Source organism: Phascolarctos cinereus, unplaced genomic scaffold (assembly GCF_003287225.1).
Source record: "Phascolarctos cinereus isolate Bilbo 61053 unplaced genomic scaffold, phaCin_HiC Scaffold_8;HRSCAF=390, whole genome shotgun sequence".
Classification (NCBI taxonomy): Eukaryota; Metazoa; Chordata; class Mammalia; order Diprotodontia; family Phascolarctidae; genus Phascolarctos; species Phascolarctos cinereus.
The window spans coordinates 34,704,593-34,776,681 of NW_027556291.1; the positions used below are offsets into that span (position 1 = coordinate 34,704,593).

Below are 72,089 nucleotides of genomic sequence, written 5' to 3' on the forward strand. Positions count from 1 at the left end.
CATTTTCTCCTGATATGTTGAGAGAACTGTTAGAGTGTCTGGGCTGTCCAGCTCTCATTTCTTACCTCACCACATGACCAGCCCGCCTTATTTTTTTCTGTCACATGGAAACATATATTTTCTATCATACTTTTCTGTTTGATAAAAAAAGAACATGGGTCAATCTTAAATCTTTTAGAAAATCAGACATGATAAAACAAAGAGTGAACACTATACTCAAAAGAGAAATAAGAACTTCATTCCTTTTAAAGACATGTACATAACACTAAATCTCCCTACTCTTATTTCATATGGTACTCGTAATGATGACTAAGTTTTTACAGAGGGAAAAGAATGAAAATATATGAATATAAGGCGGGAGAAATACAAATACCACTTTCTGCAGATGACACAGTTGCAGGAAATCAACCAAAGAAATCACTAGAGGTGTTAAATGAGTTTGGCAAAATTGCAGAATATAAAGTAAATTTGAAAAAAAAATCAATTGCATTCCCCATACTATGGACACACAACAAAGCTTCCCATTTACAATAGTGACAAAAATATTAAATGCTTAGAGATTAATTTAACAGAAGTCATGAGAGATTTATTCAGAAATTGTAACTGCCTAATTGGAGAAACAAAGAAGGAAATCAATAAATGGAAAGCTATCCCATGCTACTTGCTGGGAAGAATACACACACATACACACACATACACACACACACACACACACATACACACACACACACACACATGCATATACATATGTGTTTGATGACATTTATTTTTTAGTTAATATAAAGACTAAATGTAAAACCAATTAAAATCTCCATAGTATTTTACTTTGTAAAACCTGACAGATTGATATTTTCAAAAGATCATAATATCTTAGAAGTGGGAGGGATCTCAGAGGCCATCTAATCCAACTTGTACTTGAACAAGAATCTCCCTCATTTAACTGACAAGTGTTTATCCACATTTTATTTGAATCCTTCCAGGATGGGTGAACTTCCCACCTTCCAGAGTAGCAATGTGAGGTTACTCTGATTGTTTACAGTATTGTCCTAACATTCAGCCAGATTTGCCTCGTGGCTACTTTTACCCATCGCTCCTATTTTTGTTTTACAGGACTAAGGAGAATAAGTCTAGATTCTCTTCCAAGTGAGATGCCTACAAATATTTGGAAAGTCATCATTTCCCTGCCAAGCCTTTTCTTTGGGTTAAAGATTCCCAGTTGATTCAACTCATCTTCATATGGCATGAACTCCAATCTTGGAGTTCAATCTTACCATCTTGGTTGTCCTGCACTGAATATTTGTTGTTGTTCAGTTGTTTTAATCATGTTTATTCTTCGTGACTCCATTTGGGGTTTTCTTGGCAAAGACACTGGAGTGGTTTGCCATTTCCTTCTCCAGCTCATTTGACAGATGAGGAAGCTGAGACAAACAGGGTGAAGTGACTTGCCCAGGGTCACACAGCTAGGAAATGTCTGAAGCCGGATTTGAACTCAAATCTTTATGACTCCAAGCCCAGCTCTCTGTGCACTGTGCCACTTAGCTGCCTGCCCTGAATGTACTTCAGTTTATTAATGTCCCTCTTAAAATATGATGCCTAGAAGTGAATGCAATACTCTAGATATAGCCTGGCCAAACAAAAGTACATTGGGCCTATCACTTTCTCGTTCTGGGAAACTTTGCTTATCTTCATGCAGCTCTAAAACAGCATTAGTTTTATCAATTGCCACATCACACTGTTGATTTTTACAAAATCATTTTATTGATATATTTTATTTTTATACTACCTGCATTTCGCAATGTATCTCTCTTTCTCTCCATGTACAGAACCATCCAAAATAACAAAGAGGAAAAAAAAAGTTTAGTAAAACTAACCAACATGTTAAAAATATCTAAGATTGCATGCAGCATACTAGACCCATAAACCCCCACCTCTGCAAAGAAAGGATGGAAGATGTCTTCTCATATCGCTTCTTTGGGGTGAAACTTGCACAATATAATTGTACAAAATGCATTTTGTTGTTTTATTATTGCTGTTCTTTCCTTTGACATCTTATAGTTATTGTCTATATTGATTTCTTAGTTCTGTATACTTCACTTTGCATCAGTTCATAACACTCTCCCAATGCTTCTCTTGCATTAATAATAGTCAACATTTCTTCCTGCACAGTAATATCCTATTACATTCTCATATCACAGTTTGTTTAGCAAATTCCCAATCAAAGGGTATCTATCTTATTTCCAATGGTTTCCTACCACAGCAAGTAGTGCTAGAATTTTTTTTTTTTTTTTAGTATATATATGGAGACTTTCTATTTACATTGCCTTACTGGGGATTCATGTCTAGTTGTGAACACTATGGGTCTAAGGGTTTCAACATTTTAGTCACTTTCTTAGCGTAATTTCAAAGTGCTTTCCAGAATGGTTGGACCAAATCCATAATCCACCAAAAGTACATTAGTGTTTCCCCATCTTTTGTTATCATTGCCAATTTGTCAGTAGTAGGTGAAGCCTCAGAGTTGTTTTGATTTGCATTTCTCTTATTATTTAGTGATTTGGAGCATTTCGGGTCAATAGCTTGTGATTGTTCTTTTGAGAGCTTGTTTAATGTTTATTTTTATTTTTGACCACTTATCTATTAGAGGATGGTTACACTTTTGGTCCCCTTAAAATCCTAGTCAGATGAAATGCTGTCTGGCCACATACCCAGAGAGGCAGCGTGGCATAGTGATGTCTAGAGTTTATGAGACACTTCATCAACTGCTTTACTAAACTAGGTAAACTCATAGTCTATATTACTCTGAGATATCACTTCACAGCATGCAAATTAACAAAGATAACAAAAGACTGGAACAATTGATTTTGAAAGAATGGTTCACTGATGCACTCTTGATGGAATTGGAAAGTTGTCTGTTTTAGTTTGGATTCTTGCAAAAAAAGGGGATGGAATTCCCTAAATCTTTGACTCTTCACTGCAACTAGTAGGTATATGTTTTAAGGAAATCTTCTTTAGAAGCTATGGTGGTGGGGGTGAGTTCTTATAGTTTTCTTCTTCTTCTTCTTCTTCTTCTTCTTTTTTTTTTTTTAGGCAGTTGGGGTTAAGTGACTTGCCCAGGGTCACACAGCTAGTAAGTGTCAATGTTTGGTCTGAGGCCAGATTTGAACTTAGGTCCTCCTGACTTCAGGGCCAGTGCTGTATCCACTGCGCCACCTAGCTGCCCCCTATAGTTTTCTTTTCTGGGCTTGACTTATCTCCATTTTAGAATAAATCTCCATTTCACTGTTAAACAGGCAGTGAAGTTGAATTTCTATGCTTTACTTTCCTTACCCCTGTTCTGGTGAGTTCAAAGTGAGGTCCCCAAGGCCAACTACAGAATAACAGATCAGGAAGTCTTTATTCTCTCCCCTGAAACATAAGAAACTGCCCCCAAGGCCAGCAAATGAGTGGTTGTGAACCTAATATGGTAATTAACTTTCTGTATATGATAATATAGCTTTATGTAGCTGTGGGGAACTGCAGAAGCCAACTGATACCATGTAAGTACCCTTCTCTATGTGCCAAGTGATGTCTCCCCTTGCCTTGGCTTATAACACTGCATGGAAGAAAGCCTTTTACTGACTTGCACCTAAAAGCTCAAGGATTAGCTCTAATTCCCCATACAATCCTAGTATCAGTAATAGTATGCCCTAAACATAGAAAGAATCAGGAGAAACTGCTGGCCACTCTCTTTCTCCACTCCTTTTTTTGTTTTCAGATTTGAGGTTAAAGAGATTCTTTTGAGATCTCTTTTAGGAGGCTTGGGAAGGTTGCTGCCTATCACCAAGACAAAAGTTTGGTATGAACGTGTATATGTGTGTATGTGTGTGCATATGCATATTTCTATATGTATATCTCAACACTTTTTGTTATCAAACAACTGGAAATAAAATGGAAGCTCATTAAATGGGTAGTGCCTGAAGAAAAAAAGAACAGTAGTATGTAAGTCTAATGGAATATTTTTGTTCAGTAAGACATGACAGTTATGAGGAATTGATAGAAACAAGGCACAATTTACATGAACTAATGCAGAGAAAAATATATAGACCGCAAAGAACAATGTATATGTAATAGTTAGACTGCTGTTGTGATGCTGAGCCAGAAGACGAGTGTCAGTGAGTCTTTGCTCTTCTGCTGTATGACTTCTAGTTTTGTTGCTGTTCAGTAGTTTTTCAGTCATGTCTGACTCCTTGTAATCCCACTTGGTGTTTTCTTAGCAAAGATATTGGAGTAGTTTGCTATTTCTTTCTCCAGCTCATTTTATAGATGAGGAAACTGAGGCAGACAGGGTGAAGTGACTTGCTCAGGGTCACACACTAGTAAATGTCCGCAGCCAGATTTGAACTCAGGAAGATGTCTTCCTGACTTTAGGCCAGGCACTCTATGTACTGTAGCACCACCTAGCTGCCCGACTTCCTCTTTAACGAGTATACTCCCTTTGCCCCTCTCCCATGTCTATAGGAGTGGTTTTCCTTTGTAACCAGGTCACAAAGTAATGTCAGGTACCTGCTTCAATGTCAGTCTCACTAGTCAGATGCCCACTAATATTGATTCATGTGTCTAGAGAAACTCTGGTAAATGTATTCTCTCTGCCTTGGGAAGTTTTAAAAATGAATTAATAACTCTATCTGTAAATTCCAAGAACCCAGTCAGAAATTGTGCTCTGACAAATTACCACAGTTTTGAATAGCTCTCTCTCTCCTCCTAGTTATTCTCAGTCACACCTGTCAACTCTGCATTCAAACATTAACACCCACTGTTTAGCAATAAGGTTCTGTTAGTTTTGTTACATTTGCCAGCTTAAGAGACAATGTAAATGTTTAAATACAAAAGAGTCAACAAAATTTTAAGAATCAAGAATACACCCCCTTTCGTCCAGAGATTCCACTGCTAGAAGATATACCCATAGGAGGTCACTGAAAAAAGACAGTTCCATATACGCGAACATATTTGTAGCTACTTTTTGTGGTAGCAAAGAATTAGCAACCAAGAACTGGAAATAAGATAGATACATATTGATTGTAGAATGGCTAAATAGATTTTTTTTTCCATGGAATGGAAAATTATTGTACAGTGAGAAACAATGAGTATGATGAAACAGAGAATCTTGGAAAGACTTATAAGACGTGACACAAAGAGTTAGGAACATAGTATGTAGAGTTAGGAAAACAGCGTATGTAAAGACTGTTCAGTTGTTCGTGTCCAACTTTTCATGACCCACGCCAATACCGTCCATGGGGTTTTCTTGGCAAAGATACTGGAAAGGGTTGTCATTTTCTTCCCCAGTGGATTAAGGCAAACAGAGGTTAAGTGACTTACCCAAGGTCACATAGGTACTAAGTATCTGAGGCTGGATTTGAACTCGAGTCTTCCTGACTCCAGAACCAGTACTCTATTGACTGTGCCACCTAGGTGCCCCTGAAATGACTACAACAGTGTAAATTCAAAGAATAACAATCATAAAACAATTGAAAAAAAGGTAACATTTCAAACTTGTTAATAACCAGCTTAGTCTCGAAAAAGAGATATGAAAAGGTATTTTCTTCCCCCTATTCATAGGTAGAGAGGAATATGAATATAGACTATTGCATTTCAAGATCTTAAAGTATGCTTATTGGGTTTTGCTTAATTTTCTCTTCTTTTTCCATGAGTCAGGGGCAGCTAGGTGGCATAGTGGATTGAGCACTAGGCTGGGAATCAGGAAGATTTATCTTCATGAGTTCAAATCTGGCCTCAGGAGAGACCAGCTATGTGACTCCGGCCAAGTCACTTAACCCTGTTTGCTTCAGTTCCTCATCTATAAAATGAGCTGGAGAAGGAAATGAAAAACCACTCCAGTATCTTTGCCAAGAAAACCCCAAAATGAGGTCATGGAGAGTTGGACACAACTGAAATGACCAATTAATGAGTTGCAGTCAGACCCATGGGACAGTACAAAAGTCAGAACAAAACTCCCTGAGGGAGGGGGGCAAGGAAGGAGGTGGACTTGAGCATATTTCTTCCCCACACCAACAACTCTTTATCTCTAGAGCCTTCAGCTCCTTGGCCACATCTTGCAAGACAGTGTTACATATAGAATGGACTGATTACCAAAAGAAATTTGATTTCTGAAAATTTGAAAAATTAATGAAAAGTTCTAGAGAAAGTTAATGAAATATATCTCCCTCATCATGGCAGAGAGATAGGGAAACAGTGGGATAAAGAGTTGAATACACTGTCAGATATATCCACTATAGCGAATGTTGTAGTTTTTTTTCTCTGTCACATGGGTCACTTCAGTCTTGGGGAGGGTGGAAATGAGCATGATTTAAAGAAAAATGATTCAGTAAAATACATCAAAAGAAGTAAAATCTAGGTAAACTGCATTAATGGCATTTCCATGCCCCACCAATCTGACTCCATCAAAAGAATTTATTCTAGCATCAATTGTTATTGAGGAAGCCATGTTCCCTCTTATTTATCATGCCTTTCTTTTCTAGATGGTCATGGACCATATCCTTAATATTCTGCCAGTCATTGATGGCATGCTAACTGGTCTAAGTTTGCAGATTATATTCTCTTCCTTTTCTTGAAAACCAGAGCACTTACCTTTCTTCAATCCAGAAATATGTCTACATTTTCTGTGATCTTTCAGTAATCATTGACAGTGGCTCAACATTCACACCTACCAATTCTCTTAGTTCCTGAGGTTGTTGTTCATTTAGGCCTGGTGCCTTCAATTCGTAAAGAGGTGATAGATGCTCCCTTCTCTTTCTTCTTTATGAGCCCCCCCCCATACCAATTTTTTTGGTATGCACAGTCCAGTATGCATTCTATTAGGCAATGAAATCAGAAGAAAACTGAGGTAAATAAATTGGTGATCTTCATTTCATACACATAAAGTAGAAGCAGTTCCATCCCTTTGATTCTCTGCTTTGCTTTGATGTTTCCCCCTTTTTTGTTTTTTGTTATAGATCTGTGATTTTATCGATGTAGGGAAAATCCTGTTGGGGAAGTTAAAGGTTATGACCTACCTTTGATTCCATACTTAGTCTGTGTCAGAGGCAAGGCCAGAACTCAGTTTTCCCAATGCCAAGGTCAGCCGTGTAGCTGTTACACTACAACGTATTGCTTCTCATTCTCCCCTCCACTGCCATTGCCATAAAAATGCATTGGTTTTCTGTAATCTTTAGCATTCCTCCCCCAATTCAGACTGCTCTGTATTTTCTCACTTCTTGTACTATTCTTACATGGTCATGCCACATTTTGAAAATTCATCTTCTGGTATCTGCCCTTGCTAACATCTTCTATGTAAGTCATTTGAGAATTTCTCTGAGGAAAATCATCATTGCATTAACTCCAAACCACTAACTCTTAGGTTAACATACAACCTACTAATTATATTAAAGACAAATTAATTGAAAGTAAAATGAGTCAGGAGAAATAAAAGTTTAGTATCAAAGCATTGCCTTCAATTAGAAGAACAGCATATGAAAACATGTACACATATGTATATGGTTACATATTTTAGAATATAAAGCTCATAGATTTCCCCTACCAGATTTAAAAACATATTACAAAGTGACACTGGCTGGTGTTACTGCCTGGCTTGGTGTTAAAAATAATGGAGGAAAAAAACCATCCAAATAAAATAGAGATTCTCGAAAGAGATTATAGAAATTACTATGGGAATTTCATGTATAGTGTGTCCAAAGCACTATGCCAGTGGAGGAAGTCATCACTATTTAATAAGTCTTATCAAGAAAATTGTATAACAGTATGGGGAAGAATTAATGAAGATTTCTATCTCATCCCATATAGTAGATCTGTCTCTAGACAGATCAGAGGGTTAATCATTTTAAGGAGTTATATAAAACCATATATTTATTCTGATTATGGAGAGGAGATAAATGTATGACTATCAAAGAAATGGAAGTTAGTATCCAAGACAAAATGGATGTGTTCAAGTATGTAAAAATTAATGCAACTTTGAAAGTTACATAAAATTAAGTGTAATAAAATATGTGCCAGGGAGATATATGTGTGTATATGTGTGTGTGTATACATACATATATGTATATACACATACAGACACAGATATATGAAATATAAATGGTAACATCTAACTATGCAAAATATATAAAGTTTTATTTTTTATTTTTTTATCTTTGCTGTTACTTTTATTTTTTTTCTTTTAGCACTTGAGCCGCAAATAATTTGACTGACCACTTGTGTTTGAACTCCCACAATTGATATTAAAGTACTCATATTCAGATATGAAGTACATTCTTCCAGTGTCTGTTTTTAAAATTTAATTTATTTTTAGTTTTCAACAGTCAACTCTATAAGCTTTTGATTTTTAAATTTTCTCCCCCTCCCTCTTCAAGACAGTGTGCAGTCTGATATGGGCTCTACATATATATTCGTATTAAACATATTTTCACATTAGTTATATTGTAAAGAAGAATTAGAACCAATAGGAGGAGCCACCAGAAAGAAGAAACAAAACAAAACAGAAGAAAAAAAAAGAGCAAATAGTATGCTTTGATCTGTGTTCAAACTCCATAGTTCTTTCTCTGGATGTGGATAGCTTTTTCCATCATGAAACCTTTGGAGATGTCTTAGATCCTTGCATTACTGAGAACTAATTCTATCAAAGTTAGTCCTTGTATAGCATGGCTGTTACTGTGTACAATATTCTCCTGGTTCTGCTTACTTCGCTCAGCATCAGTTCATACAAGTCTTTCGAGGTTTTTCTGAGGTCTGTTTGCTCATCATTTCCTACAGCACAGTAGTGTTCATTACTTTCATGGACCACAACTTGTTCAGCCATTCCTCACCTGATGGGCATCCCCTCAATTTCCAATTCTTTGCCACCACAGAAACAGCTGCTATAAATATTTTTGTACATGTGGGTCCTTTTTCCCATCTTAGTGATCTCTTTGGGATACAGCCCTAGAAGTGGTATTGCTGGGTCAAAGGGCATGCACACAAAATATATGAAGTTGATACAAATATATAGGGTCAGTACAAATATTCTACTTGGTAGGTGGGTAAGAGTGAACAGATAACTTGTACAAGAGGAAATATATGCATTAAATCAATACATTTAAAATGTGCAGCTTCTGTAATGATTGAAGATAGCGAAAGAAAATGAATGTAAACTACTATTATATACCAATTAGCCTTGCAAAAGTAAAGTAATATATTGAGCTAAACTGAAATATTTATTGCCAATTTTGTGTAGGGAATGTATATACAAAAACAAAAAGAAACTGTTTTTGCCCTCAAGGAACTTAAGTTAACATAGTGGCAGCTTTTACAAAGGCACAGGGGTTGAAGATGGAATGATACACCTCCGGAATAGTTGGCAGGCCATTTTGACTGGAATGGAGAATATGCATAGGGGAGTAATAAAGACAACAGGTGTAAGTGAGAGTTAGACTGTGAGACCTTTCAAGTACCAGGCAAAAGATTTCATAGTCTAGAAGCAATAGGGAGCTGTTGACTATGTTTTTAGGTTGGGGTGGGGGTGGGGCAGGGTGTGGGTGAAATAGATGTGTGTTGTGGAAAAATTAATATGGCAGGTTTTGACAGGTTGTGTTGAAGAGGGCAGAGAATGAATCCAGAGACACCAATTGAGAGGTTGTTGCCTAGTTCACATGAGTGGTGATGAGGATCTGCATAGTTGTAGAAGCTATACAAATGAAACATAAGGATGGATGTGAAATGCTAAAAGTTAGAGAATAGCAAAGGATCTAGTACAGGGCAAATATCTTGATTATCTATCTATATTTGCTCAGGTTTTCCCATCAACTGGGATTGATTATGTGAAGACATAGCCTGACTCTTGAATTGTGTTCATCTGTTACAGAACTACATTGCAAACCTTGGGATTCTGACAGGTTTTATAACTAGTGCTTACTTATCCATTTCTCTGGGATAAAACCCCAAATCTTCAGCCTGACATTTGTTGCCCTCCCTAATCCTTCTCCCACCTACCTCTCTAGGGATTTCCTATGATGTCTACCCTGCTAGGTCTCTGATCCTCTTATATTCTCTGGGTTCAGACTTCTGTATCTGATTCCACATTACCTTTCTCTCTTTCAGCCACCATCACCCTTTCATGGCACTGATCACATTACTCCTTTACTCTTTCCCTTAGCACCATGAAACCTAACAGCAGTTTCTAACATTTACTCTCAAAGGAATAAGATCAATATATAAAAATAACGAGAATGGAGTTACAGGTAATCAAAAATGGTGATAAAAGACTCTTGTTAACTTCAACAGGATGCAACCCCACAGATTACTGAATTTAAATTTAACCAGAGTCCTCCAAGCCTACCTTGAAAGGAGCTCAAGATGTGATCCTCAAGGCCAGAATAATGTAAGCAAAATAGTGTGAACTATGGAAAGAAGATTGAACCTGGAGTCACAGAACCTGAGTTGAAAATACTGCCTTTTAGGCCTCATTTCTAAAATATATAGAGAATTAAGACAAATTTATAAGAACACAAGCCATTCTCCAATTGATAAATGGTCAAAGGATATGAACAGGCAGTTCTCAGATGAAGAAATTAAAGCCATCTATAGTTATATGAAAAAATGCTCTAAATCATTATTGATTAGAGAAATGCAAATCAAAACAACTCTGAGGTACCACATCACACCTATCAGATTGGCCAACATGACAAAACAAGAAAATGATAACTGTTGGAGAAGATGTGGGAAAATTGGAACGCTAATACATTGTTGGTGGAGTTGTGAAATGATCCAACCATTTTGGAGAACAATTTGGAACTATGCCCAAAGGGCTATAAAAATGTGCATACCCTTTGATCCAGCAATAGCACTTCTAGGGCTATATCCCAAAGAGATCAAACAAATGGGAAAAGGACCCACATGTACAAAAATATTCATAGCAGCTCTTTTTGTGGGCAGGAAGAATGTGGAAAATTGAGAGGATGCCCATCATTGGGGAATGGCTGAGCCAGTTGTGGTATATGAATGTAATGGAATACTATTGTTCTATAAGAAATGATGAACAGGCTGACTTCAGAAAAACCTGGGAAGACTTATATGGTCTGATGCTGAGTGAAGTGAGCAGAACCAAGAGGACTTTGTACACAATAACAGCCATGTTATGCAATGACTAAGATTGTTAAACTGAACCCTTCTCAGCATTGAGGATCTAAGACATCTCCAGAGGCCTTGGGATGGAAAATGCTGTCCACATCCAAAGAAAGAACTATGGAAGTCGAATCGCTCTCACTTAATTTTACCTTAAGTTGAATTTTGTTTCATCTTTCTGATGGTTCCTCCTATTGGTTTTAATTTTTACTTACAACTTCACTAATGTGAAAATATGTGTAATGGGTACGTAAATGTAAAGCCTATGTCAGATTGTGTGCCGTCTTGGGGAGGTTGGGGGGGGAGAAAAAGGGAGAAAAATTTTCAACTCTAAATTCTGGTCCTCCAGACTTTTTGTTAATTACATAATAAATAATGAAGAGGGGGAAAAAAAAAAGAAAAGAAAATACTGCCTTTTAGACTTACTAGCCATGTGACCTTTGGGCAAGTTACTTTCTCTCTCTCTCTCTCTCTCTCTCTCTCTCTCTCTCTCTCTCTCTCTCTCTTTCTCTCCCTCCCTCTCTCTCTCTCTCTCTCTCTCTCTCTCTCTCTCTCTCTCTCTCTCTCACATTTCGTTTATTTGTTTTTCAATCATGTCCAACTCTTTGTGACCCCATTTGGAGTTTTCTTGGCAAAGATACTGGAGCGGCTTGCCATTTCCTTCTCCAGCTCATTTTACAGATGAGGAAACTGAGGCAGAGTTCAGTGACTTGCCCAAGGTCATACATCTCTCTCTAGGCTTTGATTTCCTAATGTATAAAGTGAGAAGATTGGATTAGATAATGACTGAGGTCCCTTCAAGCTTTGTATTTATGAACTTACCAAAAAAACAAAAACAAAAAACAACCCAATATTTGCTGATTTGGCGTTTGCCTACCCAGGGGCTCTGGACTCAAGTTATTTATAAGTTTGTAATTGGAAGCTCCATGAACTGGGATTATCCTAGCCAATCAGATACTGTCTGTTAGTATTGCTCTCACTTTCCTATGTCATCTCCTACCTAACTAGATACAACCCTTTTTGTTGCCCACAGCAGGAGGGAATTAAACAAACTCACTATCATATAGGCGTAGGAGATGTTCCACCATCTAGGAAACTGACTTGTTCAGGCCAAAATCCACTTAAAGCACACTGGCTGTGCTTTGAAGTCAAAGGATTGCTGAAGCTCATTCTTAACCTCCCAGGTTGCTGCTGAAATTTAATAATGATTATGATGGTTATGGTGATATGGGATTCATGATAACTATTTTTACATTTGTTATCTCATTTTATCCTTTGAGGCATATATTTACCTTGGGGGGGAAAAGAAGACTTAGGGAAGGAAGGAAGTGTGATTGCTGTCTTCAGATATCTGAAGAACTGTCTGATGGCAGAAGGTTCTGACCTGTTCCATTTGGCTCCAGAGAACAGATCTAGAGAGAAGCTTAAAAACTGCAGAGAGGCAGGTTTGTGCTCGATGCCTAGAAACCCTTCCTAACCCTTTGGGCTGTCCCATGGGAGAATGTGTTGCTGCTGGCGAGGTAGTCAGTTCACCCTCACTGGAGTCCTACTCATCAGGTATGTTATAGGCAGGCTTCCTGATTAAGGTCAAGTTGGCTTAGGTGGCTTCAGTGGTGCCGTCCTACTCTAAGCTTCTAATATTATTTTCCCTGTTTTATAGACAGGGAAAGTGAGGCTCTGCATATGTATTTAAGCAGAGAGGAACAATATAATAACTTCTCAAGTATTTGTTGCTGTTGTTTTGAAACTGGCTCGTTATAATTCTAGAGATGCAGAGTGATGTAATATAAAGAGAGAAAAGGAAGGAGCTCGTAGAAGTCTGTGGCAGAAAGGCAATACAGCTGCAGGGAGGAAAGGTTCCCAGATGTGATATTCTTCATGCTTTCCTGTGTATATACATTGCCAGAGTATCTTGGGAACCCAAGGCTATATTCATAACAACACCTGACAGGTTTAAGGCTTACTACACTTAACATACAGTGTCCCATTTTATGCTCACAAGCACCCTGGGTGATATGGGTATTATTATCCCTGGGCTTTCAGACGAAGAAACAAAGGCTCAAAAAAGTTAAATAATTTGCTTAGGGCAGGGATGGGTAACCTGCAGCCTCACAGCCACATGTGGCCCTCTAGGGCTGTACTTGAGCCCAAGGGCTGCACTTGAGGACCTAGAGGGCCACATGTGGCTGTGAGGCTGCAGGCTACCCACCTGTGGTTAGAGCCACATGAGCTATATGGCATTTGAACCTAGGCCTTTCTAACTTCCAGTTTAGCCCTCTTTCTGCCACTCCAGCCTCATTCTAGATTCAAGGATGCTTTGAGTCATAGAAGAGCTGTGACGAGATTGTTTCCGAGAGTCAGTGAAGGGTGGATTTCTGGCCATACCTTTAGGGAACTTCACCTTTCCTGTTAGGACCTGCAATCCATGTCATGGGAAGATCAGAAGAAGGAACTAGTGATGTTCAGCCTGGAGAAGGGAAAACTCAGGATAAACTTGAGATCTGGGTTCAAGTGTTTGAAGGGTCACTGTGTGGATGAGGGATAAACTTTGTTCAGCTTGGCCCCAAAAAGCCCAATCAGGAGTAACAGGGAGAAGTGAAAGCAAAGCAAATTTGGACTTGATGTCGTTGGAAAAAAAGAACAACAGCAGAAACAATAACTTCTTAACAGATTGGACCATGCAAAAGTGGAATGGGCTGTTTCAGCACATGGTGGGTCCTCCCCCATGGAATACCTTTGAGAAGAGATTGAATGGCTGCTTATCAAGTTGGTGGTTGTAGGCTGTGGATACTTTCTCTTGTATGGGTTAAATAGCCTCCGAGGTCCCTCCTACCACTCAGATTTTGTGATTCTCTCACAGTGCATCAAGGCATTAAGGGCATCAAAGTAATCTGACAACAACTGCCCAACTCTCATGTGTTCCTGTTGTCCCATCAAGGCCAGCATGCCTGGTATTTAAGAACAATTCAGCTTTTCTGTGTATTTTTTTTTTATCTTACTTAGCATAGGGTCCACTGTGACCTGCATATTTTTACCCATTGTATATTCCAAACCTCATTTGTATGGTTAGCTTGTAAAGGCTTCAGCATGAATGAAGCTAACCAGTGGCTATGGGGCCGTGTGGGTAGCTAAACCAGATCATTTATCAGTGCTTCTTAAACTTTTTCCACTCATGATTTCTTCAGCACTTCTTAAACTGTGGGTCATGACCCCATTTGGGAAAATGGCCTACAAGACCCAGCATGTACCTATGTTACCACTGATTTACATTTGGTTCTTCATTTACTTCCCTTAAATTACCTAGACTTGAAAGCTGTCTGCTACCTACAGATGCCCTGACATGAAGATTGGGTGGATTTTCAGTTAATAAGGAAGAAAGTAGATTAATGCTTGGTTTGATGTTAATCAGGATGTTTTCTAAAGGCTTATCTTAGCATATTACAGCATGGCAAATGGCGTCTCATTTTACACAAACAAATGCAAGAGGACAGTTGCATTTCTGTTCCTTCATGTTATCTTAAATAGAGCTTGTCACTATTGGTATTCAAAGTCACCCTGTGCCCCTTTGGACATTTCTCCAGCTGGTGGCTCTTTCCTTATCAAATTTATTGCTGACTTCATAGTAAGCTCCTTGAAGACAGAGCATGAGTTCAATTTTATTTCGTATTCTACTCCCACTGCCCAGCACTCAGAACAGTATATTACCATATGAAATACAAATTCCACTCTCATTTAAATAACTTCAACATCTGGGCTTCAACATCTGTCTTCAGCCCTTTTCCAGGTTAATAGCACATCACTCATCCTGACACGCTGAGCTAACCAGGCCTACTTAATGTCCTTCAAGCATTTTGCAGATGAGCAAATAGGAAGTTGCAGGGTGGCTAGGTGGCACAATAAATAGAGTGCTAGGCTCAAAATCAGGAATCCCTGAGTTCAAATCCAGCCTCAGACACTAACTGCGTAACCCTAGGCAGATCATGTCACCCTGTTTGCCTCAGTTTCCTCATTTGTAAAATGAGCTGGAGAAGGAAACGAGAAAGTACTCCAGTATCTTTGCCAGGAAAACCTCAAATGGGGAAATGAAGAGGCAAACATGACTGAAACAACTGAACAACAATAAACGTGGGAAGCTGAACTCACTGACTCAAAGTTGCCCAGGTAACAGAGCAAAGAGGACAGTCCAGCTCTTTTCTTTCCTGGGGTGATGTGACTGTGCTCCATCTTCCCAGCGTCATGTCCATTCTCTTCTCTGCTATAATAATATCTAGCATTTATAGAGCATTTCAAGATTTTCAAAGTGCTTTACATGTGTTATATCATTTGACCCACACCATCGCCTGGTGAGGTAAGTGCTCTCAATAATAATAATAATAATAATAATAATAATAATAATAATAATAATAATAATAATATAATAATAATAATAATAACATACAGTATTTCGAGGGCAGCTAGGTGGTGCTGCAGTGGATAGAGTGATGGCCCTGGAGTCAGAAAGACCCATTTTCCTGAATTCAAATCTGGCCTCAGACACTTTCCTAGCTGGGTGACCCTGGGGAAGTCACTTGACCCTGTTTGTATCAATTTCCTCATTTGTAAAATGAGCTGGAGAAGGAGATGGCAAATCACTCCTGTGTCTTTGCCAAAAAAGCCCCAAATGGGGTCATGAAGAGTCAGACATGCCTAAAAGATGACTAAATAATGACCAAATTAAAATTTCCCAAACGCTTCACATGTATCACCTCATTTGATCCTTACAACAATCCTGTGAATTAAGTGCCATTATTATTCCTATTTTACAGATGAGGAAACAGAGACTGGGAAAGCTCAAGTGATTTGCCCAGGGTCACATGGCTCATATTTTTCCAAGGTAGAATTTGAACTCAGGTCCTTCTAATTATAAGCCTGACATTATCTGCTGTGTCATTCAGCTGTTGTGAATTCTTTTAGCATTACTGAATGTCACTTAACTTTTAGATTCAATTCATTGAGTCCTTTAATTTACCCTTTGAATCATTTCTTCACCTACCGTAGAATAACACCTCAGTGGATGGTTTTATTTTTTTTCCCTCTTATACCAACTCTTTCCAACAACTCCCTGGGTCTGCTCCCAAAGAGTTAAAGAGTGTTCTACTAAGGTTATAAAACTCTTTTAAGCTAGAGTGGGGGAGGTTTTTGACCCAAGAATATATACCTTTTGCCTTATTTGAGTATAGAGCAAGGATTCTTGGGCTTTTGTATGGGACAAACTCAAATATCTGATTTACGGCAGTCTATAGGCCCTAGTGCCCTCAGGAGTTGTCTGTTATTTCTGTCGAGAAAAATCAAGTCTCTCCCACTATTCCTGTGAAAGTATGAAGTGGATTTCTAGGGCCATGTTCCATATAAAGCCTTTCCTGATTGCCCCAATTGCTCATGCCTATCCTTCCAAATTAGTTTATATTGAACTACTTTGTGTGTCTTTGAATTTATTCATTTTATGTTTATTCTCTGTTGTAATATGTACATGTTAATTAAATATAAGCTACTTCTGAATAGGGATGATTTCATTCTTGGATATGTATCTGTCATATTTAGCACAGTATCTGTCATGTCATTAGTACTTAATAAATGCTTGGTGATTGATACGAGCAAAGGAAACTCTAAGGAAGGCATGCTGAATAAGTGAAGAAGTGGGTTCTGAGCTTGGAAAGTAGATTAGCATCCTGCTAACAGATGAAGTGGCTAGACCAGAGAGGGAAATCAATTCAACTCCAAGTCAACACGGTCTAATTGAGGCCATGTGAAAAAATGACTAACAAAAAGAAAGTATTATTAAGAAAGAAGATATTTATAGGCAATGAAATATTTTCATTTCTCTCTCTACTTGTGACCTGTGACTTGAAGGGAAATTTTGGTTCATTAAAGCAATTCCTCCATTCATGTCACCTGACTTAGGCTTCTCAGAACCAGGAAAAGAAGGTTTATATAAACGAGCATGTCTAAATGAGACCCTGCATGCTATATGTCTTTTAGGAAAAGAATAGTTTCCATCACCTTGCTTGAGCACCCACACGTGTGCATGCTCACACACACACGTGCACACGCACACGCACACTTACACACACATACACATTTCATTATTCTGGCTCCTAAATCAAAATATGATCAAGATATTCTATTCCATTACATGGTATTAATATTAAGTGCATGTAATGGGTAGGAGATTTCATGGTGCTTACTCCTTCCCCTACAGGCATGCTGAAATGGAGCATTTTAATTTGTAAAATAGAAGGAAATAGGATCATTTAATAGTCAAGCTGGAAGGGAGCTCCTGAGCTCATCTGGGCCAGCCCCCTGCCTTTGGGCAGGTAAATGGATAATCTATCAAGAGGGGATGGTAGGCCTTTTAAAGAGTTTCAAGGCCAGAGATGACATATCTTCCTTTAGTCATCCATCCCAGAGCATCACCACCTTGAGCAAGTTTTTCTTTGTTTCCCAAGCCAAACTGTTCTCTTTTTACACATAATTTAAGCCAAGTTCTTGTTCATTCCCCCAAGGATGTGGAGGACAATCAGTCATCCATTATAACATTTGAAAAAAAAAACTTTAATAAACTGGAAGACAGTAATTCGGTTATCCCTTATACTTCACCACCCTGGGGGTAAATCACCCCAACCCCTTTAACCTCAGTTCCCAAGACCCATCTTCCATCTCTTTAATAATGTGCTGCTGTTCTCTGACCCCTCTCTAGCATATCCACTTCCTTTATAATAAAGTCCGGTAAAAGAAGCTAGAAACAGCCATAACTACTTTCTTGGACATGAAGCAAAATGGAAGGAGTACCAAACCAAGGGTGAGGAGACCTGGCATCTAGTCCTTGCCTATTCCTAAGTTAGTGTGTGGCCTTGGGTGAGTCACTTCCCTTTGGGCTTCCTACTCTACAATGTCAGGGGGTTAGGCCTGAGGCTCTCTAATGGACCTGACTTCCTGCTTTGGAATATTATGACTCATTTTCTAAATGCTTGTTGGTTCTTCAGATTCCTTTTGGATTATCCAGGCCCACGTTCACTATCTTGAGGATATTACTTCCGGATGAGCGTTGTGTTGTTCCTGTCCGGTTTTTGTGGGACTTATTACAAGGGTTGGGTGAGCTAATAATGCTCTTCTGCATATTCCCAAGCATTTAGCAGTGAATGCCCTCTAAATGACTGGTTATGTGGCCAACATTCCCCTCACCATACTGAAAGGCAAAAGCAAAACCTAGTGTACAATTCATATATTTCAGGGAGATTTATTCAGTGATGTGGGTTATTGCCCAGATGAATCACAGCCAGCTAAATCTCGGCTAGATAATGAGTACTAGGAGTCCACATATGCCTGTGGTCATTTTTGGAAAAATTCAAATTCTACTCATCTTGGTCTATAGAATTTCTTCTGCCCCTGCCCCAATCTTTTCCACACTGAAAAAGTACAAGTATCTATCTAGGTGAGGGTCTCAGGATGAGTCTTTAGTCACAATGCAATTTGAGGCATGCTAATACCTAATTATATAGTGAAAAAGCCCTGCTAATCTCTGCTAATAGTTCTAATCACTGAGTCCCTGCTCTTTGCATATTCTTGAAGAGTTGTGAGTGTTAATTGGCCAGGGTGTACGTGTCCGAACTCATGGCTAGCCTTTTCTGAGTGCTAATTGGAGGAATTATAGGAAGATGGTAATATGTTAGGACCTACAGGAGCCTGGATCCCCCGTAAGCATCACAAGAAAGCTCTAATAATGTATCAAAAGGAAGATGAAGAAAACAAAAGATGGAAACTCCTCCTTTTGTGTAGGACTACACAAAAAGCTACCAGAAGCCTGTGGGAGCACAGAGCAGAGGCAAGGTAGACTAGGAGGAACTTGAAGTACAAGGCAAAAGAGGCCCAGGACAGCAGTGCCAGGCAGGCCAGTTAAGTGTTTGTTCACTTTATAGAACATGTTCACAGCTTGTTTATATACATACGTATATATAATATGTATATGTATGTATGCACACATATGTATGTATATATGTATATGCATATACATATATATGTGTATACACACACCCAAACCATGTATTATGCAAGGAGCAGAAAAGGTGGACCAAAATGTCCCAGAGACATGAAGAACAACTTGTTATGATTTAGTGCTCATTGTAGGTAGGAACCTAGCATTGAAATGAGAAACTCTGGCTTCCTGTCCTTCTGACCCACACTGGCTGTGAAACTTTGGGCAAATCACTTAACCTCTAAACTTTGAGTTCCCAAGACTGTTCTAGCCTGCATCAGCATAATAAGAATAAGGATAACAGTTCCACATTCCTTTCATCAGTGCCTGAATGGAAAAGTCAATAGCTTAAGGCAATACAAGGAGTTTCCTCATCCAGGAATTTTCTGTGCTACTGAAATCACAGGTCCAGTCCCAATCCATATACATAATCACTGAATAAGTTGCCTGATAGTTCCATAACATATGTGCTTCATATATGTGTATATTGCAAATTATATATAATCTCAAACCCTTTGATTCAGTTCCACCCTCATGCTATTTTTATGTACTGCAAATATATAAAATAGACTCAAATATATTGAGAATGCTAGAGTATGTGATGTCCACATGGACAACTATTTGCTACTTAAAATGTGACACCAGCATATTAACAGCAAGAACAATTCGTATAGAAAGTATTGTGAGACTCAAATGAGATAATGTTTGTGAAGAACTTAACACAGTGCCTGCTCTACTATATAATGCTATTATTATTAAGATATTATTGTACCTCTCTTTTTTTTTTTCTTGGTGAGACAATCTAGGTTAAGTGACTTGCCCAGGGTCACACAGCTAGTGAGTATCATGCATCCAAGGCTAGATTTGAACTCAGGTCCTCCTGACTCCAGGTCTGGTGCTCTCTCCACTATATCACCTAGCTGTCCCTTTTGTACCTATCTTTAAATCCATTATTATCTCTTCAAAATAGAACTAAGTATGACTTCAAAATTAGAGTCAGAGTGAAACACGGACTAGTAATTACTTGATGTATATGGTTGCTATCAAGCTACATGCCTCCATGAAGATAAATTAAAGAGCTCATTCATCTCACAGAATCTTCCTCTAATGATATCGGAGTTTCATTTGGTCCTGTTAAGTATAAAAATCTGAATATACACCAAGAAAAGGTAGAGTCTGAAGGCTTGAAGCTTTGAATATAGAGTTCACATTGAACCATGACCAAGAAAAGGAGGAAAAGGATTGATAGACAAAGAGGTTTATGATGGTGTTTCAGGGCCAGATCCTTACCACCAGAAACTGCAAAAAGATTATTCTTAGAGTCCATACTCCATGATCGATGTAATTTATACCAGAAACTGATGGAGACTGTGTAACATCAGTCTCTAAAGGGTTAGCACCTACCAAATAAATACCTAACAAGACACGGCCTGGTTGCTAGAAGTATATGTTGGAAGCTTTTTATCTTTCAAGGACTGATAGTTAACAAATTCTCCTATAAACAGACCTGAAAATGTTCTGGATTGCCCAGTAAACTGTGTTGGCATGAAATCTTTATCACAGACTGAACTGTTGCCCATGATTACACAGACATAACACTGATTCATAAAAACCTGAAGAACCATTTTAATATATGTTGACTTCCCAAATACTCGTGAGGTTCAAGTGACATGGGATGAAAAGCTTTCCAAAAATCTGTCTGGGAAAATAAAAAAAATTATGTGGGAATAAGAAGACATATATCATCCCTGTTGTCCTTTATACTATCGGAATTATGCCTAAGATGTTTTCACCTGCAGCATCACTTTCCTCTCTTCTTATCTGGCACTCCTGTTCCAGCCCTGGGGTGCTAATTTTTTGATGGGACCCAATCTAGACACATCCTACACTCCAGCCATGTTCCCATAATGCCCTTGAGTGCGCAATCCCTGACCTCTCAGATCTCCACATTGTGCTCTGGGAATAGTAATTGCATCACATTGCCTTTCCTGAAAAAGATGTACAATAACACACTTTCCAGTCCAAAACATCCCTCCCTGGCTACTGCTCTGCTCTCTTTGATGCTTTCTTCTATTAGAATGTAAATTCTTTGAGGTCACACACCATCTTCCTTTGGGATTTGTGTCCCCAGGTCTTAAGCACATGGCAAGTGCTTAATAACTATTGTCATTCATTCAATGAACATACAGGGGATAAGCTTACATCCTAATACTTTTATTCAATTATAAAATTCAGTTAGTTTATCTACCTGGTCAGTGGGGACATAGAATATAAAGGAAAAGGGAAAGGATAGAAAGTTGTATCATGATCATTTCCATGTGAATCTTTCCATAAAAAATGAGAAGATAGTATAGTAATAAGAACCATAATACTGGTTTGATCCACCAGCTAGCCTCCCTTCTACAGGTAGAAATTAATGTATGAATAACTCCCTGGATCCAGAGGGGGGCCATAGCAGAAACAAAAAAGCATTGGCTGACTGAAAAAGAGTTACTTAATCCAGTAGAGAAGATGAACTTATCTAGGTTTTATAATAGTTAATTCTTTTTTCTTCCCTTCATGAGTCTGAGGCTGACATCTAAAACTCTCTACACTCTGGCTCCCATCTATATTTTTAGGCTGAGTTCATGTTGCTCCCCCTCTGGCTTGACCTTATTATTCTCCTTAAGAAGCTTCAGTGATTCCTTATCACTTCGGATAAAGAATATGCTTCTCCATTTGGCATTTAAAGCCCTTCACCATCTTCACCATCTTGCTCTACGCTTTCTTTCCTGACTGATTTCTCTTTACTCCCTCTTATATTGTTTACATTCTAGCCAAAGTGTCCTGTAGGTGTTTACCTGCATGACACATTCCATCTCCCACCTCTGGGCCTTTGCACAGATCGTCCCCCAAGCCTAGAATGCTATCTCTATCTCTCTCTGTCTCTCCCTCCTCCCCTTTCTCCCCACCCCCCTCCCTGGCCCCTCTAAAATTGCTAGTGTATATTTTCATGTATTAGAAATGAAGTCCTTGGGGAGGGCAGAAAGTGTTTTCCTTTTATATCTTTGTCTTCCTGATATCCAGTACAGTGATAATTGAATTAAATTGAATTCATCCACTCTGTTCTAGCCAACCTGGCCTGCTAACTTTTACCATTCCCATTCATTCCATCTCCTCTGCCCCCTCCTCATACTGCCTACCCCACTTTAGTCCAGAATGAATTGCACACTCACTTCTGACTCTTGGAATCTCTACTTTCCTTCAAGACATAGCTTAAGTGATAATTCTGACTTGAGACTTTTCCTGATCCATGCAAATTGTCAATACTCCTTCTCTCCCTCCTGAAATTGTATAATTTTGCATATATTTAATATTTATTTATCTATGTGCATGTTAGGTCTCTCCAGGAGAACATAAGGTCCTTGAGAGCAGGAGACACTCTATTGTTTCCATTTCTACCTATGGTGCCTTGTGCATACTAGATATTTAACAAGTCTGTGTATGTTGGAGTAGGAAACTGGAAAGTATTGATGGTTTTAATTCCTCCTTATGGTACTTTTTCTATTTCCTGTAAAAGTGCCTGTATTGCTTTTAGATTTGAGTGCATAGATATCATAGATAATAATTGCCTTATTTTTTTAGATCCCACAAAAATCTTGAATCGTTCAGTCAGTGACCTAGAAGTCCTTATAAACTCTAGTCTAGTCTAAGTCAGGGGTGGGGAACCTGCAGCCTTGAGGCCACACATCTAAGTTCTTCCTTTTACCAAGGAGAAAGATGAGAAGTGCAGAAGAGAAAGGATTTGCCCAATCTCACAGAGCAAGAGGAAAGCAGAGCTGGGATGTGCACCCAGGTGTTTCTAGTCTGCATCCAAGCCCCATTCCCCAACTCCATGCCAACCCAGAACTGTTAGAACAATCACAATTTCTAATGGTATATTTAAAATTGCAGCTGAAATTCATAAAGACAAAGCAATTTGAAAATAGAAAAATACCTCCTGAGTTGATAAACATCCTCACCTGAGGCATTAGAGGCACAGGATAGCTGTTTTAAAAGCAGAAAAGTGATGGGAGAAAGCACCAAATGATATTCTTATTCCCCAGATGTATGTTTACTCAGCTGTTATTTTTAGTAACATGTCTAGTCTAACATATTGATAATGTACAAGGGAAAGAGATGGAGAGGCAGTGATATTTGGCATCACAACAACTTGCTTACTTAGTGGGGAAAATCCATCAACATAGACAGAAAGATTTTCTTCTGTAGAAAGCCCAAAGAGTAATTAATTGCTACAAATCAACACAAGGAGTTTGCCCACATGTACCCAATTATAACCTAAAGGTTTGCTTTTTTTAAAGAAAAGCGCCCCAGCTGAATCTGTGGAGCAAACATTGATGTGAAACTAGCATTTGATGACTCTATAAAGTTGAATTTCTAGGATATCCTAGTATGTTAGAACTGAGAGAGACCTTAAAGGTAATCTAAACCTTTCTGTGTGTGTTGGAGATGAGGAAAGTCGGTCTCAGAGAATCCCTATATTCCCTCAAAGCATAACTCTGATGCTACCTCTTATATGAAACCTTCCTTACCCCTACAATTTTTTAATCATCTCTGTCTCTTAAAGTTAATATGTATTCAGTTGTACATTGTTTGTATTGACTTCTCAGTCTTCATATTGTATTCCCCCCTCCCCAATAGAATGCAAGATCCTTGAGGTCAAGGTCTGTTTTGTTTTGCACCTTGTATTTCTAGCTCCTTGCATACTAAAACAAAACAAATAACAACAAAAAAATAGGTCCATGACTCCATTCACATAGGGAACTTTCAGTGAGAAAACTCCTTCTATTACTGGTAGAGGTCAGTACTTACTCTGTAACTTGAATTCTTAGAGCATTACCTGGGAGAGTGAGAGTTTAAATGACTTACCCAGGCTTGCACAGCCAGTATTTGTCAAAGACAGGACTTGAATTCAAGTCTTCCTGACTCTGCTATCCCCCTAGCATAGTGCTTGGCACATAGTAAACTGTGTTATTTTGTCCTTCGTTTTTGAAGAGGATCAGTGACATCAGGGGGTGATGTCTTGACTTGTGCATGAATTGGATTTAAGTGAGGCAGAATTGCACAAAGTCATGAGCCTCACTTTCTCTTCCTGAGTCATCTGTGTCCAGTGGTAGGGCAAAAGTCAGGATGATTGGCAGTGGCCCGGGATGAAGTGGGTGACCTTGGTATCTTCCATGCATGACCAAGTTCTAAGTGCTCTAAGTGCCTGCTTCGGCTACCTTCATGGACCTTGGAACAAATTGTTCTCATCCTCCCAGTCTACCTGGGATAGTCTTCATTTACTTGGGGTAAATACCCCCTAACTCCCTGATGGGTTTGAGGCCTATCTATTACCCTTGACCTGGCTTCGCCAGTCTGCCCAGATGATTTACTGGGATGTGGCTTCTGCACGTGATACAGCTTCTTAGAGCCACAGGTGAGAATGGGGTGAATCAGGTGGACACCAAAAGTGGAAGAGCAGCCCTGAAAAGGGCTTGACAAGGCCTCACCTTAAAGGTGCTCGTCCTCCCTGAATACCCCATATACCTCTGTAAACAAATAATAATAAGTATCATAATGCTATTTATCAGTAATGGGAACTTGGGCAATTCTGTTCAATTCACCAGACACATACCAAGCATCTGCTATCTGTACCACAGTATATAATGGATAGGCAGTCAACATAAACACATGAGAAATGCTTGTTGACTGACTACCCACTATATACTATGGTGCAGATAGTAGACGCTAAGTGTGTGTCTGATGAATCAAACCATATTGCCCAAGTTTCCATTACTGATAAATGGCAGGCCTGGTGCTGGAAATTCCAGGGCATCTGCTACCTCATGCTAGACCCTCCTGGCTGGAGGCTCTTCCCTTTTCCTGGCCTCACTGTGGTTGGGGTGGCCATCAGGGCAGTGCCAGGTAGAGAAGTACCCCTTCCCAACATCCCTGGTGCTTGATTTGCCCTCCAGAAGCCACCTTTGCTCTTGCCAATCCCTTTCCCTGCCTGCTTCCTGCTCCCCTGAACAGTAAACACTATCACATATGCCTTGTGAGCTCCATTCCCCCTCTCCCTACCCACTTCCTCTGGGGCTGCCCATTGAATGACTATGAATGAAAGAGAAAGCAGTCCCTGTTCACTTGAACTAATTATCACAGGGCATCAGAGAAGTAGAAAGATTCTAATGAAGTGCAGTATGGAGCTGGTTTCCTCTAATGCATTGAGGCACAGATGGCGAATTGTTTCTTTGAGGAAGGCAGGCGTGGAAACCACTGAGGAGGAACAAGGCCTTCTGTCAAACAAATACTGTACTTGACTAGCCCTTGCATTTTTATTATCAGAACGGGGACTGTGGCAGTCATTATCTGTTTAATAACTGGCATTCCTATGGCAATTTGAAGTTTGCTAAGCCATTTAAATGTATTATCTCATTGGAGCCTTAAAATAGCCCTATGAAGTGAATGCTACTATTATCCCCATTTTACAGATGAAGAGCCTGAGGCTCAGAGAGGTTAGGAGACTTCCCTGTGGTCATTTAACTTCAGATCTTGGCTCTACTGCTTCCTGTGTGACCTCACGTGAGTCCCTTAACCTTTCTGAGACGGTTGCGTTGTCTGCAAAATGATGGTGTTGGTCTAGAAGGTACAGGGTTTCTTAAACTTTTCCCACTTGCAACCCTTTCGTACGTCTTAAACAATGGGTCATGACCCCATATGGAGTCATGACCCACAGTTTCAGAAGCTCTGGATTCTAGAAGATCCCTTCTACCTCTAGATCAGTGATCCCATAAGTCTTCCCACACATGTCAGAATTCTTCATATTTCTCATTTTCTATGGCAGAAAATTTGGCTACATTGATATACAATCCTATAATTTGTTTATCAATTCCTCAACTGATGGGCCTCTGCCTTGTTTCCAATTTGTTTTTGGTATCACAAAAGTTGCTTTGAACATTTTAATATATATGGGATCTTTCTTTAGACATTTGGCTTCTAATAAGGAAGGGTTTCCCAGGTCTGTTGACTCTTGTGTGTCCAAGGAGGTTTTTCCTAACAAGCAGTATGCGGCACAGTGCCTAGATTGCTGCTCTTGGGGTATATAGAAACTAGGGTCACTTCTCACTTCTGACACTTACTAGCTTTATGCCAAAGGGAAATCATTTGTTTTTTTTTCTGGGACTCAGTTTACTTCCCTAAAAACATGGCCTATAATACCCATATGTTACTGTACTGAATACCTACCTGACAGCATTATTGTGAGGCTCCAAGAGAGAAAATGAATGGCAAGCTCTTTGAAGACCATAAATCATTTTGTAATTGGCAATTAGTTTTATGGTATCTCATTACACACTTTTTTTTGGGGGGGGGTGTCCCTATGATTTCATGACTGAGAAATTCACAGTGAGGAAATTCCTTTGACCAATTCTGATCAGTACCTGCTCTTCAGAGTATAATCTTTGCTTAGGACGCTTTTCACATGAGATGATAAGCCCCCCTGAGAGCCAGGATCATGCCACTTTTTTCATCAAATCTTTGCAAGTCCAGGCTTTGGAATGAAGAATGCATTTTCAAACTATCAAATATATTTAGTTTGCTGTGCTAGTGCAAACATGCATTATGAAGCCAAAGAGACATGATTTAGGAGACTATCTGATGCTTTGGATTATTTATGTCCTGCTTTCTCTCTGCCATATAGAGGTGACTGGGGTCAGAAGACCGTATTTTCATAGTTGGTTGAAGTCTTTTGTCTCAGTTCTCTATTCCTTTTCCAACCATGTTTAGAGTTCCACTACATTATTAATGCACTTTAGCTTCTGAACCATGCTGTACTTTTAATTAGGGTTTAAAAAATGGTTATAAAAATAAGTTTATACTGTATGCTATCTCCAAGGTGCCGTATTATCCAGTCCCAAATAGAGCCTGTTTTTAAGAGTGGAAGCATTAGTACATTTTAATTACATGACCTGTACATAATTACTATAAACCAAATTATCACTTTTCATTGAACATCAAATTTCTTTCCAATGTGTCAAATAATCTATAATTGACCAAAATCTTGGCGAACTACACTTGGAGTACACTTCTTCACTCTTCTATCACATTGTGTGTCACTGGGAAATTTAATTAGTTTTTATAACTATGTCAAACTCTATCAAAATAATTCATACTGTGTGCGATTGGAACTTGTTTTTAGTAGGATTTTTTTTGTTATTTTTTTAATGATGCTTTGATGGTCCTGTGGTTTCATTAACGTGGACATATCCTTCAGTGGTGGAGATTGCAACTGATCCATTCCTTCTTATCCTGTGTGACCTTGGACAAGTCAGCACCCTACCCTGTTGGGTTTCTACTATGTAAAATGATGGACCAGGTGATCTCCAAGGTCCCTTCTAGCTCTAAATCTGTAGACTTTAGATACTGTATTCATCCTGTGCAACTCTTCATGTCCTCTTTTAGACATTCCACAGGAGGTACACCCAGCATGATGGAGGCCTTTCTCTAGATTTCTCTGTAGTGTCTGGAGAGCAATCGAGCAAAAGGGCTGTCCTTCATTCATCAGTGTAATTCTCCATGCTCACCTTCCCTCCTGTTCTATTCATAGCGTCTCTGATTCTATCCTTAACATCACTTCTCTTGGGCATCTCATTGTTGGTAATATGATGTAGCCTGTGAGTGCCCATCATGAGCCTCTCCACTGCCATGTGGATGACTGATGACTTTAGTTCATTGAAGACTGTGTTATTCCATGCCTCATACCTAAGCAATGTCATTGGGAGGGTAGTGTAGATGACAGGATGGACCTTTATTTCATAGAGAAGCTTGAGGTCTTTCAAAGCAATATGTAGTTTCCCAAAGGAAAGTCGATGTCTTTTCTGCTTCCCATTTAACTCTGGGTTCAGTGTATTGCTCCTCCACAGTGTCTGTCTGAGATGGATAAATGGAATGGCAGGCCAGCTGTATGTGATGTCTCTCCAACTGCGTGTTCTAGTCTGGAAAGGTGGCATCCTCAGGCTACTTGTTCTCTTCTGTATGGGTAGTTAGGCAAAACTCTCATTTAAGTGTCTTCGAGAGCTTGATGCATTTACCACAATGTCACTCACCAACAGGAGCCATCGCAGGCTCTCACCATCTCTAGGGGTTGTCTCCTGGATGTCCTCCATGACAATGGCAAATGCCTTTAATGGGAACATTGGTTCATTTTTTAAAAAATACGGTTGACGTAAAACAATAAAACATGATACATGTTTATCCCAAAGGGCAGTGAGTCACTGGAAAGATCACTGGACTGAGAGTCAGAAGATAATGGGTCTTAGGCTCTTCCATTAACTTCCAGTGTAACCTTAGGTAACTCTCTTCACCTCGGTTTCCTCACTTGTAAATTAAGGAGGTTGGACCAGATGATCTCTAAGGTCACTCGTAACTTTCCCAGTCTAAGCTTTCATCTCTCAGGTTCTTCATATAGAAAATACGAACAAAAGTACCCACCAATTCTAAAATCTATGGTTAAAGAAAAAAAAAACAATCTCCCACCTCCATGCCTTTGTACTAGCTTTCTCCCATGCCTAGAATATACTCCCTCCTCATTGCCATGTCTTTGGATCCCTAGTTTCTTTCATGGTGAAGTTCAAGGGCTGCTTTATATATAAATTAGGCTTTCCTGATTCCTTCTCTGAGCTACTTAGTGCCTTAATCCCCAAGTTTTTTCTGTCTGTTTTGTATATGTCTTTGTATATATGTATATATGCTGTCTCCCTTGTCTAGATTGTAAGTTCCTGAAAGACAAAGAGTGTTTCACTTTAGGTTTTGTGTCCTCAGTGTCTCACACAGTGTCTGGAAGACAGTAAACACTACCTAATAAATGCTTGCTGATTCACTAATGCGAGCATTGTGTGTCCTCTTCTGAGTTTCCATTGCTAATATGATCTCCATTTTACAGATGAGGAAACAGAGGTACAGAGAAGTCAGGTGCTTTGCTCAGCATCATTTATGTAGTCAGTGACAGAGCTGAGATTGGATTTAATTCTCTTGTGACTCGAAGTAAAGTTATAAAAAGGTCGTCTCTGGTCATGGGAGGAAGTGGAGGGAATGTCTACATTGGGGATTCTCCACACTGATGAAATCACAGGTCTAAAAAACAAAAAAGGAATAGTCTGAGGGTCAAAAGATGAGGATGTAAAGTATTTTTAAACCTTACAGTGATATACAGATAGAAGTAATTATTAATAATAATAAGCATAATTTCAAAAAATTATTTATAGAACAAATAATCATGGAACAAATTCATGGAATTCATAGAACAACAACAAAAAAATCGCCAAAGATATATTGGGTGTAGTCTGTATCTAGGGGACTTATAATTATGTGAATTTGATGCATTTCCAATGACAGGATACAAATTCCTTTGGTTGTAAACATTATTGACATTTAGATTTTTACATAGTTTTCTTTCACCTCCCCTATTACCCTCCCTTCCCTGCTGCCTACCTCCACCCTATTAGACTGTAAGGTCAAGATCCAGGGTCCATATCTTCTGCCTCCGTCATCTGCTGCTATGTTCAACTCACTCTGGGCTCTCAAAAAATAAAAATAAAAACCCAAACCTGTCACAGTCTGGTTGGAACAGTTGAGAGAAAGGTAAATAATATTGTGAAAGACTATTAAGTATTTAGTCAATCACAGTGACATTTACAAGTCTTAAGTTGGCTCAGGATAGAACTGGAGAAGGTGAAGTTTGAGAGAAGATTGGTAGGTGAGGAAGGAAGTAATTTATTGGGTCAGCATGAGAAAATTCCTTTTGGAATATGGAATATTACATGAGAATCATGAGGGGGTAGTCTGTTTGAATAGTCAATACTCCCTTCTTCAAATTTCTCCCTACATCCTCCACTATTCATTTTCCCGTTTTCTAGGCTGTACATAATACAAACTGTATATGTTAAGACAGCGTTATGTATCAGATAAATTTCTGAGCTTGGAATAAGAAAGACTTGGGTTGGGTTTCCCACTTTTTAGCCCCATGAGTTCCCCATACTGATGAAATGATAAATCCTTCAAATATTCACATATAGATCTAGAACTTTGACAAAATCCCAGTGGGACTTGGCCACAAGACACCAAAATTTAGAGACTGCTGATTAGTACTTGTTCAGGGGAAGAGAAATAGTTGAGCATAGCACTTATTTTTGCAAGAATAAATAGCTGAACATGCAACTGGGAAATAAATACAGGAAATGGGGTACAGAAGTCTATCCTGCTCTACAGGAAAATAGAAGGGGAAGGGGATAAGAGAAGGGAGGGGGGAGAGATAGAAGAGAAGGCAGACCAGGGGAAGGGGTATTCAGAATGCATGCCATCTTGGGGTGGGGGGAGGGGTGAGAAATTTGGAACTCAAAAACTTGTGGAAGTGAATATTGAAAACTAAAAATAAATAAATTTGTATTTAAAAAAAATAAAATAATAAATTTTTAAAAAAAGAATAAATAACTGAAATACGATGCTAACAAATGGTGTGCTTTCTCCCCCTCACCCTCATTCCTCACCATTACTTGTTGGCATTCTGGGATCTCCATCCATCCTCTCTTCAACTGAATTTGGCTTAAATTGTTGACCAAAAGCCATATATCATGCTGCTTCTCCAGACATGAAATTATTATTTATAGTTTTGCACATACATTTATAGAATATTAAATGCTTCCTCACATGTTTTTTGACTAACCATTCATTCTCAAAACTCTGCTGTCTATGAAATGTATGGTCTCAGTTCCTTTCACTGACTATTTCTTCTTTGATTTCCTACCTCATATAGAGAATAGAGGGTTGGACTTTGAATTAGGAGTACCTGAGTTTTCAGACACTTAATAGCTGTGTGATCTTGGTCAAGTCACTTAACCTCTGCCAGCCTCAGTTTCCTCATCTTTAAAGTGTGGATAATAATGGGACTAAATGCACAGAGTTGGTGTGGAGAACAAATGAGATAAATAGATGTCAGTCCAGGAACTTAATAATGGAGAAGACTTTTAAAATCTTCTTACCTTCTTGACTTTCCCTCCATGTCATATTACTCAGGCCTTTGTCACACTTTTCAGATAAATTGAAGAAATGAGAAGGATACATCTTTGCTCTAAAAACAATGAATTGGGTTAATAGTAGCTGAATGTGGTTTAAACTGAAAATTAAAAGGGGATTTCAGTTTAGACTACTGACTGACCAACCTCTTCAGTTTTTGGTAGATGACACCATTGTCTGGAGAGGCTATATGACTTGTCTGAAGTCATATAGGTAATGTAGCACTAGAAGTAAGATAAGCTCTCCTCACTTTCAGTTCAGGACTTTTCGTTGATCCTTACTATTTTACTCATCCCAAGCTGGAAAGGTCAAGGAAGAGGTGAAGCTTGAGGTTGGTTTTGAGGGATGGGCAGAATTTGGGTAGGTAAAGAAGAAGACAAGGGCCACTCTTTTTAGGAGACTAATGTAGGTTTTAGAGGTATAGAAACCATATCAGATACCTAATTCAGTGCCTCTTTTATAGATCAGTACTGTATTTCAGGCCTTTATACCTCAAGCATGGATTAATAAGATTTCTAATTGATGTCTAAATGAAACAAAGCATTAATTAATTGCTTATGATATGGAAAACACTGTGGGCACAAACAGGAAAGGAAGAACAGTCTCTGCCCTCGGGGTTCTTATAGTCTAATTGGAAGGGAGAGCACATTAAAAAAAGTTTATCAGTAGGCCAGATGGAAAGGCCTGGAAATGCTAAGGATGGATGGCAAGGCTGAAGTCAGATGACAGGGCATAGAAGCAGGGTGAATAATAAGGCCTTATGGTTCTCCATATTACTTGAAATAGTAGAGTTGGTTACCCCCATCTCATACCAGGTGTATTAGCAGTCAAGCAGCCCAGATGGGTTCTGGGTGACACTGGCTTAGGGTAGGGTTGGAGGAGGAAGAGGAAGGGAGAGTTTGGCCCCAGTGGTGGTGGCCCCCGTTGCCCAGCCACCCAAGATGGGTTCTGATATACCTAACACTAGTCTCTTTCTCCTCTAATCCCTTCTCCACCAGGTTAATATTTCTAAAATAACACTTTCATTGTCTTACTACCCTACTAAGTAACCTTCAATGGCTTCCAATTTTGAATAGCACCAAGTCCCAAATTCTCAGCCTAGTATTCAAGACTCATTTTCTGATTCTCCTATTCCTCTAACTACATGTTCCACAAAGCCTAAACACAAAATATTGACTCTCAAGTCATAGTAAAAACAATCAGTGGGTTTGGTGCCAGAGGTTGTGGGTTCAGATCATATTGCTGCCACTTATTACCTGTGTAACCTTGGGCAAGTGATGATGCGGCTTTGGCCTCATCTGTAAATGAGGGGGTGAGACTAGAATAAGTACTTCCAGCCCTAAAGCCTACAGTTGTCTCCTGAACAGAGTGGACTCTATCCAGCCTTCAGAGCCCAACTTACATCTTACCTTTGCCTTGACTGCTTCAGCCTATGCTGATTAATCTCTGTCTCTCAACTGCTACAGAACTTATTCTCACACATTCCAATACTTATTCACATGATGCATTTTATCACTATTTAACTGTCTTATTGTGTTAGTCTTAACTCCTAGAATAACCTACTTCACTACAGAGAGGTGGTCCACAGAGTGGGAAAAGGGCTAGACCTGGAGGCAGGAAGATCTGGATTTGAAGAACTCAGGTGGGCCTAGGGGTGCTAATATTTGCCATGAGCACGTTGGAGGCCAAGTTCTAAGATTAATAGATCATTTGCATTTATTTATGTCTATTATTTCAATCTAAAAATAAATGTGGTTCCCTGCTAAGGCAGGAATTATTTTGTGTATCAAAGGTTTTTTGACATCCCTTCTTGTCAAAAATAAAATTATTTTTTGGCATTACACTAGTTAAAAATTCTTCAGAATTTGTAAATAATTATATACCATCTGTTTCTAATATTTAGATGAATATTGGCATACTTTATACTTTGTCTTTTATTGTGACTTCTATTTGTCTGTTGTAAAGTAGCTCTAATTTGCCAGAGATCCAAGTGGCCTAATGGTTTCAATGAACATGGGGCTATTTAGCTGCATGGTGCTCTGCCAATCTAATCTACAATGTGAAGGCAAAGGAACAGAGCCTCACAGTTAGTTTCTCTAACTCTGTGGTTCCTTGACTATAAACTAACTAACCTAGTAGGACAGAGGATATGGAAGTTGCACATGCCTTGATGGATTCACCACCACCCCAAGTCTCAATACTGTTTCTGATTCTTTTTAAAAAATATTTATTTATTTTTTAGTTTTCAACATTCACTTTTATAAGATTTTATATAGATTTTATAAAATTTTAAATTTTCTCCCCCATCTTTCCCTTCATACCTCCCCAAGACAGCATGCAGTCTGATATAGGTCATATATGTACAATCATATTAAACGTATTTCCATATTAGTCGTGTTGTAAAGAACAATCAGAAACAAAGGGAAAAACCACGAGAAAGGAAAAAAAAAGGAAAAATGATGTACTTTGATCTGCATTCACACTCCATAGTTCTTTCTCTGGATGTGGACAGCATTTTCCATCACGAGTCTTAGATCCTTGCATTGCTGAGGAGGGCTAAGTTTATCTATATTAGTCATTGCTGTACACAGTAACAGCCATGTTGTGCATTCTCCTGGTTCTGCTCACTGCACTCAGCATCAGTTCATACAAGTCTTTCCAGGTTTTTCTGAAGTCAGTCTGCTCATCATTTGTTATGGAACAATAATATTCTATTACATTCATATACCACAACTTGTTGAACCATTCCCCAATGGATGGGCATCCCCTCAATTTCCAATTCTTGGCCACCACAAAAAGAGCTGTTTTAAATATTTTTGTAAGGGGCAGCTACGTAATGCAGTGGATAGAGTGCCGGCTCTGGACTCAGGAGGACCTGAGTTCAAATCCGGCCTCAAGACACTTGATACTTACTAGCTGTGTGGCCCTGGGCAAGTCACTTAACCCCAACTGCCTCACCAAGAACAAGACAAACAAACAAAAAATAAATAAATATTTTTTTACACGTGGGTCCTTAACCCATTTTTATGATCTACTGTTTCTGATTCTAAGCAGTGAAGCAGCCTGCATAATGGTCCTGGGCATCCAGCGTTGCTCTTAACTTTGTAAGCTGATTGTGAGTGGCCCTGGCAAGTGAGGGGCAGTAAAGTTTTAGAGTCAGGAAGACAAAGGGAGCCTTTTTAGAAACCTCAATGTAAGGAAACAGACCCCAACCTGGTTTGAATACACCACTGATAAAGGAGTCATACAAAGAGGAACACAAGGATTAGTAGAATATCTTTGGGTTCCAGGACTGTACTTAATGGGCTCACCAGTAACTCTTGATGTTTTTGCCTCCCCTACCCGCCTCTTCCCTTTGTGGGAAGGGTAAAAAACTGAAAACTTTGCATCATAAGACCTTTCCTTATGTGTGTTAACTAAACTTCTAGAAGAAAATGGAAGTCTCTGACAGGAGAAGAAAGTTTACCAGCCTCATTCTGTGGCCTTTCATAGTCCGCTTTAGATTAAAGCTCTCTGGATCATTTTTTGCATCCAGAGCTCTGCAGTGTGAAATCTGCACTGGATCCCAGGTCCCAACACAGGCTGAGGCAACATCTGACCAAGTTAGAATCCACTAGAGTGAGGTTAAACATACCAGAGATAGACGGTGAGAGGCTATGAGTGTGCCTGTATTGGTGGGCAGAGAGGAAGAAGTAGGAGCAGGAAGGAAGATGAATCAGAAAGGATCCAGGACAGAAACTGGCATAGAACAAAAGCTAGATGAGGAAATTTAATTTGGGATCTATGGTATATCTCTGAAATTTATGTCCTAGGAAAAGCATCCTCTGTTTAGTCACAGTTTCCTTGCAGGTGATTTCATTAAGGGATGACCCATTTCCAGGAGTGAGGGAATGTTACTAGCATGGAATATGACAACTTGGAAACCTTTGGACTTTGTGATAGATTCACAGGAGCTAGTCAAAAAAGCAGGATCACAGGGTTGGTGATGATCTAGCCCAACAGATTGATTTTATAGGTGAGGAAACAGTGGGTTAACAAGCATTTATTAAGTGCCTACTATGTGCCAGGCACTGTGCTAAGTAAGTGCTAGGAATACAAAAAGAGGCAAAAGACAGCTTGCATTCTATGAAAACAGAGCCAGAGATATCAAGTTACTTGTTCAAGGTCACACAGGTAAATAAATAATACACTTGGTATGTGAACCCAGATCTTCTGACCCCAAATGCAGTGTTCTCTTCACTATACCATACAGTCCCCCACCCTTCCCCCTTACTCCTTTAATGGTAGTGTGGTGTGGGACAGATGACTTACCCACACTGAGCATGAGTTTCCTCATCTTTAAATGAGGAGAATGATGTTTGCATTGCCTGCTTCAGCAGGCTGTGGTGAGAAATAAATTAGATGATACATACAACTTTAAAGTGCTATGTAATGTCATTGTTGTTGCTTCTGTCAATTTCCAGTGTTTCATAGCTAAACATGATAGTTAGGACAATAGGTATTCATCATCCACTTAGTTTTTCTTGTGTGGATTGTTAGAGCAAAGTATTTTGTATGATTATGGATCTAATTTAGGTATGGAATGAAAATGATAGAAATGGTCTGTCTCAGTGCTTATCACACAAACACAGCTTAGCACTTTTAAAATACTGCTTGCAAAAAGCATTTTTTAAGACTACTCCCTTTCAGGATATTCACCTGAATATTTCTCATATTATTCTCCCTGTCAAGAGATCATGACTGTTCATGGTCATTCTGCTACAGCAAATATTGAGTAATTTAAAGAAAACAAAGATGCATTGGCATTATTTTAATAAGGCATCTCCTAGTTGCAAAACCATGGACAATGGCAAAAACTTTGAGAGATCGTTTGTGCTCAGCCTGTACTAGTCAGGTTATGATGTCAGATAAAATGTCCACACCTTAAGGGCAGTGACTGATTTGTGTTTGTATATCTGATGCTGACCAAATGGTAGGCACATGGTAAATATTTGATGAATTGGTTTAGATTCTGTTCGTGCCAGAAAAACACACACACTGAGCTCAGATAACCCTCCTATAACTTTCTGGTTGCTAATGATTTCACTTACACCTCCCCCCCCAAAAAAAATTGCTTTGTGAGGCATCTAAGTATAGTAGAACATTTGGCCTAGAATTGGGAAGACTTGATTTCAAATATGGCCTCAGATTCTTACTAGCTGCCTAACCTTTGGCAACTCATTTAATTTGTCTGCCTCAGTTTCCTCAATTATAATTGGAAATAGTAACCTCTGTTTGCCTCAGTTTTTCTGTTTATAAATTGGGGCTAATAATAGCACCTACCTCCTGGAGTTGTTTTGAGGATGAAATGAGGTGATATTTGTAAAGTGTTTAGTGTACATGCACTTAGTAGGTCCTTAATAAATCTTTCCTTCTTTCCTTCCATTTTCTTTCCTTCCTTCCTTCCTTCCTTCCTTCCTTCCTTCCTTCCTTCCTGTTTTGGCAATGAATCCAGTTGTGGATAGTGAGACGGGAAGTAAGATGGACTTTTTTGCTTTACATTTTTTACTGTTGAAATACTGTTATAAAAAAGAGATCAGCAACATAACGTTCATGTTAGGAAAGCTTTTGCAGCTGGAGGCAGTAAACCGGGGTCTGAATCCTGCCTCTCTCAATGACAAGCTTTTTGACTTTGAGGTGGTAGCTTCCCCACCTTGGGCCTCTATTTCCCCATGTGCAAAATGAGAAGGTTGGGCTACCTGATCCCTAAGGTTCCTGTTCCCCTGATAGACTGATTCTCACATTCTCTAATGGTAACTCAGAAGTACAGTGATCTCAGACTTTCAGAGCTCTGAAAGATAAGATTTTTCTAAATCCTGTATGATCAGGCTAAGACAACAAAAATTTTTGGAGCCAAAAGCAAGGTGATCTACCAGTCCCTCTTTGAAATAATAGTACCTTGAAAAGGAATAATGTGTTTGGAGTCATGGGATCTGGGATCAAATTTCAGTTCTCTCATTTGCTCACTACGTGTGTGGCCTTGGACAAGTCACTTCCATTTTCTCAGCCTCAGTTTTCTCACCTGTAAAGGGGAGAATGGTTAGACCAGAAGATTTCTAAAGTCCCTTCTGCCTCTATATCTATAATATAATAAATTGTTCATTGTTCACAGTGTTCAAAAATGGGAAGCAGCAATAGCCTAAACACAATTTAACCCCCGAATGGCAAGTTTTAAATTAAATGCATTTAAAAGGTCACTGCTTGGTAACAATGGCTAGGTAATGAAACCATTCGTAGGAACCAGAATGCAGTCAAACTAAAACAAATCTCTGCTTGACAATTTCTTAATTTTGAGTATTAAGTTATCATTTGCTCCCTGGCATCTTAATTGTTGAAATAGGCAGAAGAGAGAAAATTTAATCTAAATTTATTACCCCATTTGCCACAATTCTGAAAGAAATCAAGGTTTTGAGAGAAACAGCCTTTCTGGGTGACATTTTGAAAATGAGTCTGAGTTAATGGGTCAGCTTCACAAGCCAGGCAACCATTGAAGCTGCGAGGGTATCAATATGTCAGAGATCTGGGATTTTGTGAGCGTGAAAATTCCCTCTACGGATGCTTCATAGCAACTCCTGTGACTGAGCAAGTAGGTGAGGGCTAAAGACTTCCTTGCTACTCAGAGAGGTCAAATGACTTCTATATTGTCACATACTTTGAATCTAGGTCGTCCTGACTTCAGGTAGGTCTTTCCACTAAAGCATCTGTGTGAGGGTCAGTAAAACAAAATGTTAATTTTGCTGTTCCATGCTGACCACTCCCCACAATGGGAGGATATTTTACCCAGAAAGGGCAGTAGGGAGCATATACTCACATGCCAAGCTTGCTATGGAGCTGAAAGATGAAGGGCTAATAAGCACCTGGTTGCTATTCTGCCTGACTATTTAAGAGAAGTAGGCCCTGGGCTCCTAATGAGCACTGAAAGTTAAGCCTGGTGAGAACCATGGACAGAGAGATAACCCTTGAGCTAAGAGAATAAGATGTGGAAGAATGGAACAGTGAGTGTGTTTGCCTTGATCCTAGGCCAAGGGTGCTTATATACGGGAGAAGGAGGCAGGGAGAAGTCATTAAGTGAAAAGGCAAAGAGCTGACCAGCCCAGCCTGTATGTTAAAACCTGGTTTGGGTAAAATTCCATATGGCTACTAGCAGGATCTATCTCCTATTCTGTCCCCTCTCCCTATACAGCATAAATATCAGCAGAGAGAATGGTGGCTCTAAATTAGATTTTGTCCAGTGGAATTTTCTGAGTCACACACTTCCTTAGAAATCTGTAGTTCAATTTTAGAAAGAAAGTTCCCTGAGGCCCGGAGGTCCTGGGCTCCCCTAGGACATGGGGGCTGCTATCATTAATGGGACAATAAGTCCTGTGGTTTGGATCCAAACTGTGAAAAGCCTTAAATGCCAATCCAAAAGGTTTCTATTTTATTCTTGAGGCAACAGGGGGATGTTTTAGCAGAGGGGTTCAGGTGAGAGGTGGACATGATTTGGTCAGACCTGTATGTTAGGAAGACAAATTTGTCAATTGGCAGACTATTTTTCATTTGACTCTCTTGGTATTTGCGTGGATGTTATTTTCACAGGATTGCCCAAATACTGCTGCCAGATATATTGGATTCATGCCCTTGAGTTGGTCAGATGAAAAGAAGGGGAAGCAGATGATAAAGCAGTCTGCTGAATGCCCTTAGCAAAGCAAGGTGCCGCCTGTGGTTGGGAGTGCCTACTGGGGTGTTCCATTGCCCAGTGGGTGCCAATTGCAATGGTGACAACCCTATGGCTTCTTGTGACTTGTTCCCACCAGGAGTGGTCTGACCCCATTTGTCACACTGCTCAGGCTCTCCATCTTGTCATTGATCTCATTCAAGACGCTGAGGGCCAAGCTACTTACTGAGGCCAAAGTGGGAACGCCATCTTTATTACCATTACGCCAAATGATATTCCAGTAACAAATGGAACTGAGAGTGTCATTGGTTTACTGCAATGCATCTTTTAGGGATAAAGCTGACTGTAACCAAGCTTGACTGGGTACTACTTCAGCTGCAGCCTTCCATATAGGAAGATTTGAGGAGAATTCACCGGACCTGGGAAAACCAAGGCATAGGAAAAGAAACATGAAGTGACCAGCTGACTCTTACCAAGCCAGACTGGCAAAGGATGAGATATAAAGCTTGGGCCTTGTGATTTCCATCCTCATTTTTGCACATCCATTTTATGTTCCTCTGGAATTCTGAAGACTCCATAGATTTGTCTGAAGGGCTTTTTAAAAAATTACTTTTTCTGGGGGCAGAGCCAAGATGGTGGAGTGAAAGCAGTGACTTGCTTGAGCTTTCCTCCAGACCCCTCCAAATACTCATAAAAAATGACTCTAAACAAATTCTGAAGCATCAGAACCCACAAAAAGACAGAGTGAAACACATTTCCAGCCCAAGACAACCCGGATGATTGATCAGAAAGGTATATCACACCGGGCTGGGAGTGCAGCGCAGCGTAGGCATGCAGGCTGCAGGGAACCTGGAGTAGGCCTCAGAGGACTGAATCTCGGGCAGCTGGGGAGGTTTCCAGACTCCTCAATCCACCAATGCCAAAGACAACTTAGAAGGTCAGTGGGAAAAATCTGTTTCTGTCAGTGCTCAGAGAGGAAGGTGGGGTTTCAGCTCCATTCCCCAAGAGCGTGGCCCTGGGGGGGAGCAGCTGCTTCCCGAGCTTCTGGCCCACAGACTGAGGGAATCCAGTGGCTGATCAGAGAGGGATTGCAGGGATCTCTTTGCCAGTGCTGGGGCAGGAATCTCTTGCTTTGCCCTTCTTTGGATCTGGGTCACAGTTCTGGGTGGCCGTGCTGGGGTGAGGAAGAGCGCTGGCATGGTGGAGCTTGTAGTGGCTGTGGAGAGGAACCCTTCCTCACAGGTACAGGACAGAAAGGAGTACTTGTGGTCACAGGCCAGGAAAGGAGTAAACACCTCACCCCTTATCATACCACCTTGGAAGAACTGAAAATTTACAGGTCCCTACAAGTATCTCTGAAAACAGCTGTACAAACCCCTGAAGCTTGGGACAGTACATTCTCCACATTGGAAGCAGACTCTTACCTTAACAAAGAGTTTAAAACTCAAGTAATTGGCTGGGATCATGAGCAAGCAGCACAAAAAGAGTCAGACTATATTATCTTACTTTGGTGAAAAAGAAGATCAAAATATACAACCAGAAGAAGACAACAAAGTCAAAGCTCCTACATCCAAAGCCTCCAAGAAAAATATGAATCAGTCCCAGGCCTTGGAAGAGCTCAAAAGGGATTTTGAGAAGCAAGTAAGAAGTAGAGGAAAAACTGGGAAGAGAAATGAGAGTGATGCAAGAAAATCATGAAAAACAAGTCAACAGCTTGCTAAAGGAGACCCAAAAAAATACTGAAGAAAATAACACCTTAAAAAATAGCCTAACCCAAATGGCAAAAGAGGTCCAAAAAGCCAATGAGGAGAAAATGCCCTAAAAAGAAAAATTGGCCAAATGGAAAAGGAAGTCCAAAAGATTACTGAAGAAAATACTTCCTTAAAAATTAGAATAGAGCAATTGGAAGCTAGTGACTTTATGAAAATCAAGACACTGTAAAACAAATCCAAAAGAATGAAAAATTAGAAAACAATGTGAAATATCTCATTGGAAAAACAACTGACCTGGAAAATAGATCCAGGAGAGAGAATTTAAAAATTATTGGACTATCTGAAAGCCATGATCAAAAAAAGAGCCTAGACATCATCTTTCAAGAAATTATCAAGGAAAACTGCCCTGATATAGTAGAACCAGAGGGCAAAATAGAAATTGAAAGAATCCACAGATCTCCTCCTGAAAGAGATCCCCAAAGGAAAACTCCTAGGAATATTGTAGCCAAATTCCAGAGTTCCCAGGTCAAGGAGAAAATATTACAAGCTGCCAGAAGGAAACAATTCAAGTACTGTGGAAACACAATCAGGATAACACAAGATTTAGCAGCTTCTACATTAAAGGACCGCAGGGCATGGAATATAATATTCCAGGGCAAAGGAGATAGGATTACAACCAAGAATCACCTACCCAGCAAAACTGAGTATAATCCTTCAGGGGAAAAAATGGTCATTCAGTGAAATAGAGGACTTTCAAGCATTCCTGATGAAAAGACCAGAGCTGAATAGAAAATTTGACTTTCAAATACAGGACTCCAGTGGAACATGAAGAGGTAAACAGGAAAGAGAAATCATAAGAGACTTATTAAGATTGAACTGTTTACATTCCTGCATGGAAAGATGATATTTATAACTCATGAGACCTTTGTCAGTATTAGGGTAGTTGAAGGAAAAAAATTATATGTATGTATGGATAGATAGATAGATAGAGGGCACAGGGTGAGTTGAAGATTAAGGGGTCATATCTGGAGAATAAAATTAAGGGATGAGAGAGGATGATACTAGGAGAAGAAGAAAGGGAGAGGTAGAATGGGGTAAATTATCTCACAAAAAAAAAACAGAAAAGAAAAGTCTCTCACAGTGGAGGGGAAACAGGGGAAGGTGAGAGGGAATGAGGGAATCTTATTCTCATAGGATTTGGCTTAAGGAGAGAATAACATACACATTCAATTGGGTATGGAAATCTGTCTTACCCTACAGGAAAATAGGGGGAGAAGGGACAAGAGAGCAGGGGGATGATAGAGAGGAGGGCAGATTGGGAAAGAGGGTAATCAGAAGCAAATACTTCTGAGGAGGGACAGGGTCAAAAGAAAGAATAGAATAAATGGGAGGGCAGGATAGGATTAAGGGAAATAGAGTTAGTTTTTCACAACATGTCTACTATAGAAATGTTTTGCATAACTGCACATGTATAAGCTATATTGAGTTGCTTGCCTTTTCAATGAGGGTGGTTGGGGAGGGAGGAAGGGAGAAAATTTGGAACTCAAAGTTTTAAAAACACATGTTTAAAAAAAATGTTTGCACATGCAACTGGGAAATAAGAAATACAGGAAATGGGGTACAGAAGTCTATCCTGCTCTACAGGAAAATAGAAGGGGAAGGGGATAAGAGAAGGGCGGGAGAGATAGAAGAGAAGGCAGACTAGGGGAAGGGGTATTCAGAATGCATGCCATCTTGGGGTGGGGAGAGGGGTGAGATGGGGCGAAAATTTGGAACTCAAAAACTTGTGGAAGTGAATGTTGAAAACTAAAAATAAGTGAATTTATATTAAAAAAAATTACTTTTTCTGGAATTTGCTTTCTGGAAGTGAGATACCAGCTAAAAAGAGTCTGGTATAATGGAAAGAGTGCTGGATTTGAGGTGAGAGAAACATGGGTTTGTGTCCTGCCTATGACCCTCATTAACTCTGTGGTCCTGGACCAGTCACCTAAGCTGGCTGAGGTCCTGTGTCCCCAGCTATGAAATGGGGATGAATGCTAGTAGCTGTTATCTTGCAGGCATGTTGAAAAGTACAAAGCACTTCGCAAACACACTTCGTGCATGTCAGTTTTTATCATTCTCTGTAACCTCAGCAGTCTGGCAGTCTCTTTCAAGGTTGGCAGTTCACTCCCCATGATGCTTTTTGGTGATATACTGCCAGTGTTGTGAATTTATATTGGGAAGCCCTGGCTGAATCCTGGGGAAGCTGTTAAATACGTGCTGATGATTCCTATAGAAGCTGACCGGAAAGGAGCTGGAAACATCATTTCTCTGTCTTTGCCCATGCTTCTTGCCATCCCTCAATGTGCAGGAGTATTATGAGGGAGCATATTCTTCTCAACTGTGATAAGAATTCAGTTTTAAAGAGGCAGTGTGGAATGATAGGTAGAGGACCAACATAGAGTCAGAGAGACCTGTGGTCAAGTCAGGCCTCTCAGGAGCACTGACTGAGTGACCCTGGGCAAATCACAACCTCTCTTTGACTCAGTGACTCTTCAAGACGATAAGTTGCAGGAGAATTGTTAGTCTGAAGAAGTAGAGATAGTGCTCTGTACCAGTGAAATCAGAGATCTGGAGGAAAAGTCTGCTTTGTATTATTATTATATTTTGGCAGCAGGTAAACAATGTTATTTCCTTTAAGTACTAGCCCTATAGATTCATTTAGTCCTTTGGAAGCCGTTAATGATGCTACATAGGGAGGTGGTCTGCAGGGCAAAGTTTAGGTGCTAGACATTAACCTTTTAGGCATATTCATCTTCCATGAATGAAAGACATTTATTGATATTTTTCCACCCTCTGGTAGCAGTTTAACACTGATAAATGCCAATCATTAACTTTGTCTCCCTGCCGTACATGCTGCTTTTTCTGCAGTTCACGATGGATTTCTTGGTGATTCTTTTTGAAGCTCCTCTTTTTGCCTGTAATGGGTGGACTGGCATATGCACTTTTCCCCTTCATTTGAATGCTTTTAAAACCACGCTTTAATAAAACAGCCCACTCAGGTTAAAATCCAACCAAGAAAATCCAGATTATTCGGTTAGGTACTGTCCGGCAGGGATCATGGGATCTAGTCCTAGCCCATGACCTAACCAGCTTGGTGACATTTCCAAAGTAGTTCTCTCCTCTGAGAGTGGGTCGCTTCATGATAGGGGGGAGGCAGTTGAAGCTAAGGTACTGTTTAGAGTTGAGAGTTCCCACAATTTCCACTATTTCTTTGATCGTGATGACTGTCTATTGCAGTCATGATGAAAGGGCTTGAGAAATCCTAAAGCACTATTTCAATATGAGTTGTTATTATTACTCATTTTTGCAATCAGGCTTTCCTATAGTGATGCCTTTGTTTCCCCATGCTCCTACCCCAGACTGCTGTGTTTTCTGTGTTCTTACCTCTCCTCTTTGTAGTCTGTCTCCCCTGCTTGCCATCAGCTACCACTTCTATTATCAGTCACATTTCATCTGGCAGCCCTATTCTGCCTTGTGATCTACAGAGTTCTGGCAAAATGTCTCAATGGACTTAATGTAATTTTGTGTAAAATCAAAGTAGGGTGGCTCTGAGTGAGAACCTGCAGCACTTTCCAATGATGAAAGTAGAATAGCTTTAGTGTATGTATTCTTTCACTTCCATCTCCGTTCTTGGTTTTGTCCTATAGAGCTGAGATTGCTAAATAGATGAGTTGTTACTATAATTGTGGTATGCTGTATGTTATTTGAATTTAATTTTTTTTCATCTCCTCATTGAGTGACTGGATATTTATCCACAGATGTATATCTGAAGTGATTACAGAACAGTCCTTGTGAATCTTTACAATTCTTCTCAAATTAAACTTTTCCTCCATTATGCATATGCAAATATGTACATAGATGTACCAGATTTCAATCTCTGTATTCTTTAGTAAACTAATCCCCTCCGTACTACTAGAAGATTTTGGGGGTACTTACATGTTTGCTTATTCATGTTTCCAAGTGTGGTATAATCTGTCAGATTTTAGTCTCAAAGGCATATTGGCCATCAGAAAAGATAGCAACATTTGCATGTCAGTGCTATAAATCTTGGGCTGTTTTCCATTGTTGCTATGAGTTATGTCCACTGCCCTGAAGCTTCCCCCTCTTTAGAAGAATCCCAGCACAGATGAATTACTTCAACCCTGAAAAATGGCCATGTCAATTTGGTAGAAGGCTTTAAATGCACACCCTTAATTATTTGCTGCACTAATGCAAGTGTAATAAAGCTTTCTGTGGGGTTAAAGGCTAATTCCCTGGTACCATCTAGTTAATTCCTTAAAGGATCTCTCAGCTGCTTTTGAAAGAAGCAGAAAGCAATAGATCAACAGTTAAACACTGCTGAATTGGAACTCTATTAATCAAAAAGCTAGGCCAAGAAGGTGTAGCTGAAACTCCGAGGCTGCCATTCAGTCTTGATTAATCATCCGCTTCTTCTCTGACTGACCATATGTCCTGGAGGGCTCAACATTTTCCTTCCTTCCCATCCTCCCTGACACCTGTGTCCTCCTTCCTGGGCAAATATCTCAGAAGTGGGAAACACTGGATCCAGCACAGGTTTCACAAGAATGGGAAACTTCAGTGCCTGTAGGTGCACAGTATAAGTAGCTCTGATCGTTTGTATCTAGCTGGGATTGAGTTTGCTAGATTGAACCCAATATTTACAACTTTGCTAATGTGTGAAAGGAAAATTGTGGAACTCTCTGGCATAATCTACTCTATTCCACCTCTTTATCTACCATCTCTTTCATGTCTCCTCTAGATTATTGCAGTTGGGATTTTGGTTAGTGGTGTTCCTAATGCAGAAGTTGCAGGTAATGTCCCCTGTAAAAATGTAAAAAAATAGTAGTAACTAACACTCATGTAGTGATTACTATTGCTGGACACTGTGCAAAGTGTTTTTCAATTATTTTCTCATTTACTCCTCACCACAACTTTGGTAGATAGGTGCTATTATTGTCCTCATTTTACAGATGAGGAAACTGAGGCAAACACTTTCCCCCCTCTTACTCTAACAACTGTTTAATTTCCTGATGATTAAAACAGGCCATTCATTTTTTTTTTCCTCTAAAATTTTACAATCTTGACACTAACAGGTCCTGAGAGACAGGGTGATTGAGGTCATCTAGTCTATCCTTTCCTGTTTTCATGGATAAGGCACCCAAGGACTGGTGAAGCATGGCATTCACTTAAGTTAACTTAAGTTGGAGTGAGACTTGATTCTGCTTAATGACCCACAGAGAAATGAAAATTTCTCATTATTCTGGCTTCCAGTTAAGTGCTTTTTTGTTTTTTTAATGAAATTATTTTTTTTTCAATTAACAAAAATTTGTTTCCTCACTTCCTCCCATCTACTCTTGTTGGAAAAAAATAAGTAAAACGCAAACTCTTATATAATTAATATTCTTATTCAATGAAAACAAATTTCTGCATTGACCATTTCTGAAAAATATGTCTTTTGCTGCATTCTTCTTTGTCAGATGGTAGTTAACATAACTTCATCATCAGTCCTCCAGAATCATGGTTAGTCATTTTGTTGATAAGACTTCTTAATTCTTTCAAGGTTGTTTGACTTTATAATGTTGTTATTATAAAAATTGTTCTCCTAGCTCTGCTAATTTCACTTTGTATCAGTTCATACAGGTCTTCCAAGGTTTCTCTGAATCCATCTCTTTCATCATTTCTTATGGCACAACAGTATTCCATTATATTCATCTATCACAATGTGTTCAGCCATTACTAAACTGAAGAGCCTAGTTTCTTGTTCTTTGATTTTACAAAAAGAGCTGCCTTAAATATTTTTTATGCCAATGGTTCCTTTTCCTTCTTACTTAATTGCTATACTAAGTTTAAGCTTAGTGGTGTCCTTGCTGTGTCAAAAGTTACATAGGGTTTAGCACCTTTTTGACCATAGTCAGACTCTGCCTTCCAAAATGGCTGGACCAGTTCACAACTCCAATAATGTCTTCATATGTCTCTTTTCCTGGTGTCCTTCCAACAGTTGTTATTTCTCTTTTTTGTCAGCTTTGCTAATCTGATGCTTGTGAGATGCAACCTGAAATTGTTTTTATTTGATTCTCTCTATTAGTGATTTTGAACATTTTCTATGTGACTATTGGTAAATTGGATTTTTTTTTCCATTAGAAAACTTCCTGTTGCCATTGCAGTGTTTTTTACCACACTACTATGCATATAGAAAGTTTGGAAAAGGTAAAACTTGTAGAGAGGGGAGCAATATCTTCAAGTTTTTGAAGTGCTGTCACTTGGAAAACAGATTAGGTGCTTCATATCTGTGAATACAGTGACTATGAGGCTGAGGCTGATGGATTTATTGAGCTTGGCAGTTCTGAGCTTAAGTGGACTATGCTGACTGGGAGTGGCAAGTCATAGGGCAGATATAAGGTAATACAACTTTCAAAGAGGCACATTTTGGTCTGATGTCAGGAGAAACTTCTCCAAAATTAGAGTTTTCCAAAAGAAGAGTAGGATGCCCTGGGCAGGGGTGGGGTTGAATTTTTACCCCACTGTATGTCTTCGAGCAGAGTCTTGAAACTTATGTGATGACTGTGTATTAGATGTAACAGTGCAATTGTAGAGGGGATTCCTGTTCCTGCTGATATACCAACTTTGTGCCAGTTAGACCAGATGACATTCTGAGGTCCTTTCCACATCTAACATTTTGTGCATATACGGTTTGGACCCAGACTTAAAAGCAGTGTTTGTGTTCAATTTGTGATTGTTTGTATTCATTTTTGCTACATGACGTTTACATTTGTGTAATGCTTTAAGGTTTGCAGAACATTTTACAAACATTAGCTTATGCTACTATTTCTCCCTTTTTACTGATGAAGAAACTGGAGTTAGGTGATTTGAACTAAGGTCACACGAGGTAGTAGATTTTGAAGCAGATCTTCAAATAAATCTTGTCTAAATTGGAAAGTGCTTGAGGACAAAGACATGTCTCATTTTTTCCCCCTACCCTCTGTTGTGTTTAGCACATAGTAGATATTCAGTGAACACATGCGGATGGGTTGATTCTTCAGGTCAGTACCATGGACAGGGAAAGAGAAGGCCTTAGTATCCTTGCTAGAAACATGGAGTAAGCCTATTCTGTGCACCCCAGTTTCCTCATAATGAGGACCTTGTGGTTAGCTAGTGATCCTATTAGTAAGGATCTTTGAATGTCCTTACCAAAAATTTTTTTTAAAATATAAATTTATTTTTAGTTTTCAATATTTACTTCCACATGATTTTGAGTTCCGAATTTTCACCCCATCTCAACCCTCCCCCCACTGCAAGATGGCATTCATTCTGAATATCCCTTCCCCTAGTCTGTCCTCTCTTCTATCTCTCCCCCCTTCTCTTATCCCCTTCCCCTTCTATTTTCCTGTACGGCAGGATAGACTTCTGTATCCCATTTCCTGTATTTCTTATTTCCTAGTAGCATGTGAAAACACCTTTTTTGTAAACATATGTTTTTAAAACTTTAGGTTTCAAATTTTTTCCCTTCCTCCCTCCCCACCCATCCTCATTGAAAAGGCAAGCAACTCAATATAGCTTATACATGTGCAGTTATGCAAAACACTTCCATAGTAGACATGTTGTGAAAAACTGACTCTGTTTCCCTTAATCCTATACTGCCCTCCCATTTATTCTATTCTTTCTTTTGATCCTGCCCCTCCTCAGAAGTATTTACTTCTGATTACCCCCTTTCCCAATCTGCCCTCCTCTCTAACATCCCCCTGCTCTCTAGTCCCCTTCTCCCCCTATTTTCCTGTAGGGTAAGACAGATTTCCATACCCGATTGAATGTGTTTGTTATTCCCTCCTTAAGCCACATTCTATGAGAATAAGATTCACTCACTCCCTCTCACCTTCCCCTGTTTCCCCTCCACTGTAAGAGATTTTTCTTTTCTGTTTTTTGTGTGAGATAATTTACCCCATTCTACCTCTCCCTTTCTTCTTCTCTGAGTATAATCCATTCATCTCTTAATTTTATTCTCCAGATATGACCCCTTCATCTTCAACTCACCCTGTGCCCTCTATCTATCTATCTATCTATCTATCTTTCCATACATATAATTTTTTTCCTCCAACTACCCTAATACTGACAAAGGTCTCATGAGTTATAAATATCATCTTTCCATGCAGGAATGTAAACAGTTCAATCTTAATAAGTCTCTTATGATTTCTCTTTCCTGTTTACCTCTTCATGTTCCACTGGAGTCCTGTATTTGAAAGTCAAATTTTCTATTCAGCTCTGGTCTTTTCATCAGGAATGCTTGAAAGTCCTCTATTTCACTGAATGACCATTTTTTCCCCTGAAGGATTATACTCAGTTTTGCTGGGTAGGTGATTCTTGGTTGTAATCCTATCTCCTTTGCCCTCTGGAATATTATATTCCATACCCTGCGGTCCTTTAATGTAGAAGCTGCTAAATCTTGTGTTCTCCTGATTGTGTTTCCACAGTACTTGAATTGTTTCCTTCTGACAGCTTGTAATATTTTCTCCTTGACCTGAGAACTCTGGAATTTGGCTATAATATTCCTAGGAGTTTTCCTTTGGGGATCTCTTTCAGGAGGAGATCTGTGGATTCTTTCAATTTTTATTTTGCCCTCTGGTTCTACTATATCAGGGCAGTTTTCCTTGATAATTTCTTGAAAGATGATGTCTAGCTCTTTTTTTGATCATGGCTTTCAGATAGTCCAATAATCCAATTACTTGAGTTTTAAACTCTTTGTTAAGGTAAGAGTCTGCTTCCATTGTGGAGAATGTACTGTCCCAAGCTTCAAGGGGTTTGTACAGCTGTTTTCAGAGATACTTGTAGGGAACTGTAAATTTTCAGTTCTTCCAAGGTGGTATGATAAGGGGCGAGGTGTTTACTCCTTTCCTGGCCTGTGACCACGAGTACTTCTTTCTGTCCTGTAACTGTGAGGAGGGTTTCCTCTGCACAACCACTACAAGCTCCACCATGCCAGCGCTCTTCCTCACCCCAGCACCGCCACCCAGAACTGTGACCCAGATCCAAGCACGGGCAAAGCAAGAGATTCCTGCCTCAGCACTGGCAAAGAGATCTCTGCAATCCCTCTCTGATCAGCCACTGCATTCCCCCTCAGTCTATGAGTCCGAAGCTCAGGAGGCAGCTGCCCCCCCCCCCCCCAGGCCACGCTGTTGGGGAATGGAGCTGAGACCCCGTGTTCCTCTCTCAACACTGCAGAAACAGACTTTTCCTACTGACCTTCTAAGTTCTTTTTAGCATTCATGGATTGAGGAGTCTGGAAACTGCCTCAGCTGCCTGCGATTCAGTCCTCTGAGGCCTGCTCCAGATTCACTGTGGCCTGCGTGCCCACACCACACTGCGCTCTGCTTCCAGCCCGGCGCAATATACATTTCTGACCAATCATCCAGGTTGTCTTTGGCTGGAAATTTGTTTCACTCTGTCTTTTTGTGGGTTCTGCTGCTTTAGAATTTGTTTAGAGCCATTTTTTATGAGTATTTGGAGGGGTTTGAGGGAGACCTCAAGCAAGTCACTGCTTTCAGTCAGCCGTCTTGGCTCCACCCCTTTCTTTACGAAAACTTCTTAAGACAAACAAATGACTTCAACCCCCCCCCCCATTTTAGCTCATGGTTTGTTTCCATGTACTTCCTACTCACCTCTGCCTTGTAGAATCCTACCCTCAAAGCCCATCTCAGTTGATACCTCTTACAGGATACCTTTCATGATCCATCTAGTTAGTAATCATTACTTCTTGAAATTATTTTTCATAATTTTTGTATTTGTCTGTGTGCCTCTTTATTCTTATCTAGACCCCTTGGAATGTAAGCTTCATGAAGACATCACTTTTTTATATCTGCTTGTGTCTCTAGCAACTGGGATAGTTCCTTGCATGTAGTAAGCGATTAAATAGTAGTAGGTGTTTGTTGTAGCATAAGTTGCCAGGCTGGATATTACCCTAATATACACATTTCCTTGCTTCATTTGTTTCTGAGTTTATCAAATGAGTTAACAAATTTTGATTACTTATTAACCTTAAAATGTTACATGAAAGCTAGTGATGATGATGATGATGATGATGATGATGATGATGATGATGATGATTATGATTTAAAGGTAAAAGTGTTGATTTTGTTAAAATCCTCATCATATAAACAGGTCCGTAAGTATCTAGCTTGTTATGTCATTGTGCTAATTTCTTTGCAAAGAATACTTCACACTTTGGGTTTCTGCCTCTAAGACCTCGTAATCTCATTCCAGCTTCCCTGAACTGGATGTATATATACAAGATATAAAAAGAGCAAGATAAAATCAGGAAGCTAGTATATATTTGGACTTTATGCTACAATGATTCAGTGTGGATGAAGAGCAAGTATTGTGAACAGAGGACACTGGGATGGAAAGTAGACAGAGGAACCCTAGGGCTTCCTTGTTCACATTGGACATATTGTAGTCTCTGCTCTCTGGCTGAATGTGGGTGGGAAGTGGTGTTCCCACTAGGTTGTCCCATATCGCACCGGGAAACTTGGTTTTGCCACCCTTGTTTTGGATGTCTAAACTCCTACTAAATGTTAAATGCAGAACATGTTTCCCTATGGCACACTGAGACAGAGAGAATGTGAACTGATAAGGACCTCAGGCATCATATAGACCGGTGCTTCTTAAACTGTTTAAGAAACACTGATAAGGGTCATGAGTGGAAAAGAAGTTTAAGAAGCCCTGAATTATAGAGAAGACTATATCTGCATAGGAAACTCTTCCCCACTATCCATCTCTCTGACGTGTACATCAAGCTTCTATTTGAAAATCTCCAGGGTCAGGGAATTATCTACTTTTAAAAAATTTATTAGTAGTTGTTTCTGAAGAATCAAATTAGTTAGCAAATTACTTTAGATTCATCAGGACTGTATTTTTCTTTTGTATTTAGAGCTTTATAAATGTACAGTATAATACAAGAGAAACCAAAGAGACAAATTCATTTTCCACATTGACAAAACAAAGGCAGTTGGGATGAGGGGAACAGTGAGGCATTTCTTTGCCAATGTCCAGATTGAAAGTTGAAAGTCCCACCCTAAGTGTTCATTGAGTTCACAAGCATTTTTCTGGAATCTAGGCTCTGAGGAATTCAAGAACTTGCCATTGTGGAGGCAGGGGGTGCTGTGAAAAGTATTTGCAAGTTTTCTTACTTTCTGCTCACTGTCATCTGACTCAGTTTTGGGGAAGAAAGACACTTGATACTGTGTACAGTAATGATAAGAAGGAGGGTCATTTTGAAAAACAGTGACATCTTCTCACAGTTACCTAACTGTGGTAAAGTGGCTCATGAAGGGCCTTGAAACCCAGTACAGTGCCCTCCAGGAATGCCCAACCTACCTGGTCCTTCAACACAGACCCAGAGCCTCCTTTGGGCAACTTATTGTCTAAGATCTTGGTCACAATAGGTCTAGTTGTACTGCTAAGAAGGTTTCTCCTTTCTTTCTCATTAATAGGTTTTAATTCCGTGTTATCTAATGAATCTTTTTCCCATTCAAAGTCAGTCTGTCTTTGTATGAGGTGACTGAGAACCTTCTGTTTTACTACACTTCTGTCACAGGTAGGGATGAGAATATTGTGCTGTAAGCCGGCAAGGATGGGGTTAATGGGTGGTAGCATTGTGGTTGGGCAGTGTGCCTTTGTAACCCTCTGGGCTATTCTTGGAATTTGTTTTGGCTTCTGCTTCCTCAGCCTTTTGCTTAGTTTCCTGTTTAGCTTCCTGGATTCTCTGAATGTCTTCTGCCCCTTCTATTGTTTGTTTTGCCAAGGAAAAGTCATCCTACAATCATCAAGCAGCATGGTTCTGAGGTGCTTTCCATTCAGTGAGGATTGGTTGCACTTCATGTTTCCCTCATGTTCCAGGCAGGTTAAGCTTACTGTTTGTATTGCCCTGGCAGCTTATAGCAATCAGGCAAGAAGAATCTAATAGGCAAACCAACTCTAGCTGGTATTTTGAATTTGTCTCCTATCTTAAATAGGACATCATCAAGGTAACTGAAAGTCACATGAAAATCTGAACCTGGCTTCTTAGAAATCAATTAGGATTCAAGTGCTTTGCCTCTCACCAAGTTATGGGCCCGCCATCTGTCCATAATAGCTTGGTCCCAAAGCACTTGTAGTAGCCCCTAGGGAGAACGACTGGTGCGTCTTCCTGCTTTGCCCTCTGTGGGCCCAGTCTGCACTGCCACCATATTGTGTGCCAAATTCTCTACTTCTTAAAGCTGCCTCATTCTACTTTTGGACTGTCTTAGTTCCTAGAATGTATATAAATAAATTACACACACACACACACATGCACACATACACACACATCAAGCCAATATTTACTACTCTGTATCCTCTTCTCATTGCCCTCTAGGGACAAGCAGAATAAATCTCTTCCATTATATTGCCCTTCAAATATTTGAAGTTGTATATCATTACCTCCTTCCCCCTCCCACCCCTTACTTTGTACTTCTGTAGGCTAAACACTCTTGGCTCATTCACTTGCTCAGCATGTGGAATGAACTCCTGGCACCTACATTACCACTCTGGATACCCTCCTCTTGACTCATTGTGGATCATCAGTGTATAGCAATGATCACAGTTTTCCAGATGTGGCCTGGCCAGGGTGGAGTAGAGTGCTATCATGGCCTCTCTTGTTCTCCAGACTCTGCAGTGTAAGACCAAATTAGCCTAGGGGAGAAGCAATACAGTTGTCCAAAGTACTCAGTCCTGAAGTTTTGTCCTGAAGTTTCAATGACTAAGTGTTTATTGATTCTTCACAGAAATATTAGCAATGCACTAGTCACACAGGATAGTATCAAAGCCAGGATAATTGTTCCAGCTCTCCAGTGAACTTCAGAAATGGCTGATAGCTGCTTAGCTCAGAATAGAGTCTAGAGGGGCTAACTGAATGGCATTTCAGTTGACCCCCTATCCAGCATCCATTACTCCATCCCAGAACTCCAGCACTTTCCCCTGAGACCTTGAAAGATCTTACATAATCCTGGTGATAATTAATAAAATGTGATTCTAAAAGGACAGAAGGTGAGTGGAACAGTATACAGAAGGGAATTTACCTCTACAAATGCTCCCTCCTAAGAAAGTAGATGAAAAGTGATTTCCCAAGTGATGGACACAGTGCTTTCTCATAGGACAGCCTCAATTGACAGAGTGACTTCCATTTCTTATTCCCATCAGCTCCTTTACTCAGTGTCTCAGTATGTTTCTGTGTCTGTCTGTTCCTCCTGTTTGTGCTTTGTCTCCCTCAACCCCTCCCCCCTTCCCTCTTCTTTTATTACTATGAGCAACTCATGCATAATTCCTTCTGGCTCTGGGAAAATCAGCCCAGAAAATTACATCTTTATTTCTCTGCCTTTTGATATGGCCAAAATTCATTTTGATATATCCATCTCCAGTTCATAGCATACATACAGAAAGACAATGCCACCCTCATAGGACTATGGCTAAACAGTTACTCCCATGGCATTATTTGAGGAGTCTCAAGAACATCCCTCTACCCATTATTAAGTGCCGCTGTGTCTGAATTTCTATGGTTAGAGGGTCATTTCTTTAGATTAAGCATTGGCCCCTCTGAGTTTTTCTTTCAAAATGCAAATACCCTTAGGATAGGTAACAGTTAAGTCACTAGCACCATAATAAGGTGGAGGAAGTGACTGGTTGCTTTTCTGGACTGGAACAGTTCTAGCACTGGATACTTAGGGGGAGAGTCCAGACAGCCAGCACTGAAAGAGATAATGTAGCTTTCAAATACAGCTTCTAAATGCCAGACTAGGGGTGATGTACCAATTGAATTGTATTAATGTAACCTTCAAAGCCCCACTCATGCTCTTGAGAAGGCTCTTCCTCCAGATGCTCACAGAGCTCCCTCTTTTGCCCTCAGCATGTACTATTTTAGATTAGATAAGGCTTGTCTTCTTCTCCAACTAGACTGTAATCTCCATGAGGACAGGGGCCAGACTTTGTTTGTATCTACCCCTGGTACTGGGTATAGTGCTCTGCACACATTAGGTTTTTAGCAGATTTTTTAAAAAAGTGAATGGAATATAGGAAAGATAGATTTCGGGCTAAAAGAGAACTGAAAGGCCATTAAGTCTGACATCCTCATTTTTTTGCAAGTGAAGGAGATTGGGGCCTAGAAAGAGGCCAGATGACTTGTTTAAGGTTCCACAAGCAGTAAGTATGATTAGACCCAAGTTGTCTGGTAAAAGATCCAGTCATTGTTTATGCCACTGTATTCTCTCTAATGTACAATTGTAGGATAGTACGTTTGGGGGGTGGGGGGGAGAGGGGAGAGAAGTGCTACTTGGTAGACACTTTTTCTAAATTGACTCCTGCTGTGTCTTTCTACCATAAACATTTTATTTTTCCTACTTCAAATTTGGGTCACATGCGGTTGTCTTGGATTGCCAATTGTATATAATATAAGTACTGGACCAGAGTAGTGTTCTGCAAGTATGGCATTTTAATTAACTATTCATCCTCCCTATGCATAGGAAGCATTTAATTTACTGTGGTTATTTTAAAGGTGACCTATGAATGGAATTAAAAAAAAAATTTCAACTGCACAGTGACTGCCATAAATCACCCATTAGAAGTGATTCTCCATATTTGTAATACCTGAAATTGTCAATGTGAGCGTGGTTGGGTTTTTTTTCCCCTAAGGCCTAAGAATGAGGTTTGGAGGAGAGATTATCTCAAACAGAAAATATACAAAGGATTACTGAGATAATTCATTATCACAGCCCTAACCAGCAAATTTATCACCCACAGTATGTAACATCAGACATACTGGGGCAAGCAGCAGAAAATGGGCCCTCAAATCAACCTTGTAATTCATGATGTGAAAATAGTACAAGAAGGAATTAAGACTAATTCAGTTTAGCAGGAGGGGAGCTAGTTACTTGAGTAGTTTCTTTTCTGGTAAATGAATACATGTGGTTAATTTTTGTACCTGCTAAATTTCAGTATGCTGGGAAAAAGCCCCAGTCATTACTCTCTAGTTATATCTATTTGTTCATTATATTATAGTACATTCTGGTTTCGATGTCCTCTTCCTCCCTCAGATTTTCCCTCTCCTGGGCTGGGTGTAGGTTGCTAGAACAACCCTCCAACTTAGAATTTTCAATAAGTCGTTTTGCATATTTTTTCATTGTTATTTCTTTTGGGGAGGGGCATGTGATTTTATTAGTGTAGGGACTTCCTCTACCAATACAGATGGCTGCTCTGTAACTGATAGTCATAGACATCTGCTTGTGAAATTGAGAGGTGGAGTAATTTGCTCAGGGCCATGCAGCTAATTGGTGTCAGGAGTGGGATGTGAACCTAAGTTCTCCTTACCTGAAGGCCGGCCTTTCATCCATTATGGCAACTGCATCTCCTTCACTTTTTTCCAGCTGATCACCAGAGGGTCTAACTAACTCCCTGATGGGCAATGGTTGGTTGCAATTTATTGCTTTTACAGAGCTCCAACCATATTCTGAGAATATGAAATAGACTAACAGATTCCCCAATTTCTCAGTTCCTACTGCCTTCCTGTGAGGCTGATGACAAACCCACTCACTCATCTTCTTACATCCCTTTCTATTATAGTCACATCCACCTCTTAGCTACCACCTGGGAATGTGAATTTTCCTGTAAATTTACAGGATTGGTGGTGGAGGAGGGGTTTAATATGTCTGTCTCTGCTGGCATTTCTGCAGATACCACAAAACCTCTTTTGCCCTTACATGCCACTGGAGAAATGGACACACAGTGAAGTTGCACAAATTCCCGTAGCAAGTAAGTGTCTGAGATAGGATTTGAACCCAGGGCTTTTCATTCAAATTGTGGTGTTCCTCCTATTCTACCATGTAGAATTTTGCATTGCTGGGGCCCAGGGAAAGTATATATCCAGTATTCCAACCCAGGAGACTCTGAGCTCTGTCTTTGAAGATAGAGAAGAAGATAATCTAGTGGCTCCCAGAAGTGCTTCTGCAAATTAAGAGGTTTTCTGTTCTATCCAAATGGATCTGGGAACATTGCCTTGGGTGAATTAGGAGCCAATACTTTGACAGAATTGTGATCACATCCTTCCAACAGTATAGTTCAGTAACCTATCTCTGCCTTCTCATCCTGGGCCTCAGCCCATCTCATACATTCTCCAAGTGCTTCTGCAGTGGTTCTACCCAATGTGCTGGGACCTCCTTCTGGGGTTCTTGAACTTGTTCTGGTTAATATTTTGAAAACTGTATTTCAATATGATTGGTTTCCTTTGAAATCCTATGTATCTTATTTTATTTAAAACATTATTCTGAGAAGGGATCCATCCACTTCATCTTGACTTTAGTCCCACATCACTGGTTACCTGTTGGATATTTCAAATAGGATACCCCAGAGACATTTAAAACTCAACATGCCCCAAAGTGAAATCATTATTTTTCCTCTAATGCCTCCCCTCTTTTCCAGCTGTCCCTGTTTCTATGGATGGCGCCAGAATCGTTCCAGTTTTGCAGGTTTGTAACTTCTAAATCGCCCACAACTCCTTATTCTCCATCATTCCATGAATCCTGTAAGTTGCCAAATATAGCTGTTTCTCCCTCTACATCTCTCACACCCCACCTTTTCTCTCTATTCACAGTTACCATCTTAGTTCAGGCCCCCATCACCTCTTGCCTAGATTGTTACAACAGCCTCCCGGTTGGTTTCCTGATCTCAAGCCTTTCCTCCTTCTAGTCTATCGACATAATACTGCCAAAGTAATTTTCATTAAGCACACATCTGACCATGCAACTCCTCTGTTCTCAGCTGACTCCAGTGTCTTCCTGTTGCCTGTAGGATAAAAATATAAAGTCTTCTTTTTAGCTTTCAAAACCCTTTACCTGGTCCCTACCTTTCTGTCTAGCCTTATTGAATATTATGCCCCTTTAGTATTCCACAATCTAACCAAACTGGCCTTCTCTCTATTTTTCACAGATGATACTCCATCTTTCATCTCTGTGACTTTGCATGGGCTAACCCAAATGTCTGAAATGCCGTCTTCTCATCTCTGCCTCATACAACCCTGCTCCTTTTTTTGAACTCTATCTTCTGCATGAAACTTTTCCTGATCCTCCAGGTACTTAGTCCCTTCCTCCCAAACTACTTCACACTTAAATGCACTGTATTTATACACATTATATTTATGTTGGTTATATTTATGTATTTACTTCTTATGTTTCCCATTCAAATTGGGATTGTTTCATTTTGTACATGTATCCCTATTGTTTGATGCATAGTAGGCACTTAATAAGATTTTGTAGATCGATTTTATGCTACATGATATGACCTTGAGCAAGTTAACTTCCCCTTTCTTGGCCTGTTCCCCATTTGAACAATCTCCTTTTGTGATTATTCTAAACACATTTTCTTATGCTTAGTAACAGTGACAATTATGCAAACCTGTTGCAGGGTCTATTCTCTGCCTAGGTAAAGGCTAAAAAGAAATTCTTTGGATTAGTCGATTTCTAAGGCCTCTTCCAGCTCAAATATTTTTTAATTCCTCTTTTACATTAAGTGGGGGCTACCTGCATAGCTTTTTAACATATTGTGATCCATAAGAATGTTCATTATTTAAAAATGAACACAGGCAAACAATCTAGCACTCAGTCTCACAATAAGAGAAACATCATTTAGACAAATAAATCACTTTTATGGGACTCTATCTTTTAAATAGCCAAAGGTTGTAGAACAAATAAACAATTCCTCTCATTCCAGGCCCCCCATTTCTCTTAAAGCTTTGCCAAGTGTGGGGGTCAATGACAGCATCTCAGCTCTCTTCTTACCTTTGTTTCTGAGGCCTTCATGAATAGCTGTTTTTAAAAGCAGAAAACCTCTTACTCCCAAGCCATCTACCCCCGGGGGTTGTCCCAGGAAGGTTCTCTCTTGCTCAGTAGCAGTGACAAAAAGTCAAGCATTTTCGGCTGTCCTGTTTGGACCAAATCTGAAGCCAAACAGGGATGAGCCTTTGAAAGGAAAATGTTTACAGAGCCAGAGCAGGTCAGACTGGGAAGCAACAGCCTTATTTTTACAGAGGAATTGCTGCTATATATCTTGCTTCCTTGTCAGGAAAAACTGAATTATCTAAAGCACAAATTAAATTAAAGCCGAACTTAAGTGCTAATTCTTCCAGGAAATGTTTCTCAGCACCCCCCCCCCAACTTGGTAATGAACTTGGACCTCATCAGGCACTTTGTCTTGTACTTCTTTAATGTATATATCACATATAATTTGGTATCAAGGTTATCATGTTGTCCTATTGAATTTTAAGCTTCATGAAGGCAGGGGCTGCATCTTTTTATCTAAACTTTTATCTCTTCCAGTGCATAGTACGGTGCTTGGCACACAATAAACACTTAGATTGAAAGCTTACCAAACCTCATCTCCAGACAACCCCTAGGAAGTAAAGATTGTTCCTAGAACTATTAGAATCTCCATTTTACAGATGAGGAAACTGAGGCACAGAATGGTTAAGTGACTTAACCTGTGGTCACATGGTAACTGTCAGAGGTGAAATCAGAATCCAAGTTTCTTGACTGAAAGAATAATGCTATTTATGAGTGGGGAGTGGTATAAGATATAAGAAGATTGGGAATGTAGGTGGTAGAAGGGAACGTTATAAAAGGCTTTGAATGCCAAGCAGAAAATTTTATATTTGATCCTGGAGGTGATAGGGAGCTACTGAAGTTCATTGAGTTGGGAGGAGTGAGGGTCACCTAGTCACCTTTACTCTAGGAAGATCAGTCTGAAAACTGAGTAGAGGATAACTTAGAATGAGGATAGACTTGAACCAGGCAGACTAGGAGCCTATTACAGTATCCAGGGGTGAGGAAATGAGGGCCTGGACCAGGGTGGTGGCCCTGTCCCAGGCCTCACCTAAAACCAAATACAATCATTTTTGAAGAATTATAAACTGGAGGGGCAGCTAAGTGGTGCAGTGGATAGAGCACCAGCCCTGAAGTCAGGAGGACCTGAGTTCAAAATCCCGGCCTCAGGCCAAACACTTGACACTTACTAGCTGTGTGACCCTGGGCAAGTCACTTAACTTCAAATTCCAAAAAATAAAAAAGTAAAATAAAGAATTATGAGCTAGTACTTAATAACTCCAGGGAAGGCCAGTAGGATTTAAAAGGTTACTGTATAGAAAATAGTCTTCCACTAGTCCACCGAGAGAAAAATGAATTGATAGTTTACACATGTCTGCTGCTTTTTGGTTCCAAGGCACTTTCAAATCTATTATCTCTGATGATCTCTGAGGTGAATTAACTTAGCCAGTGCACGTAGCTAATAAGTTTCAGTGCCAGAACTGGAATCTAGGCCATAAGGCAAATAAGTAGTGGAGCTGTTAGTTACATGCTTCTTTTCAAATTCTCTTCCATCTTTTCACTTAATTTTGATTTTTTTTTTGGGGGGGGTGTTTGGGTTTTTTTTTTTTTTTGGTCTGGCCCTATTATTCATTGGTGTAAGATGCTTTTTGTGTACACACTCCATGTATCCACATACATGAGGAGATACAGGACCACAAGGTACACTCTAATCTCAGGTAGAGCTGTCCAAGGTATTGAGAGGTTAAGTGCTCATGATTATATAGTCAATCTGTGTCAAAAGTGAGACTTAAACCCAAGTCTCCCTGACTCCAAGTCTTGCCTTCTTTCCATGATGCCTCACTGCCATTTATTCCACCTTAGACTTTTCAAAATATACCAGGCTTCCTTTAATGAAAATTGCCCTGGCAACACTCCATGGATGTTGTTCATTAAAAATATTCCAGAAGGAATGAGAGGGCTGAAATGATGTCCTATGTGCTCTTCCTTCCTGTTACACATAGTGATGAGAGGCTTCGGGAGTTGACTTAAGAGGTATGCGTCGTATGGTAATTGATAGTTCTAAAATGACAGCACTAATACAGTTATGTGTGTGGGTGGGAGAGGAATGTGATTTTAAAAATGAGAAACCTAGCAGAGAAAAACACAAGAGTTTTTGTCAGTGGTTCCAGCTGTTATTTGCATGGTTTTCCTCTTTCAACCTACACCATGTTGTTGAGGATTGAATCAGGAAGCAACACAATAGGGGACTTGGAGCCTCAGTGCCAGGGTTGGGTTTTTTTGTTTTTTGTTTTTGTGTGTGTGTGTTTTTGAAAACACACTGGTTTCTTGAAAGAAAGAGAGATAAAAGGAAGCTCCCTTTCTTCCTGGCTTCTCCTGATTAATTCAGGAACATTTGCTTCAAAACCCTCAACAGAGTATTCAGAGGAGATGGAGATCAGGAACCCCAGAGCTGGGCTTTGTCAAACATTGGCACCTCTTATTCTTCTAATAAAGCACATAGAAACATGTGTTTTGAAGCTAGACAAAAAATGAAGTTGACCTTTCTGGAATAATTTTTAAGGTATGTTGCCTTTACATTTCATTTACTTCCATTTTTTAAAAAAGGCAATAATAAGATTTCACTGTCAAATTGATGAGGAAAAGAATCAAATTTTATTTTCTGAAACCAATGAAAGAGGTAGGTTAGCTTTTAAAAAATATGTACTTATATATATGATAAATATCTCTCCTCTTTTGGCTCTGGAGAAAAATGGAGTTCTTTTCCTCTATCTCTCTCTAGGGATTATTGGAACAGAGAAAATAGTAATTAACAGGGAGGTGTAAAACAGGACAACTTGATGTGTTCTTAATCCAATTTGTACACAGGCACATGCATCCAGTAGTGACTTAAGAGCTCCCTAAATGCAACTCAGAATTTTGCTTTTTTTCTCCCATATTTTACTATGTGTTATGGGCCAGGCTGAGGTAAGCAGCAGGCATAGATTATAGTCAAAGTCTATCTGTCAAAAGCAGACACATTCCTTAGGAGATAGAAGTCAAACTAATATAACTCACTTGTTCTGGGCTCATACAAATTAGGTCCAATCCTGTGAGCTCAACCCCAGAATAATATAATGATGACTTTTTGGTTCACTGTCCCATCTAGAGTTTTCCAGAGAAATCTCTTGCATTCAGTTTAAGTATATCTTGTGTCTAGATTTCCCCAAAGGTTGGTAAGAGAGTATCCAAGCTCTGGAAAAGGCATTCTGTGTACAGTATGGAGGGTGGAGATTTCTTTCACCCACCACAGAAATTGCAGAAAATGCAGATAACTCATATGTGCCCTAGAATAAATCCTGAATCCCAAAGCACTCAGGTAGCCAATTAGAGCCTACTCAAGTAATGTAAATTTGCTTGAGGAAGAGGGCAGTCACCTACTGTGGAACAAACAGTTTTCCTTCACATTGGACCAGCAGTTCATAGTAATGGCACAGCTGACAATGTCCAGGTATTTTGTCCCTAAATGGCATGACTTCAGGGTTTCAGGTGTCAGGTGATCCCTTTGACCCAGCGATAGCACTTCTAGGGCTATATCCCAAAGAGATTATACAAATGGGAAAAGGATCCACATGTACAAAAATATTTATAGCAGTTATTTTTGTGGTGGCAAAGAACTGGAAATTGAGGGAATGACCATCAAGTGAGGAATGGCTGAACAAGTTGTGGTCTATGAAAATAATGGAATACTATTGTGCTATAAGCAATGATGAGCAAACAAACTTCAGAAAAACCTTGAAAGACTTGTATGGACTCATACTGAGTGAAGTGAACAGAACCAGGAGAACATTGTACACAGTAACAGCCATGCTGTATGAGGACTAACTTTAATAGAATTAGTTCTTCTCAGTAATGCAAGGATCTAAGACATCTCCAAAGGCCTCATGATGGAAAATGCTATCCACATCCAAAGAAAGAACTATGGAGTTTGAATGCAGATTGAAGCATACTATTTGCTATTTTTTTTTCTTCTGTTTTGTTTTCTCTTTCTGGTGGTTCCTTCTATTGGTTCTAATTCTTCTTTACGACATGACTAATGTGAAAATATGTTTAATAGGAACGTGTATGTGTAGTCTATACCAGATTACATGCTATCTTGGGGAAGGAGGGGGAGAAAAATTTGAAACTTAAAAGCTTATGGAAGTGATTGTTGATAATTCAAAATAAATTAATAAAAAAAACATGTCAGGTGATCCCCTGATGGCAGTCCTCTTTCTGCTCCTGAACACATGTCACTGAGGAAAGTGGCATGCTCCTTTGGGGAGGGTTAGTACCTCAGGAACTTCGACTCTTGGGAACTCTTGAACTTGGGATTACCTATGAGGAAATATCCAAGGTTTGGATCCAGTACAGGAATTCTAGTTTCTCACTTGGACTTGAAAAAGGAATAGAAAGGTAGAAAAATACATTCAGGAACAAAATGTGTAGGAACTCCCCTGACTCAGGTCCATCATGAGGTTCTCCAACAATTTGCCATTTTTCCCTTCTTGAGGGGTAGGAGGAATCTCCCTTCTCATTGGTTGTATCATAGTCCAAGAAAGTAAAGGTAAGTAAAAAGGGTGTTAGTCTGGTTTGCAGCTTCCTTTTATAAGCCATGGGGGAAAATAAATATCTTCCAATACCGGTCCACTACTTTGACTCTGTTTCAACTCATACGCACTATGGGAAATGTCCTATATTCTGCTTGTCTGTTCTGAGTCATCACTAACCATACTCAGCTGTATACTTATACTAAACAAGTATCATCTTTTGGATGACCTACCATTTTGATTTTTCTGAGATTATGTTCCATGTTTGGCAGTCATAGAGCATCACCGGGAAAGTCATATTTTGATCCCTCCATGGATCTGTGATCTCATCAATGTGATTAACCCATGTAGTTATTAAGATGGCAACCCACTCATGCCTTCTGGTCTTATGTAACAATTGTCTATATCCATGTAAATCATTCCCAGGGGTATCTACCCCCAACATGCTAGGGGACATTCTTTTGGACTTCTTGGTGTTGTATGGATGCCAGTGGAGCATGCCACTTGTCATTTTGCTTTAGGATGAAGGGAAGAAGTAGTCATACATGGAAGTTTGACAGTGAAAGGTAGGGATAAAGAGAAAAAGACAGACATGGCCATGCTGGAATATCTCCTCTAGACCCCATCTCTTTGAAGGTGCAGAGGTAATAGTAAAGTTCCCTGAAATAGCCGGCCACATCCAGTTCCATTATTATTCCTGACATGAATGATGCCAAGAGGAACAAATGAAATCAGTGCAGCACCTGAGAACTTGCCAGCCTGTAATGGTGGTGAAAACCTGACTCACCAGTCCAGGGCTTCACTTTCAGAACCCAGCTTTTAGACAAACTGCCAATGATCAGCATTTAGGCAAATAGAACTACTTTCCTTCTCTTCTCACTGTCCCAAGCTCCAGGATATAGCTACAGGAGAGAGACTTTGAGTTCTTCCGTTTTTGGAGCAGTTTCTTCTGAAGATAGCAGGTTGGTAGGCTGGTTGTTTGACTATACATGTTTTTTGTTGTTGTTGTTGTTGTTGTTGTTGTTGTTGTTGTGTTTGTTTTTGTTTTGTTTTAGTGAGGCAGTTGGGTTAAGGGACTTGCCAAGAGTCACACAGCTAGGAAGTATTATGTGTCTGAATCCAGATTCGAACTCAGGTCCTCCTGACTCCAGGGCCAGTGCTCTATCCACTGTGCCACCTAGCTGCCCCTGGGCTGGTTGTTGTCCTTCATTTTCAAAGAGGACCAAAATGACATCAGCATATCAGAGTCAAGTTTTAGTGTGTATAACTGTGGCTGATCAGACCAATACGAGCTCGGAATATTCCACCACAGGTCAGGCACAAATAGTCCTTGTGAACCTTTGGGATGGACTTTCTAAGTTTGTGTATCTTGCGTTTCTCTTGAGCTACCTCAATTCTGCTTTACTCATAAAGCATTGCACCTTTTCTGATATGGGCACACCATGCTGAGCAGTCCTGTGCCACTGTCTCCCATGTCACATGATCATTTCCAAAGTTCTTAAGAGAGACCTTGAGAGTGTCCTTGTATTGCTTCTTCTGACCACCATGTGAACACTTGCCCTCTGTAAGTTCTCCATAAAATAGTCTTTTTGGCAAGCATATATTTTGCATTTGAACAACATGGCCAGCCCATCGGAGTTGTACTCTCTGAAGCAGAATTTGATTGCTTGGCAGTTTAGCTCGAGAATGGACCTCAGTGTCTAGGGGGCTGATACAAGACTGAACAAAAGCGATGTGACTCCAGCCTAGAAGGAGTTTCTACCTTGGGAAGGTCTGGATCCCATGACTGAATGAATGGAACTTATATTCTGTGTTACATGTGCTCAATATTTCTGCTTTGAATATGCACTTATTAGCCTAATTATCCCTTACGTTTAAATATGGCCCAGGGGAAGAAGCCACATGAAGGGGGGTAAGGAGGGGTCATAGTAAGTAGGTAGAAGGCTGCTTCAGAAATTGAAAGAATAATATTGTTGTTGTTCAGTCATTTTCACTTGTGTCTGACTCTTCATGACCCCATTTGGGATTTTCTTGGCCAAGATACTGGAGTGGTTTGCCATTTCCTTCTCCAGTTTGTTTTACAGATGAGGAAACTGAGGTAAATAGGGTTAAATGACTTGCCCAGGGTTTTAGAGTTGGTAAGTGCCTGAGGCTGAATTTGAATTCAGGAGTCTTCCCAACTCAAGACCTAGTGCTCTATCTGCTGCAGCTCCACCTAGGTGCCCATAGAATGAATAACGCTCCTGGTTAATATAAGGAAGGGAGATAGATGGTCATGGAGTCAAGGGACCAAGATATAGGCAAGGTGTTAGGTTGAGTGACTGACTGACTACTCATAGAGCTACACAGAACAATGGCTATTAATTTGGCTGTTTCATTTTTGTATAGATGAGAAGCCTTTGAACTTTCCTATTCCTTATTCCAGAGCCATGTTTTCCAACATATTTTTTGCTTTTCTCTCCTATGCCTATCTTTGCATTGAAGCTACTCAGGATTAAAGTATAAGCTGATTTAATTAGGAAGAGTTTTTTTTAGCTCTTCATAGAATTCCTCTACCTTTTCATCCTCTGTAGCAGATGGTGGCACATAAGCTTTATGGTGGCCTTTTTGCAAATGCTTATCATGAGTAGTACAATAAGATATGATCAAAAAAGAGATCACCTGGCAGAGTGGGTAGAGTGATGTACTTGAAGTCAGCAAGATCTATGTTTTCTTCCTGATTCCAGTACTTCCTAACTAAATGGCCTTGGGAAATTCACTTAACCTCTCCCAGCCTCAGTTTCCTCATCTATAAAACGGGTACAAAAATAGCTCCTACCTCACAACATTGTTATGAGGATCAAATGAGATAACATAGGAAAAAGTATTTTGCAAACCTAAGATGATGTATAAATGTGCACTATGATGATGATGGAATCCAAATAAACTCCTTGATTTGGCCCTCCAAGGAAAATGTGTGAACCAACTTTCTATTTAATTGCAACTTACTTTTTTCTTTGGGTTTTATGCCACTTCCTCCTCCTCCTCATCTTAGCTAGCATTTATATAGCACTTCAGGGATTTCAAAGTGCTGCACATATCTTAACTTATTTTATTCTCACAACAACCCAGGTATTATTAGAGAGGCAGCTAAGAGACACAGTTGATAAAGTGCTGGGCTTGGAATGCAAGAAGATCTAAAATCGAATCAAACCTCAGACATGAATTGTGTAACCTTGGGCAAATCACTTAACCTCATTTGCCTCAGTTTCCTCAGCTATAAAATGAGGATAATTATAGCATCTATCTCTCAGGGTTGTTGTAAGGATCAAATTAGAGAATATTTGAAAAGTGGCACATAGTAGGTACTATCTAAGTGCTAGTCATAATAATAACATAATTAAGAATTAAATCATTGTTAATTGCTATGTTAATTATGTTATTTATTATTCTGATTATTATTAATGCCCATTTTGAAGATGAGGAAACTGAGCCCGAGAGGTTAAGTGACTTGCCCAGAGTAATGCAACTAAGTAACTGTCTGAGGCTGAATTTGAACTCAAGTCTTTGTGACTTTGAGTCCAGTACTATTTCCATTAAACCACTTAGACATCATCTGTAAGAATGTCAACATTTATATATTTCCTCCTGTAGTACTGGATATCAGTAATTTCTCTACTTCTAAGTTACCGAATGAGGATTTTACATTTGGAATCCTAACTGAAACATTAAAGTTTATAGATGGTATAAAAATAGGATGTTTCTTTGCATCTACTCCCTGTGGTTTTTCTACCAGCACTCTGCAACCCCTAACTCTGCAGGCAGAAGAGGGTCACAGAGGACTGTAGGCTATTTCACATTTGTCACTGTTTCCTGGAAAGTGTTCACCACCAAGTAGCAGCCAATGGGTCATGAGCCCCTCTGTATGTAGTTAGGCTGACATTCAGAAAGCAGATCTAAGTTGGTTGCTGGGGTGATACTTGAAGGCTTTCCAGAATTGTTGAACTGGTCAGAGCTTAGTTTAGGCTCCACTAGCAACACAGTGATGGATTAGACTAAGACTTTGTGGCCAAGGGCGATGTTCAAAAAGATGAGCTTTTTATGGAAGGAAGCAAATCAGGCAAATAAAAGGATGGAAAGAGGCCTTTATTAAGTGGCCCCTATGTTCCAGTACTGTGAAAAGTACTTTATAAATACTATTTCATTTGACCTAGGTGCTATTATTATTTCTATTTTACAATTGAAGACACTGAGGTAAAGTGACTTGCTCAGGGTCATAGCGCTAATAAGTGTCTGAAGCTGGATTTGAATTCATGTCTTCCTGCTTCTAGAACCAGTACTCCTTCTCCTCTGCCACCTAGCTGGGATCATGGATAACAGTGCACAATTTCCCAAAAGTGATATAAGTTGTTCTATTCCTATTTAATGTTCACAACAGCTCATTGTTTATCCAAGGTCTGTGTGTTGTTGTTCAGTTTTTTTTCGGTCAGGTCTGACCCTTTGTGACCCCGTTTGGGGCTTTCTTGGCAAAGATATTGGAATGGTTTACCATTTTCATCTCTAGCTCATTTTACAGATGAGGAAACTGGGACAAACAGGGTGAAGTGACTTGCCCAGGGTCACACAGCTAGTAAGTATCTTAGACCAGATTTGAACTCATGAAGATGAGTCTTTCTGATTTCTAGCGCAGTGCTCTATCTACTATATCAATGGGTCGCCCATCCAACTGAATAACTTGATTTGAGTAATATTTTTTCTTCAAACCACCTCTTTTTCCTGTACTGATTTTAGACCAGTCTCTTTTGAATAGCTTCAGGTCTCATTGAGGAATCCCTGTGTAATACCAAGGTTTAATGCAATGACTACAATGTCATCTGCAAACAGGCATCTGGGAAGTCTCATGGCCCACAGGTAATCACTCTTCCATGTGAATTTGCAGAAGATATCATCCATGACAGTAAAAACCATTGTTGGCAAGCTCCCTCTTTTTATACCTTATTTAATATTTCTAATCAAAGTATCACTGAAAAAAATCTGGCCCCAGAAGACAGAGTGAGGAGCAATGAATAGAAACTTTAGAGGGATAGATTTGGATTCAATGTCAGGAAAATCATCCTTCCATTTTGAGCTGTCCTCTGAGGAGCAGTGGCTTCCTTCGCTAGAGATCTTCAAGGTTATACTCTTGCATCTATCAGGGACCATTATATGATCATAAGAAGCATAGGAGACACCTTGGTTGAAGAAAGCTTTTATGGTTGTGTTTTGCTTGGCAAACTTTTTTTTGAAAAACCTGAAAACATTAAACACATCAGAAGAATCACCTGCAAAACACTACCTGTTCCTTTCTTACATTTTCTTCAAAGGTGCCCCCCGTATATACAAAAACCACCCTCAGAAAGATGCTGTAGATATAAGAAGGTAAATGCATGAGATGGCATTTACTGATGCCTTCTCTTTTGTTCTTTTTTATGATAAAAGGCATTTTCTTTTTTTTTTTCATTTTTTTAGTCTCTTTCCTTATACAAACACTTTGAAAATTGTGTGGCCTCCAGCATAGATTTCTTCAGTATGTATTTGGTCAGAGAAAGTCATACGTCATGACTTCATTTTCATGAGTACCATTTCCATTTTCTGATAAGGTATACTTAAATCCTTGCACCACTGTTTAATTTCTTTCTAAAAGGAATGCTTGCTCCTGTGTATGTAAGGTGTTATAGCTATGACATTTTCTCCCTTTCCAGTAGCTAGAGGAGAGGGAAATGATGAAAGACAGATGTAAAATACTAGGTCTCTTTGGGGATTCTTCCAAGTAAACCCTGAGCTCATAATGAATAGGGAGCACTCTACATTTTCTCACTTGGAGCAATCACTTGATTTTTTTTTTTCTTTTTCTCATCCCACAAATATCTGAACATTTTTATGATATAGAAAAAATCCTCTTTAAAAATACTGCCATTGTAGTACTATATTTCTTCAAGTGCTAATATTTTCTCTCCCCCTGAAGAGAGACAAAGAGAAATTCAAAGGCTTCTTAGAGATAATTAACAGTAATAATAACAAAGAGAAAGTCAGTTATATCACCCAAGGTATATCTCAGCAAGAAATTTGTTAAGTGTGACAAAATACCCTTAGTCCCAATGCAGCTAAGCATTTTCCACGACAACACATTGTTTTCCTTAAGCAACTGAATTGCATTGGGTGGATAAATTTTTACAGATATTAATCATCTGGGGGTGTAGTTAAAACAACACAATGTTCACCTGTTTAAACAGTATATTGAGGATATATATTGGCTATGAGTGGACAAAAGAACATAAACACTGACTAGAATAATTACAAATAAATATTAAGGCAGAATAAATCATTCTCCTAAAGAGAATGTTAGCCACCAAACCCTTGGCTTACTTTTCCAAGATAACAGTTGCAGAGTTTAGACGGATTTGTAAGAGTTCATGGAGGATGATAAAAGGTCATCGACAGTATTGCCTTATAAAGCAAAAAGAACCAGGGAAAGTAAAACCAGTTGAAATACAGCTTGAGTAGAGAGCCAACTAAGCCAAGTCACCCTGAGGGCACTTAGAGATGAAAAGGAAAGGGCAACAAATAAGGAAAAATAGTCAAGAGATAGTAATACCAGCCTACTTTAACTCAAACATAACAGTCCTGGAAGTGCTTATCAAAGAGGTAGAAATGACATTGAAGAGCACAAAGAGGAGAAAAGCAGCTGGATTTGCCTAAGTATACTTAAAGGAAATCTATTCTGTAGGTAACACAATTGTGATTGCTTTGAAGGGTCCATTTACAAGGCACTTGAAGGAGGGAAAGATACCAACAGCAAGGAAAATATCAGACTTTGTTAAAACGAAATGGCAAATGAAGGAATACCAGCGGCTACCAACTTATGTGTCTACTTTTCTCTCTGTATATAATTTTTCTTAGAATTGGTGGCATCCTTAATGCAGGCATTAATAGAGAACAGGAAGGCTCTTGCTAGTGATTTTCCAGAATAGACTTCTTTACCTTCACACAATTGGCTGAAAGATGTAGAGAATTTGAGATCGCTGTGATTATTGTTTGTTGGTTATGGAAAAAATATAGTTGATTCAATACAACAAAATGCCAACTTAAAGGTTTTCTTCTAACAAGATGTCAGCTACCCATTCATAAAAATTATTCAAGATTCCTTGTAAGGCATAATGACAAAGACAAGTTTCTTTAACAAACTCCCTATGGTCATAAATATCAGATGAGGCCTCACAGAGTACAAGTTGGAGAGGGAATCTCTATGAATGTTGAGGAACTTCAGATGTTCCTGTTGGCAAATGAAACCATGCTGATTGTGTCAAGCTTGGCAACACTGCATGGCTTCCAGAAAGAGATCTGTAATTGCTCCAAAGAGTTTGGCCCAACTGTGCATGTAAGAAAAACCAAGTTGATGACAAATACATCTTGTCCAGAATATGATAGACAACTAGATGGACAACCCCTAGTGCTTTTTTGTCAGTAAATGTACCTGAACAAGCCTGCAAATGGATAATGAATTGGTCCCAGAATTACAAACGAGGAGAACAGACTGAATTCTCTTTGGGAAATTCCTTATTTTTTTTAATGACCCCAATCTTCTCTCAGAAATAAAGGCCTATATTTTTAATACCATTATTCTACCAATGTTTCTGTGTGGCTATGAGTCATAGAACAATAGTCTCTGAAGAATGCAAAATGAGTACTGTACAGAGGGCAATGTAGAGCTACATGGTGAGTGTGAGAAGGCTGCAAAATAAAACAATTAATGAGCTTCAGTGGTAAAGGATGCCACCTGGGAAAAGTATGATTGATAATGAAACTGGGTAGCGTGGAAAGAATAAGAGATAACAGACAGCTGAAGTGCTCTACTAGAGTCCTTGTGCTATCAGGAGAAAGGAAGGAAGGAAAGCTCTTAGATCAATGGGTGGACCCCTTCTAATGAACTTGCAGGAGGACATGGCAAGCAGTGACACAGAATGGATAGATGGCTAGGCCATGATCTGTATCATTGGAAGAGCCAAGCAAATAGATGAGATCACAGATCCATTTCTTCAGTATATGTATGGCTGTGTGGAGTATCTGAGTATTATTAATAATTAAAAATAAAAGATTGTTTTGATAAATTTAGATCTTTGTCCTTTCCTTTTGTATGTGTGTGATCGGTGATTTCTTTAGGATGGGGCCCCCAACAATGACACATAGCCCAACTCTTCTATACTTTAGTAGGTGATATTTCTGAGTCTATACCCAAAGCATTCAGTCTTGGGCCAAACTGCTTATGAGCCTCTCAGATCCCTCCAGGCTTGTCTGTCCCAGACTGGAAGGCCCTTCGACTTTATTGGACCTCCTGGGGCTTGCCTCTGTTGGTGAAACCTTTGAGCACATAGCTCATGTTCACCTCAGGATGGAGCATTACAGGAGAGATTTAGTGGAGGGGAAACATGTCAGCCATTCCAAAAAACTGTGCAGAAAAATTGATCTGAATTTATATAAAAGTATGTCCATTTGGAACAACAAAGATATTTGTGGTGCTGTGGAAAGAAGCTAACTTTGGAGATGGAGAATGTTAAGTCTGAATCCTGACTGTATCTTACTTACTACCTAAGTCACCTTGGGGAAGTCACTGAACCTCTGGGCCTGTGTTTCCTTGTCTGTGAAAGGAGTGAATTGGATTGGATGACCTCGAAGATCCATTCCACCTCTGAATTGATGATGTTATGATTTCTGTAAATAGCCATTCCAGAAAAAACACTCCGAGTAATATTTTATAAATCATGTGTTCCGCTTATCGTAAGAAATGCAATGGTCCAAGCAAGAGCCTGAGTGAAGAGTTTCTTACCATGATTAGAAATTAAATCTCTGAATTAGAGGAAAGAGAATGACCGGTCAGGGTTCATCATAATAACAATGTTTTATTTTCTTGGATAGATTTTCAGACTTGTTTTGACGCGGTTG

The 72,089-nt window shown here is 39.6% G+C and overlaps 1 pseudogene; it reads right to left on the reverse strand.

Moving 5' to 3' along the window:
- Positions 1–28,218: 28,218 nt before the first annotated feature.
- Positions 28,219–56,085, reverse strand: LOC110202470 (ubiquitin-associated protein 1-like; annotated as a pseudogene).
- Between the last annotated feature and the right edge of the window lie 16,004 nt (positions 56,086–72,089).